At 34.5% G+C, this 72,089-nt stretch overlaps 1 protein-coding gene and 2 long non-coding RNA genes across 3 annotated transcripts; 2 read left to right on the plus strand and 1 right to left on the minus strand.

The window, feature by feature from the left end:
• Window positions 1–25,631: 25,631 nt before the first annotated feature.
• On the minus strand, window positions 25,632–31,470 carry LOC145570789 (uncharacterized). The gene is made up of 5 exons (XM_081629928.1): window positions 30,930–31,470; window positions 28,764–29,224; window positions 27,877–28,495; window positions 27,315–27,778; window positions 25,632–26,252 (listed from the first exon to the last, which is right to left on the minus strand). The coding sequence occupies exons 1-5, from the start codon at window positions 31,468–31,470 to the stop codon at window positions 25,632–25,634; spliced, it is 2,706 nt and encodes a 901-aa protein (XP_081486054.1).
• An 816-nt stretch (window positions 31,471–32,286) lies between these two features.
• LOC145571885 (uncharacterized) lies at window positions 32,287–33,504 on the plus strand. Its single transcript, XR_014096644.1, has 4 exons — window positions 32,287–32,510; window positions 32,709–32,767; window positions 33,269–33,364; window positions 33,462–33,504. It is a non-coding gene; the product is annotated as an uncharacterized LOC145571885 (long non-coding RNA).
• A 703-nt stretch (window positions 33,505–34,207) lies between these two features.
• Window positions 34,208–36,402, plus strand: LOC145571886 (uncharacterized). The gene is made up of 2 exons (XR_014096645.1): window positions 34,208–34,265; window positions 36,114–36,402. It is a non-coding gene; the product is annotated as an uncharacterized LOC145571886 (long non-coding RNA).
• Window positions 36,403–72,089: the final 35,687 nt, after the last annotated feature.

The raw sequence follows: 72,089 nt of genomic DNA on the forward strand, positions 1-72,089 counted from the left end.
TGATACCCCGAGAATGCGTCCATGAAACTAAGCAAGGCATGGCCACTTGTCGAGTCCACTAGCTGATCGATCCTCGGCAAGGGATAGAAATCCTTCGGACAAGCCTTATTTAGGTCCGTGAAGTCAACGCACATTCTCCAGGTACCATTGGCCTTTTGAACCATTACCACATTCGCCAGCCATTCTGGATATTGACAGGGCTCGATGAAGCCTGCATCCAGCAACTTTTTAACCTCGGCTGCAATGTCTCGGTTCTTATTTGCGGAGTAATTCCGCTTCTTTTGCTTAACTGGCCGACACGTTGGGTCGATGTTATGCTTATGGGAGATGAGGTCTGGACTTATCCCAGGCATATCAGTTGCCGAGAAAGCAAACACATCTCTGTTGTCCCGAAGGAGTTGAATAAGTTCACAACGGGTGCTCGGATCAAGGTTCATCCCGATTGTTACACATTTCTCGGCATCTCCTTCGGTCAACTCAACCATTTCAATCTGCTGGTCCAGGTCCATTGTTGATGGGCTGGACTCTTCACAATCTGGCCTGCTGTCTATATCAGCGGGCGTCCCAGACATTTTCTTCTTCGGCTGGCTCTCTGAGTCTTTCGGCTCAGATGAAGAGCTTGCCTTTTTTTTCTGGCCCTTTTTCTTTGGGCACAGAACCTTGGGCCGAAGCACTTAGACCTTTCGGCTTTTTTGTGCTCGGCTCTCTTTCTTTTTCTTTCTCCTCCTCATCCTCATCGTCGTCATCTGGGCGACTAGTGGATGGCTTGAGGTAGTTGCACCTTCGGGCCTCCTTTTGGCTGCCCTGGATCCTTTCGGGGAAGCCGGCGTCTGAAACGTAGATCATCAGCTGATGATAAGTTGAGACGACCCCTTGGATCTCGTGAATTATGGGTCTCCCCAAAATCACGTTGTACACTGAAGGAGCGTCGATGACCTCAAATTCAGTCATGACGTTCCTAGCTGCTTCATCGCAGCCGATGGTGACAGGAAGCAGGACCTTCCCATCAGGATAAGTTGAAGCCCCATTGAATCCGGATACTGGATAGGATACCGGTGTGAGGTGCTTGGGCTTCAGCTTGATTTGATTATAGGCCTTTCGGAACAAAATATTTGCTCCGCTACCACCGTCAATTAGAACTTCGCTGACGTCGTGGTTGGCCACCGTGGCGATGATTACCAACGGGTCCTCGTAAGGGTACGTCACCCCCCGACAGTCAGCGGCTGTGAACGTCATGTTCGGCACTGGTGACTGGGGTGGCTGAATGTCAGCATGGTTCACCTGATGGGTCAGAGCCCTGAGTTGACGCTTGTGCTCCCTCCGAGAGCATACTCCTCCCGAGATAACATGGATTGGATGAAATTTTCCCTCCGTAGTTTTGCTGTTCTTTCGGGGGAAATCAATTTCTTGCCGAAAGTCCTTTTCGGATTTCTCAACCTCTTTTTTCTCGCGATGATCCGCGATATATTTTTTCAAGTACCCCTTCCGAACCATATCCTCGATTTGGTCCTTCAGCTGGATACACTCTTCAGTGTTGTGTCCCGGTGATTCATAGAACTCACACCACTGATTTTCATTTTTCCGCTGATACCACTCTGGGAGTGGTCTCGACTTTCTGTAACTCTGCTCCTCCTTCGTCACGCTGTAAATCTTAGCGCGCGGAAGAGAGAGCGGAGTGTAAGATTCATATCTGCCCGCAAAAGGAGCAGATTTTTCCTTCTTTGACTCGTTGGCCGAAGATTATTCTGAGGCTTTCGCCTTTCCCTTTGCCTTCTGGCCTTGGCCTTCATACGAGGGTGTTTGTTTTTGTTTCCCTCCCCCAGATTGAGGTTGGGTTTTTGTTTTGTTCCACTCTTCAGCTCGGATGAACTTATCCGAAGCATTCAATGCCTCCTCCAGGGTCCTGGGTGAATTCATGACCATGAAGTCGGAGAACGGTCCAGTTCTGAGACCGTGCTGAAGGGCGAAAACTGCCAGCCCTTGGTCCAGCTGAGAAATGATGGACGACTCGTTGCTGAAGCGAGTCAGATAGTCTCGAAGGCTTTCAGCCTCCCCTTGCTGCAGACCCATGAGTTCTGCAGTAGTCTTCTCTCGGCGGTTTGCCATAGAAAACTTGCTCTTGAACTTGGAGGATAGATCGTCCCACCCAGTTATTGAGCCTTCTTTCACTCCCTTGGAGATCCACGCTTGCGCGACCCCCTTGAGAGTGGTTGGAAAATATTTGCACCAAGTCGCTTCGGACCTGGGGCAAAGATGCATGTGTGCCTCGTACGAGGCAATATGGTCCTTCGGATCCGAAGTTCCATCATAAGTAATGTGCGACGGAATTTTAACCGTCGGCACATGGGCTTCCAGTATCCACCGCTCGAATGGAGAATTGGAAGGCAGCATCACGGCCTTTCCCTTGTTCCTAGCTGAAGGGACCGCGCTCCGCCCTCTCAGAGAGGTAGAAGTGGTTTTCGTCCCTGGCTGGGAGGTCTGGGCCTCGGCTACAGGGTAGGAGAGGCAGCTGTGCACGCTCCGTTCCCTATCGCCGAGACGGTCATGAATGCTTCGACGAACAGTTCTGGCCGAGAGGCAGAACTGCTGCTTTTGAGGGATCTACTCGTAGTGAGTTGAGTGGAAGGTTCCCTGAAGAAGTGAGAGTTCCTGTTTCTCTCCTTCTCGGTTCTCCAGGTGTCCTCCTCCCATTCGTCGAGCTCCTTGAAAGAGGAAGGTTTCCCCCCTCCTGGCCGAGGTTCCTCCGCTGATCCCTGGTTTGCGGAGGAGTCCGGTCGCGTGGGGGCGGCATATTTTGTGCCTTCATGGCTTCCATGAGGACCGCTAAGGCTCTCACTACTTCCTCCGAGTTGGGCCCCGTCAAGGGTGTCCTCGGCTGAGAGCGAGAGTGGGTGTGAATGCTCCGGGATTGACTCCGAGCATGAGATTGGGTCCTTTGAGTGGACCGGTTGTCCTCATTTGACCGAGGTGGACTCGGCGGATGATTGGACTGGATAAAGGAGATTCGGATCTCTCCCTAGGCTCTCTATGAGAGTCGGGTCCCGCAGAGGGGCTCCGATCCCGAGGAGGAGATGGACTAGGAGTGGGGCGTTCTAAGGGACCCCCTCCTAGTGACTTTCGGCGTTTTCTCAAAGGAGAAGCACCGTTACTCTTGTTCTTGCGATTCTTAGCCATCGGAACTAAGATTGAGGTAGAACTAATGAAATTGGCTTAAAGATTTTTTGAAAGTCTTCCCCACAGACGGCGCCAAATTGTTTCGGGTGAAAACAATGGGACCCTGCTGAAGGTCCGAAGATGTGGTGAAGACTGGGCTCGGTCCAAGTGATGTTGGGCCGAGGGTTTCCTGCACAGCAAACACACGTAAACTAGCCTCGGGGGTGTTGCCGAGGAAAGCCCCTCCGATGCTAAAGTCAGTACAATGTGTAGAGAGAGAAAGCTATGCAAGAGAATTAATTGCTTGAGGCTTTTTGTGAATAATCGTACAAATGTGATATTAATGGCTTTTATACCTTTGCATATATGGGAGAAGTGGGCCTTGGCCCAATTGACTTGCTTTGTGGACTGATCTTGACTTTAGCACATATGGAGAGTTGAACCTTGACCTTGGGCTTTTAATTGGATCATTTAATGACTAGGCCCAATTGGACTAAATTGGACCCAAACAATATATAACAGGTGTGCCAAGTCAATTTCCGTCACGTGGACATTATATATATATATATATATATATATATATATATATATATATATATATATATATATATATATATTTTGAAAGAGACGTGGACATTATATTGTATAGTAATATTCAATAATTGTTTTAGGGGCAAAGAATATTAAAAGGGATAATAGAATGGCAAGGCTTACAAAGAAAAGAATAAAAAAAAAATGGCCAAAACTTAATTGAAGTTTATAAAATTTTCATCTAGGTAGGTTTGGCATCACCAAGTGAAAAGCATTTTTTTTAAGTGCAAAAAGAGAGGAAATTGTACAATATATGTGTATAAAAATTGTAATGTAAACAACTAATATTTATTTATGAAGGGATGTAATATGTAATGAACTAATGAAAAAAAGATTTTATGGCAGTTATCCTTATAATGACTACCACTATACTCAATTTTGATTGACAGGATTTTAATTTATTTTTTGTTGATCAATCTTAATTTCAAAAAAAAAAAAAAAAAAAAAAAAAAAAAAAAAAGCCAAACCTAAAATATGACGTTATGTTGAACATATAGTGACCCTAATTTTAACATAATGACTTTGTTAGTCATATTGACTAGTATCTTAATAATTTCATTAAAAGAAATTAACCTCTTATGACCTTTATTAAAACACAATGACTTTATTTCAACATAATAACCTTTTGTTTTAGCATAGTAACTTTTATTTATTAATAAAACGACCATAGTGTCTTTAATATATGTACTCCGTATTAGTGGTCCACAATAAATTAATGTGAACTAGGTCTATTTAAGACTTTGTAATCGTTTAGTTGCTTAGATTTTTCATTTTAATTTTAGTGAATTTTAAGATTGATTCTCATCACCCAGCTTTGTAACTCTTTAAATGCCCCCAAAAAAATAATCTTAATCATTACGACCCTTTGAAAAACCAAATCTTAGCTTACTCATTATGTAAGAAAATGAGGAAGTAAGGTATCCAGCTTGGAGAATAAATAAAGATATGAAGGTGAAACTAATGTATTAAGGAAGTCAATTAAAACTCACATTTGTATTTGTGGTTGCTCTTACAAAATTTTATTTTGAAAAAAAAAAAAAAAAAAAAAAAATTGTTGTTTCATTTCAGCAATAAAAAAACAAAATGGGAGACACGGGAAACTTAGGAAACAGGGAGGTGATGGATGATAAGCTTTACAAAGCTTCCATGGATGGCAACCTGGTAAGCTTCGTGGAGGAAGCACGACACAATGAAATAGAAAGTGGCAGAAGTGAAGAGTATTTTCTGAGTCAAACCGAATATTATAAAGAAAATAATCTCTTGATATCAGGAGGGAGGCTCTAACCACTTAAGCCATCCCTCACTCTCTTAGTTTTACATTATTAACAGTAACTATTTGCCATATTTTTTTTTAGACATTGTTTTTTTCGTTCTATTTTCTTTAGCTAATGACTCTCTCTCTCTCTCTCTCTCTCTCACACACACACACACACACACACACATCCGTTATATCTCTCTCTTTTGATCACAATTTGGAAGGGCTTATTCTATTTTTTTCCCTCTTCATATAAGTATCAATGGTAAAAATAAAAAAACAATTTTAAAATTTCACAAATTGAAGTAATAATATATTTTGATCTTTTATATATGTATTTTAAAATTACAAATTTTTATACTCCCTCCATTTTTTTTCCATCACTTTTCATTTATGGATTTTTTTTTTAAATACATCACTTCTATATTTGGTAACTTTATAGTACTATATTTTATTATTTCTCTCTCTTACTTAAAACCCGACTAAAATTATTTTATCATTTCTATCTCTTTTATGGTCCCCACTTAAATAATAAAAATATATATCCTCTCTCACATATTTGCCCTTTCGTGGTTTCCATCTTACTTTACTATTATAATTTATTCATCCACTTATAATATTATATTACTCTCCTAAAACTTTGTGCATTCCCAAGTGATACAAATAAAAAAACGAAGGGAGTATGTGGCTGTGTTAAATAAAAAGTATAAACTTTAAAACAATACATGTAATTGTCCCATATTGGAAAAAAAAGAAAAGAAAATTAAACACTTTACAAGGCTAAGGGACTAGTCCTCCTATTCTCATATAGTTTTGGAATGAAACCTCATTGGTATTGTAAAGTGGACTCTCTCTTTTGGTGATAGGTGCTACCTAAGCCCGTATTTAACATGGCATTATAGTAAGGCCCATGGTATGGACCTCTAATGACTATATATAGTAAATAGTACATTGGGCCAAATTGAGTGGGTTCATATGAGAGAGAGCGAAAACATGCGTTCTAGCCCATGAAACATTTCATGAGATGAAATTTAGGCACCTTACATGTGAGGGGGAGTATTGAAGTACAAAATTCTCAAACAACACATGTAATTATCCCATATTGAGAAAAGAAGTAAGAGTTAAACAATTTATAAGGCTATAGAACTACTCCTCCTATTGCCATATGACTTTGAGATGGAACCTCATTGGTCTTGTAAAGTGAACTCTCTCCGTTGGTTAGTTACTTTTTCTATCTAATTAATGTTACTCAATAAGTATAATAAAAGATTAATTTGTTGGTGTTACTTCAGTTTAATTCAAACAATCACACGGTGTGATCCGCTACACATAATACATGTTTAAAGATAATATAGCTAGGATACAATTTTGTCATTCCACCCTTTTTCCCTTTCTTTCTTTCTTACTCGATTTCTCATTCCTCTGTATTGTACTCCTCTCAAAATTGAGGAAAAATTTCAAATTAAATTATCAAAATTGTGAAATAGAGAGAGAAAGAAAGAAAAGAAGGGAAATAGGGTGAGAAGGTAGTTAGTGGTAGGGGTGAGCATAGCAAAATACCCTGTTGAATTTCCGGAAACCGAAACCTGTTGCAATAGGTTCCTCAAAATGAGAACCAAAATTGGAACATGTTCCACAGGTTCTTGGAAAGTGGGAACTGAAACAACAACCTGCAAATTCCAGTTCCGATTCAGATCAAGGTACCTTGTTGTTCAATGTATTTCGTACTTTTTTGCAAAAATTTCAAAATAAATTGGAAGGTCATAAATTTACAACTCTTACAACTTGCAAATACATCAAACCAAAAATAGTTATTTACCAAATATAATACATATATTTATGATTATTATTTATTTATTAATTAATAAAAATTTGGACTTAATTTGATATATGATTTGGGTTTAAATAACACTTTTAATAGGTTCAGGATACCCTACAGGTTCTGGTTCCAAAAAAACGAGAACCTTAATAGGAGCCTGTTGCAGCAGGTTTCCCATTTTATTACCCGGAACCGAATTCTCTTGTATAGGTTCTAGTTCCGAAACCTGTGGTTCCTAATAGGTTCCGATATGGTTCTGATTTAGGGTACCCTGATTTTTTGCTCACCCCCTAATTATTGGGCCCTACATGACATCACACTTTAGATTGGAGCAACCACTACTAGAAAACAACCAAATTACGACGAAAAAAATCCATCGAAAACACCCTGTTTTCCATCGAAAAACCCATTTCCAACGGAATTTCCATCGGAATCGGTTGTCGGAAAATATTTTGTAGGAAAAACGACCTTTTTCGATGGAAATTCCGTCAGAACCACTTTTATGACGGAAATCAATCCGCGCTGAAACGTCCGTCAGAAATTCCGACCGATTGTATTCCGCTGGAAATTTCCAACGGGAATTCCGTCGGCTAAAAGTCCGAGGAAGAAAATAAAAAAAAACCACCGCACCACCACTTTTAGCCCCCACCGACACTACGCTTAACCAATTCACTCGCCTTAACGACAGACTATGAATCCGTCGGAAATTGTAAATTCTGACGGAAATTTCCGTCGAAAAGCACGTATATCCCTGCAGAATTTATTTCCGTCGAAAATTTCCGATGAAATTTATTTCCGTCGAAAGTTTTGATAGATTTCTAACGGATTTGTTGAATTATTCATCGCAAATATCCTACGGAACATAAATCCGTCGGAAATTTCGCTTCTTCCGACAGAATTTTGTGTCTGTCGAAATTTGTCTGGTTTCTAGTAGTGCAAGTAGGTCGGAAGTTTTGATATTTTAAAAAATAGCACTCTGTAGGTGGTAAAATTCAAAAAAAAAAAATTGTAGGTGGTAATTCCTAAAACATTAACTATTGTAGTGGTAAGCGTCAAAAAATCCTAAAAAAAATATAGTACACTAGAGCCTCATAGATCATGAAATATGCAATCAACATGCATGCATTACACGAGGAACTGTATATTATTGATGACATGTACGTAATGCTACAGGTGATCATGGAGAAAAAACAAATGACAATGGAGGTATGTGAAGCTACAGAAAGGGCAGATATAACCTTTTTAAAAGAAAGATTACATCAATTTGGAATGATTTTTCTATTCCCGCGAGATTCCAACAGGAGGAACATCCTTCATAAATTAATGCAGTTAAACAGCGGAATGACTATGTTACACACTGATTTTGTTGATTTCATCAAACAAGTTGTTGAAAGGTTTCCAAAACTAATCTATCAAGTAGACCTTAATGGAGACACTCCGCTTCATATCCTCTTGCAAAATTCTCCTAACACTATGATTCCTTCTGCTTTGGAGTCATGCAATTATGAAGTGTTGCCATTGTCAGAATCATCCCTCGTGCTGAAACTGTTGGAGTTATTTTGTTTGTATTTTGATAGAGCTCAGGAAGAGGCTAGTATAAAAGGAGGTCGTTATGACCCGCCATGGTTAGTGCAAAACGTGGTAGGCAATACACCTATTTATGAAGCACTCAGAGTAAATCATGGCAAGGAAGTGGTGAAAAAGCTATTAAAGCTGGATATTGCTGTCACTGCTAAATTGACAAACGATCTCAATGAAACACCTCTTCATCTTGTAGGTGGACGTCCTGAGGGTAAGTCACTAAAGTTCTGTTCTGTCCTGTGAAAACAAATGTGTCAAGTCATGTGATAACTTAATTATCCTATCCTGCTTGATTAGCTGCGGAACCACTGGACGAAGACGACATCAAAACATTGAAGGACGCAAATAAGGATGCGGCTTGCACATTTGAAAATAATGGGCTAACACCTTTCTTAAGGGCGGTTCAGAATTATAATTTGTTTATGATTTCAACGTTTCTTAAGCAATCCCCTGAAGCAACATTTATGGCCGATGAGAAATATGGCAAGACACTCTTTCACCTGTTAATAAGTCGTAATTCACACTCTATTAAGAGACTTTTTGATACTGACCCAAATTTAAAAAGATTACTTCAATATAGTGATATTGAGGGAAACACGCCGTTGTATTTGGCAATTCAAGGCGGACGCTTTGAGCATGCATATAATTTTCTTAAAGATATGAAGCCTAAAGATATTAACTATCTTCTAAAATTGAGGAATTGTTGAGAATACCCATGTTCAGGCCCAGGCCCATTTGTCAAAACAGAATCAGAAAGCTAGTAGTTTAGTCAGCATAGGTAGTTAGAGTTTGTTACAACAAACTTTTATTCTTTTTCTTTAATTTCTGAACTTTATTACAGCTGTATAAATATAGGTGTTAGTTGTATTAATTTCCTGTAATTACTCTTTACCCAATTTTCTGGGTTTCATTCTCTCTCAATAAGAAATACTTTCAGTTCTTCAACTCTCTTCATTTGTGTTCTTCTGTAATCGATCTTCTTCTCTGAATTCAAAGTTTTTCTCTGAAATTAACATGGTATCAGAGCATATGGATGCTTGATCCTGGAGTTCCGCTTTCATCTCGAAAGAATTCAATTTCTCTGATATTTTCTGGTCTGTAAGTTCATCGATCTTTGTTTTTTAAAAGGTTTCTGGTTGATTTGAGGTTTAATCTTGTGAAAATTCTGTTTGTATTAAGTTGGAATTGATTCTGGAAATTGTTGATTGAATTCTGGAAATTGTTGATTGATTTCTGGAAATTTTTTGGGTATTGGTATATTCTTGAGTTTTTTTTTTTAATTGGAGTATTCTTTTGGGATTGTTGTCTGAATATTTCAGAGGATTCTTTGATTGTTTCTCGAATTTAGGATTAAATCACAGTTTGTTGCAATTGATTTTCTTTGAAATCTTTGATTAAACATGGCTGCAACGGAGAACACTGATAGTTCTAGGGTTCTTGAATTGACTCAAGATCCAAACACAATCTATTACATACATCCTTCTGATAATAACAACCATAAATTCATTTCTGAAGTATTTGATGGAGAGAATTATTCTTCCTGGAAAAGGTCAATGATAATTGGATTATCAACTAAGAATAAATTGAGTTTTGTTGATGGAACACTTTCAATCCCAAGTTCTACTGATTCTACTTACAAAGCTTGGGTAAGGTGTAATGATTTGGTCATAGGATGGATTCTGGGGGTATTAGGACCAGTTACAAAGAAGAGTGTATTTTTCTACAAAACAGCAAGAGAAATGTGGAAGGATTTAGAAGAAAGATATGGTCAAGTATCTTCAACTGAACTGTATGGAATACAAGAAGAAATTTCAGCTGTACACCAAGGAACTGAAGAAATTGCAGAATTCTTTGCCAAGATTAAGATGCTGTGGGATCAACTGGATGATGTGAATCCTATTCCTGTTTGTACTTGTAATGGGTGTACATGTAATGTTACAGGGAAGTTTGTAAAGATTCAGCAAGATTACAGGTTGCTACAGTTCTTGATGAAGGTTAAGGATAGTTACAAACAAGTTAGAAGTAGTATACTTATGATGCAACCCCTTCCTACTTTGCCTCTAGCTTACAGGATGTTACTGCAAGAGTAGAAACACAAACAAATAAGTGAACATTCAGGAAGTAATTCTAATACTTCAGAGACTTTTGCCTTTGCTGCTGATAAGAGGAGGTTTTATGATAAACCAAGCTATCAGAACAAGTCTAATACAGGGTTTCAGTCATATAATACAAGGGGTGGTTTTCAAGGCAGAAATGGTACTGGTTACAAAGGAAGAAATATGCTATTCTGTGATCACTGTAAGATGACAGGGCACACAGCTGATAAATGCTATAAACTTCATGGCTATCCACCAGAATTCAAGAAAAGGTTTGCAAATATGGTACAAGGAGAAGGATCTTTTTCTGAAAATCAGACTGAGGAACAAAATGGAGATGAAGATCATGTGACAGCCACCTTTACACAAGGGCAATATGCAAAGTTGATAAGTTTTTTGGATTCTGGAAAGGATGACACAACTGTTCATTCTGCAACTAAAGAGGAAAACAAGTCAGCAGCCTATTTTGCAGGTAAAATGTGTTTTTTCTCAGCTCTTAAACATGGTTGGATTATTGACAGTGGTGCAACTGATCATATATGTTATGACTTGTCTTTATTTGATTCATATAAACCACTAAATAATCATGATAATAATATTACCATACCTGATGGTAGAGAAGTCCCTGTGTCAAAGATAGGAATAGTTAATCTAGAACAGGACATAAGTCTTAAAAATGTTCTTTATGTTCCTGAATTTCAATTTAATCTTATATCAGTTCATAAGCTTTGCAAAGATATGCATTGTAGTGTTAAATTCACTACTGATTCATGCATCATACAGGGACCTACCTTGACCAGGGAAATTGTTCTTGGTAAACAAAAATCAGGGCTATATCATGCTGGGGATAAGATCACTCCCATTCCTTTTGAAGACCTTGAAAATCATGCTGTTAGCAGTCATGCTGTTACCTATGCTAGTTCAGATAATAATGCTAATGCAAAGCTTTGGCACTTAAGATTGGGACACCTACCTTTTAAGCAGATAGGTTGTATTTTTCCAGAAATTAAAAGTAGAAATCTATGTGATAGTATATGTCAAATTTGTCCTAAAGCTAGACAAACTAGGTTGTCTTTTCCAAGTAGCAAAATAAAAACTTCTGTACCTTTTGAGATGTTGCATGTTGATGTGTGGGGACCTCTTAGGTTCAAGACTTATAATGGTTGTTCAATGTTCTTGACTTTTGTTGATGACTTTACAAGAATGACATGGATTTATATGTTGCATTTTAAGTCTGATTCTGTTCAAATTTTGTTTGATTTTGTTAACTTTGCTGAGAAACAACATAATTGTCCTGTCAATGCATAAGAACAGATAATGCAAAAGAGTTTTGTGAAGGAAAAATCCTTGAATTGTATTCTACAAAAGGTATATTGCATCAAACAAGTTGTGTCGGAACACCACAACAAAATGGCATTGTTGAAAGAAAACATAAGCATCTATTAGAAACTGCTAGAGCATTATACTTTCAGTCTAAAGTTCCTCAAAAATATTAGGGTGAATGTGTTTTAGCTGCAACACATTTAATAAATAGAATGCCTCTATCAGTTTTGAACAATATTTCTCCATATCAAAAACTTTTTGGAAATTCTCCAAATCTTTCTCATCTTAAGTCTTTTGGTTGCTTATGTTATGTATCTACTTCCAAAGTTGGAAGATCTAAATTTGATCCTAGAGCTGACCCATGTGTTTTTATTGGTTATTCACCAAGTCAAAAAGGATACAAAGTTCTGCATTTGGAAAATAATTTGATTACTGTCAGTAGAGATGTTCAGTTTCATGAACAATATTTTCCATTCCATATCAACAAATCTGACTCAAACAGTCTTTTTAAATTTTTTTTTGCCAAATGAGAACTGTGATCATATTTTTTGTGATCCTTTTGTTTTCACTGAAGGATATCCTCAGTGTTCTGTTCCTCATCCTAATAATCAAACTGACATTTCTATTTCTACTGAAGACACACAAGAGTTTGCTACTGATCATACTGATATTTCTGATCCTAGTTCTTCTAATTCCTCTTCTCTTCCCTATCCTATTCATGATCAGTCAACTTCTTCTAGTATATCTAGTAATGAAATTACTAGTATTCTGAACAATTTAGTTTCAGAAACTGAGATAGGAACAGAACCAAGACAATCTTCTAGACCAAAACAAAGTCCTATTTGGATGAAAGATTATGATTGTAGGATGACAACTAGAAATAACAGAAAAGCCAATTTGTCACATTGGTGTAATCTTGTGTGTTACTCAACTATTCCAGAGTCTAAGAAAGCCTTAGCCACTTTGACTTCCACTATGACAGAACCTAAAACTTATAAACAAGCTTCTAAACATCCAGAATGGGTAAGTGCTATGAAAAAAGAAATTGATGCTCTTGAGAAAAATAATACTTGGGATGTAGTTGATCTTCCTGCAGGTAAGAAGCCAATTGGATGCAAGTGGGTGTTTAAAATCAAGCTCAAAGCTGATGGTTCCATAGAAAGATTCAAGGCAAGACTAGTGGCTAAAGGATATACTCAGAAGTTTGGTATAGACTATGAAGAAACCTTCTCTCCAGTGGTCAAGATGTCAACAATCAGATGTGTAATTGCTCTGGCAGCAAGCAGAGGGTGGAGCATGTTTCAGCTAGATGTAAATAATGCATTTCTCCATGGAGATCTCAATGAAGAAATATACATGGTTCTTCCTGAAGGATTTCAACAGTCTGCTGGAAAAGTATGCAAGTTAAACAAGTCTATTTATGGCTTAAAACAAGCCTCAAGACAGTGGTTTGCAAAGTTGGTCACAGAACTGTCCAAGAAAGGCTTTAAGCAGAGTAACAGTGATGCCTCATTGTTTATAAAGAGAAGTCAAGGCAAGATTTTTATAGCAGCAATATATGTAGATGATATAATTTTAACTGGAGATGACAGTGAAACTATTTCTGATCTAAAGAGTCATTTGGATAAGGTGTTCAGCATCAAAGATCTAGGAAGACTGAGTTTCTTTTTGGGTATAGAAGTAAGCTATGTGGATAAAGGAGTTATTCTGACTCAGAATAAGTTCCCTCAGGAATTATTATCAGAGTGTGATTTTGATCTCACCAGAAATGCTGTGACTCCACTTCCTCAGCATCTAAAGTTATCAGCAACTGGAGGAGAATTGTTACAAGATGCCACTTTGTATAGAAGCATGGTAGGAAAGCTGAATTTTCTCACCAACACAAGACCTGACTTAGCTTATTCTGTCCAAAACCTAAGTCAGTTCATGCAAAGTCCCAGAACATCTCATATGGAAGCTTTGGAACATACACTCAGATATGTTACACACACAGCAGGACAAGGGATTCTTTTAAAGGGTTCAAATGAGCTAGTTTTGCAGGCATTTAGTGATTCAGACTGGGGAGCCTGTCCAGATTCAAGGAAAAGTGTGACTGGTTATGTTCTTCAACTTGGTTCCTCTCCTATTAGCTAGAAGTCTAAGAAACAGCCAACCACTTCAAAGTCTTCTTCAGAGTCAGAATATAGAGCCATGGCAAGTGCAGCAGGGGAAGTAACCTCGATGGTCAGACTTTTACAGGAACTTGGAGTATCAAATTTACTTCCTGTAACTCTTCATTGTGATAACCAGTCAGCAATCTACATTGCCAAGAATCCAGTATTTCACGAGAGGACAAAACATATCTAGATAGACTGTCATTTCACCAGAGAAAAGGTACTTGAGGGCATGATACAACTGACTTATCTTCCAACAAGATCTCAGTTAGCTGATGTGTTCACCAAAATATTGCCTTCAGCTCATTTTTCTGATCTTTTGATCAAGCTGGGTCTGTTCAAACCACAGTCCAGCTTGCGGGGGGGGGGGGGGGGGGTGTTGAGAATACCCATGTTCAGGCCCAGGCCCATTTGTCAAAACAGAATCAGAAAGCTAGTAGCTTAGTCAGCATAAGTAGTCAGAGTTTGTTACAACAAACTTTTATTCTTTTTCTTTAATTTCTGAACTTTATTACAGCTGTATAAATATAGGTGTTAGTTGTATTAATTTCCTGTAATTACTCTTTACCCAATTTTCTGGGTTTCATTCTCTCTCAATAAGAAATACTTTCAGTTCTTCAACTCTCTTCATTTGTGTTCTTCTGTAATCGATCTTCTTCTCTGAATTCAAAGTTTTTCTCTGAAATTAACAGGAATGATGCTGGTACAACTTCTTGCGATTTAATAAGATCTGCACAAGAGATTCCTGATAAAGTAAGTTCTTAGTTTTCAATTCTTAATTCCACTATTTTCACATTCACAACTTTATACATTTACTAGCTTAGATCCGGTGTAGCACATGATATTACTATTGTAACGATCTTATAGTTCAACCACTCCTTATAAAAGTAAATGTAATTTTTTTTCAAGAAATTTAATAGCTTAGTCAAATTTAACTAGTCACATAGCTCATAAAAATAGCTCAAACTATAACAATGTAGTAAAATTTAAAGCTAGAATTATAGGAAACAATAATATTGCTGAAACAATCACAAAAAAAAAAAAAGGAATAATTAGATTCTAGCCATACATAATAGAAACTTTCCTAGAACATGGATAAAACGAAGGTGTAAAATGGTTTGTGAGGGAAAATTTTGCACCAGAAATTCATATGTGTCGTTCTTGGTGTATGTTTTAGGCTTTGTTCACTTCACCATCTTAAAAATATAATATTTAGTAAAATATTCAGTTTGGTAAAAATAATTTTAGTTTAGCAAATTATTCAGTTCAATAAAAATAAGTTAGTTCAGTAAAAACAAATTTCAGTTCTGTAAAAATCAATAACTTGAAAGAAGAAATATCAGAATATCAGTAAAACAAATTTCAGTTCAGCAAAAAATAATTTCAGTTTAGTAAAATAATTTATGTTCGGCAAAAATAATTTAAGTTTAGCAAAAATAATTTCAGTTTAGTAAAAATAATTTTAGTTCAACAAAAATAAGGTGAAGAGGCCTTAGTATTTTACGAATTAAATGGAAGGTTATTTTTTATTGATCCACAACTCAAATTATGCTATAATATAACAATGTGTAGTATATATAGAGCTAAGCTATGCCGAAATTACAGATATATACATAACTTTTCGAAATTGATCATTTTTTTAAAAGCACCACTTCCTTTTTTGAACATCCTTCTCTCACTTAAATCTCATTAATGCTTGAATTGGTTTATATAGGTGGATGGTACATTCGTTCCAAAAAAAATAAAATGAAAAGAACATATTACAGAAATGTAAATTATATATATAAGGCTGCTATCGTTTCGTTCAAAAAAAAAAAACATATTGTTAAAATGTAACACATGATCATTTCTGAGCGTGTTGCTTTAAGTAAACAAGAGTTACTATGACTTTTTACCCCACATTTAGTGCTAAACATTTAAAAAAAAAAACCCCAATTTCTCAGAATAAGGGTCTGTTCACTTCAGCTTAATCTCAATTCAGTTCAGTTCAGTTTCAATTAGTTCAGCTCAGTTTAGTTTAGTTCAGTTCAGTTCAGCTTTTAATTTCCTTTTCTCATAAAATATTCATTTCAGCTCTATTCAGTTCAATTCAGTTCAGTTTAGCTCAGTTCAGTAAATGTGAATAGACCCTAAGTTTCTTTTTCTAAATTATTTCTTAAAAAAATAAAAATAAAAAATAACTATATAAGAATTAAAAATAGAAAAACTTGTGCATGCACTTAATATTAGAACAACCGATTTATTATAAGGTAAGGCATTATAACAAAAACTAGGTATGACTAATATAAGTTGTTGGTTACAAACTTACAACTATACCCTGACTAAGATACATATACTTCGTATCTGATTTATATACTTTTTGGTACACAGATTCTAAATCTATTGGAGAGACATGCATTAGTGGTAGGTATTCGAAGTGTCTGGGATGTTCCTACATCACAAATTCAAGAATACGCAAACACAATGGGCGTTGTAGCAGCTCTCATAACGACAATAACATTCACAGCATTCACGGTCCCTGGTGGAAATATCGAAGGTAATAAAGGGTTTCCAGCTCTAATAAGAGTGGCAACATTTCAAACTTTTATGATCTCAAACATAATGGCAATGTGCTTGTCAATGATGGTCTTATTTTGCTTGCTTTGGGTCATCGCTACGACAGATAAAAGCAAATCAGTGGTGTTAATGGATTTTAGCCTGTTATTGCTACTATTATCATTATACGCTACTTTGGTCGCTTTCATGATGGGAGTGTATGCTACAACCATCAACGCCAAACCTTGGATCGCCATCATCAATTTAGCTCTGTGCTCTTTGTTATTACTGCTCACAAAAAACTTGTCATGAATTGTTTGGTTCCTGCTATCAAATTTGGACTTACTACATGGTTTGGTTCGAACAATGGGAAATTAAAGGAAAAATTGAAGAAAACTTTATGTTTTTAACCAACCCTTTTCGACAAGTGTTTTAATTGCATTAGATGATTGATTAATGATGTTAACTTCATACATACCAAAAATAAAAGATATTGTAATCATTTAATTCTATAAAAACTTAAATGTTATGGAAACATCAAGTTTATTTATTCATTAATCATTACTTAATTTATATATCAATGATTTTCCTTCTCCTAAGCTAGCTCCATTAATCTTCCTACTTATTGTGATATTGGAAATCTAGAATGTGCGAGAGTTTAAGATAAAAAGTAGGTTCATTTTCTTTTTAAGGAAAACTACCAGTAAAATACACCATTTTGATTTTTGTTACCACTACTACAAAAGTGACATTAGGTAACACCAAATGGTAACAGTTTCAAAATTATAATCTTATATGATATATAAGTAACACCTGTGTAACACTTTGGTTGTAAGTAACACTTTGTTGTAACACTTTTATATTAGATCGCGGTAATACTTTGTTGTAACACTTTAATTTTATGTAGCATTTGGTTGTAACACTTTAATATTAGTGGTAGATGTTAATAAAAAAAAAGTTCTTATTGACTTCTCTCTTTCCTCCTTTACTCTTTCCCAATTCCTCTCAATTTTCCCCACCTCTCTTTAAAACTCACTTTGTAACTCACCGTCCCACCGGACATCCCACGCCGACGCCCATTCACTGGTCAATAAAGTTCTCACCGTCCCCACCCACTGGCCAATGAAGGCGCGGTTATGCTACGAGCACACGGGTTGAGTGACGAATTAATGATCCACACGTCTGCCATCCGTCGTTTGTCGATTTAGCATTCCTGGCGGCCATTGCTACTCACAAACTGGGTTGGTGTTTTGGTTTCTAGTAATCTTTAAATATTTTTGTTGAATTGGTTCATTCTTTGTTGGATTACTAAATTATTGTTCTCTATGGTTATTTGATTTTTTTTTTTCTTTTTTGGCTTATTCCAATTGTTTGTTAAATTTTTTGAAATTAATTACTAATTAAGATTTTCAATTGTTAAATTATCATTTTTTTTAAAAATCTAAAATCTAATTCAGAATTTCGATTGTTGAAGGTTTTTTTTTTTTTTTTTTTTTTTTTAAAAAGACTGAATGTTGAAGACTTGAAGTAGGGTAATTTAGCAATTAGAGCTTAAATTTTAATTTTTTTTATTTGTATTATATTGGAGCTTAATGTAGGGAATTATGAATCAAGGTGGGTGAAATTGGAGCTAGGTTTTTTTCTTTCCATAACTTTGAGATTCTGTAGGTAGGCTTTTTTGATTAAATCATTGTATATGTCAGCAATTTTTGTGTTTTGTTTGGATTGTTTATTTATCTCATAGTTATGTTATTTTACTTTTGTAAAATGATGAACTAAATTTTTAATTTGTTTGTAGCCGAAGAAGTTATTTGAAAGGTTTGTGCTCATGGGGTGAGGAAAGTGAAACATAGAATATTCCCATTGGTTAGCATTAGCATCTTCATAAGTCTCATGGTTGGTAGTTCGTTTAATTATACTATTTCTTTTTTGGATTACAATAAATGGCACCAAAGGTGCATTTGGCTTGGTAAAGTATGAAGGAACTCGAGATTGCTCTCAAGCTAGATCCCCAAAACAAGGAGGTCCAAGATGCATAAAAGTAAGCAATCGACATTAGTTTTTGTTATTGGGTTATAAGAATAGGGGATAGTTTCCTCTAAAACACTACTAGAAAACAGCTCAATTTTTACGGAAAAATTCCGTCGGAAACACCCCGAAATCCGTCGGAACAGGTTGTCGGAAAAGCTTTTGTAGTCTTCTTCTGACGGAAATTCTGTCGGAAAAGTGTTTCCGACGGAAGAGATTTTCCGGTACCGGAAAAGTCCGTTGGAAATTTCCGACGCCAAAAGTTTACGATAGAAAATCCGTTGAAAAATGCTGCAAAAAAAATAATAAAAACACGGCGTATCACCACCTCTAACCACCACAACCCATTACCCTTACCCAACATGCTCGAAGAACCCTAGAAAACCCAGCAACCCACCCTAACCAAACTAGACCCACCACCTTAACCTACCCCACTTAACCCTAACCAATCCAAATCCAGATCTACCACCCAAACACACCCAAACCAAACCCAGATCTATAACCCTAACCAAACAACCACCCAAAAATTAACCCAAAAATTAACCAAAAAAAAAAATCACAACCACAACAACTACTACCGTAAACCACAAATACAACCCAAAAACTAACTATGAATTTTTTTAAAAAAAACAATTAAAATCAAGAAAACATACCTTAACACGAAGTTGGATGTTAATTTCTCCTCGAATTTGGTTTAATACGGCCAATTTTGACCATGAAACCTCTAGATCTAGAGATTTCATGGTCGAATTTGACCATATAAACCATTAATATGAATGAAATTGACCATGAGCAGAGGAAAAAGAGGAAAAGCGTGAGAAAGAGAGGGCTGACTAGTGAGAAAGAGAGAACCATCGGCATCGGCGTCGCCTTCAAGAAAGCTTTCTCGCGGTAGGAATGAAAGTAGGAGAAGAGATGAGGAGAGGAGGAGAAGAGAAAGGAGACCCGTGAGAAAGAGAAGTGAGGAAAGAGGAGAGGAGAGAGAAAGAGAGGAGGAAACCCGTGAGAAGAGAAGAGGGAAGAGGAGAAGAAAGAAAAAGAGAAGATGAATTGAAGAGAGGAGAAAGAAGCAGAAGAGAGGCGGAGATAGAGAATAGACGAGGAGAGAGAAATCAGAAATGAAAACGGGAGGGGTGCCGTTTTAATTAGGGTTTTCGGGGTTTTTTTTTTTTTTTAAAAAAAAAACTTTAATTCCTTTGGAAAGGTTTAAAATTCCATCGGAAATTATTCCCGTTGGAAATTTTCGATGGAATTTATATCCATCGGAATATATAACATTTCCGACGGATTATCCGTCAGGATTAAAGAATTTTCCGACGGATTAAGATTCCGTCAGAATTTTCCGCCGGATTTTCGATGGAAATAAAATCCGTCAGAAATTTCTTTCTTTCCGACGGATTTTAGTGTCCGTCGGAAATGACCGATTTTCTAGTAGTGAAACAGATCATGACATTTTTGACTTAGGTAGTGTACGTTTGAAGCTAGAACATATTGGCTATGGTGGCCGATAGGTTTTCTTGGAAATTCTATCCCAATATAATGGTCTATGGAAAGTGAGGGATGTGAGGTCCAGAGTGAGACCTTGTAAAGTGCTATTTTAGTTGTGCTCATATTGTTATTTAGTTTGTTTAGTTGATGATTCTTGATGAATTTAGTACAAATGTAGTATCTTTCCCAAAGTGTAGTGCTATTTGAGTTTGCTCAATTATATCAGTCTTTGTTTGTCTGATGGTAAAGACAATTCACAATTACTGTTCAGCTCAGTTATTGTTGGGTTGTGCTTCTAAGTTGTGGGTAGTTGTTTCCTTAATCTTAGGAATATTAGTTTTATGCTTAGTGGGTTTTACTTAGTCAAAGTATTGGTATTGCATATTATTGTCTACGTTCGTCCGTTAGAGGGTAAGTGGTTAGTAGTGGACTAGTTGGTTTCTAATATTTAGCATTGGTAGTTGCATAAGTCTTGTATATGGCTAGCCACACGGTGTGGCCAAATTGGTTTATAAGAGTAATGTTCATTTATATGTACGAGTAACCCTCATTTTTTCATAAGAGTAACCCCATGTTGTCCATAAAAGTAACCCAAATCCATCATACGAGTGAAATCAACTAATTTAGGAATAAGTAACTCTATTTGTTCATTTGAGTAACTCCTATTCTTTTGTTTTTAAAAATGAAAGAGTAATTCCACTTATTTAAGAGAGTAACCCCTTTTTCTCATTTAACTAACCTACATATGTTAAAGTAACCTCATTTGCTCAAAACCGTAACCCCCTATTACTTAATAAATTGTCTTATATGTGATTATGTGAAGTGGCTAGCCACATATAAGACTTAGTGTTGTTGGTTTATCATTAGTCTATTTAAGGGAATGGATGTATCTCAGTTTAATTAAGCAAATAATATTCAACGTTTGATGGTTTTCTTGCTTCTTTATCTTTCTCTTTAATTTTGTCTTTTTATATTAAACAGTTATATCAGACTAAGATTGCTTTGGGCTGACTGATATTTATTTATCTTTCCATAGTAAATTATACTTCCTCCGTTTTTTTTTTAAATGCATCACTTCTATTTTTATAACTTTATACTATATTTTATCATTTCACTCTCTTACTTCAAACCCCACTCAACCATTTTTTTTTTATCATTTCTCTCACTTTCATGGTCCCACTAAAACAATAAAAATATTTATCCTCTCTCACATACTTTCTTTTTGAGGTCCCCATCTTACTTTTACTATAATAATTTATTCACCCACTCACAATATTATATTACTCTCCTAAAACTCTGTGCAATCCAAAGTGATGCAAATAAAAAAAAGGGAGGGAATATAAACTTTTCTGCCTTTGTAAATTTTTTAAGCTGGTTCAGTACTCTTGGATAACCTAATACCTGAATTTAGGCCTCATTCTCATGTTACAAAAGCTGTGAATATTGTGCTGCTACATAATGACACTTTAGATCAGATCAAGAGCTTTGTGTATCTTACTATGTGTACATGTACATAGTTCATCTGTAGGGTACATAATAACCATCATTTACTTGTGAAAGCTTTTGTGGGATATTGCAATGTTATTTAGATAATCAAGCCATGTGAGATGACATACAAGGTTGAAAACTTGAAAGTTGTTAACACTTGACTGACTGACCGAGAAGTGATATACTATACGTGTGTAAACTCTCCGCAAGGGCACAAAAGTAAATTTGTATGAATTAAAACTTCTTGCCTTTTTAACTTCCTGTTGAGGAGGGGTTTGTCGGGGATGGGGTTGAACTCGATATTTGAAGAAATTTCACATAGAAATTTTCATTTTTAAACCTAGATACTCCAATATAAGTATAATTCTGGTTCTGACAGAGTTTGATGCATTCTGACATCATATAACCAGTCCAAAAAGAGCAAGAGTGATTGCCTTTGTTAAATCACTTTTGGTCTGGTGTAGACTCCAGAGTAGAGCATGTTTTCACGCATTATCCTTGCAATGCTACAGAATGTGAATGGAAGATGCTTTGTACAACTAAGGGTTCTTGTGGTTTCCAAAAAGGAAAAAAAAAAAAAAAAAAACCTTTTAATAAAAGCACTATTTTGAACTTAGGGTTTTTAAAACCCTTAGTTATAAACGTATTTTACGTGAACTTATCAACCATTATCTTATTTGAACTTAGATACGGTGAATCTCTTACAAAGTGCTTAGTATGTATAATTTGGTAAGAAAGGTGAAAAAATGATGATCAAAGTTTTCTATGTATAATGTGTTTGAAGAAGGACATAAACTTGTGCAATGAAACTAAAATTAGATACCTCCTTTGTTCCTTAAAGAATGCCCCATAAAAACAGTCGCATGGACATATGATTAATTTTTTAAGTTTTGATTAGGTGAATCTAACTAAGGAGGAAATAAATAAGAACAAAAATAGAGTTGAGTGTAAAGTTACAATACTTTATGACGGTCGACGGATGACAAACTTGAATGGACAAATTAGGAAGAAAGTTAAAACAATAATTAAGGGAAGGAAGGAGCATGAAAGTGTTGTTACAATTTGTTTCATAAATAAGGCGAAGTAAAGGGTTAACAACAAGAAGCTATTAGCCTAAGTGGACTTAGAGGAAGGATAACCAGATAATGGGTCTAAGGGGCTAGCTTTTTAATTATTGGGTTGGTCAGTTTGATCTAGCCAAATGCCCATGGGGATGTACTTCACAGTTCATAATTTCCTAAAGTTCGATTCATTTGACATTTATAAGGTCTTTCATATACAATTTTTATAGTAATTGTGGTATTTGTGTTAATTAAAACTTATGATTTTATGGTTTATTAATAGTTAAGATTTTCTACTAGGTTAGTAATAATGACTATCAAGTTAATAATATATAGATTTAATTTTTGTGTTAAAAGTCAAAGTTAATTAACTAGTTAAAAAAATTAACTAATTAAGCCCAATAATATTATGCAAGTGTTTAGACAAAAAGTTTATTGGCTTAATTGGTAGAGCAATGTATATGATGTGGGTTGATGTTCAATAGCATACACAAATTGTTTTGTTGTGTTTTGGTGCCATATTATGAGAAATATATATAATGACAAATGATTAACAAACACAATTATCTTTGATTATAATCGCTTATGTTTTGTAAGATTGTAGGTGATCCAAACATTGATATTTCTTGTTAATGTTAAATATTTCTTGAATCAGGTGTTAAAATCACACAGAAAATAGGAGAAAACAGCTTAATGAGCTTACCATTAATCACATATTGATGAGCGTCATTTATGGCGCTCAATAAAGTAGTTTTCGATGCTTTTTTCTATATTTTCTCGTTTTATTTTCTTATGATTTTGCTAGTTTTCTCTTATTTTCCTTCTTTATAGCTCATTTTGGTTTTCCGTTCAGTTTTATGAGTTTTCCATGATTTTTGCTCTTAATTAGTTATTTTAGTTTAATTTCTATTCTTTTTTCTTTCTCTCTTACTTTTACTTGATTTCCTTCAAGCGAAGTTTTGGAATCTTGTTTGCCGCTCCCTTACGGATGTTTTCTCATTGATTTTAGGTTCGGAGTGTGCAAATACTTGAAGAATAAAAGGCTGCCCTCTTCGCGGGCATCACCTCGAGAGCACCGATGGTGGAGATGCACGAGAGCGCAAGGATCGACAAGCGAGCAAGGGAGGCCAAGCCACGAGCACCACAACAGGGGTGCACGCGCGCAGACCCTGCTGTCCGCGCGCACAGCTGGTCTGGTGCGTGCGCACGGGGGTGCTCCGCCTCCCTTTGCTCGATTTGTTATAAATAGCCATTGACTTTTCCTTTTTTAGGGGGAGACGACTTTATATGTATTTGAGACTTATTTTCCAGAAATAGAAGAGAGAGAAAGTAGAGAGAGAAGCTTAAGATTACTTGTTTGTACTTCAATTTCATTTTTGATTTCAACTTTGAGCTTGGATTTCATCTTCAATCAATGAAAGTTTGTGAGATTTCTTTCCTTTGAATTTACTTTGGTCGCCATATATTACCTTATAATGTCCTACATAAATAACATAATACTCCCTCCGTCTCTTTATTACATGCCTATTTCTCATTTTGCACGGGAATTAAGAAAATTAAAGATTCCTTAAAACTAATAATTGGGAGTATAAATGTGCATGTGGGGTTAGAGAGAGATAGAGAGAAAGAAAAAAGTGCGTTGTTGGAAATTAGGAGAGAGAAAGTATTGAGAACTGATGTTAAAGTACAAAAAAGAAAAAGAAAAAGGGTGACAAACATCAAAAAGAGAATAATATTGTAAAAAAAAAGTACAACCTATAAATAGAAACATACACTTAATTTTGGTCACCCCAAAAAGAAATACAGGCATGTAATAAAGGGACGAAGGAAGTAATAAACTATACGCTCATATGAGATATGACTGCCATATGTTAACTTATACCAACAAGTTGAAAGCTTTTAAATAGTTGTTTTATTATTATAATTGCAATCATGAAGTCTTTTCAGCTAGTAGCAACCTGCATGTTAAATGCACTCCGTATATGGTAGATGACTGACATATTATTTGTAAATCCTCATTTGTATTATGTCGTTTGATTTTTCTTTCTCAATTTCAAATTTTCACACTATTGCTCCAATTTTTTCTTTAAAAAAAAAAAAAAAAAAAAAGGTTAAAAAATTAAAATAGAAATTAAGAGTGAGAAGAATTTAGAGGACCAATTCAACCAAAGGATTAAGCTTATGGTTAATACCCAAGAATATGTTTTAGGTTGACTGAACTTATTTGTACTTAACTGAACTTTTTAAAACTTAATCTAGTTGTAATTTGAACTTAGGTAATCCAATTACCACTTATTTTTCCTGAACTGAACTTATCTGAACTTGTTTTTCCTAAACTAGACTTATCTCATCTTTACTTTTCTTAACTTAATTGAACTTATTAGACCGGAAATAAGTGAAATATATTGATAATAGGTTATTGCTTATTTTATGTTTCACATGAAAGAGTTTTTTTTTTATTTAGGCCTTATTAGGAGTTTATTTTGATGTTAGTTCTTTTTATTTTGTTATTAGGTGCAGTGGCCGATGAATTTTTTAGGATATATTTCTTAATTAATTTGGTTAGTAGACCGAAGATGGATTAATTTTAAAGACTATATTTACAAAATATTATCTTTACAAGTTAGGGTTAGCTTCCTAGCTGGATTATGATTGGCTCCACACAATTATCAGACTCATTGTTTTGCTTATAAATACAGCGTGGTTAAAAGTTAATAAAAATCAGATATGGTGTTTACATTATTTTGAAGAAAATAAAAATGTAAACTTATATAATTTGTGGTTTGTTAAACCTTGTCGTTGTGCTAAATGTGATTCTTGACCAAGTCTTCAAGTGCCACCTCTCAACCAATCGAGCCTTGGGTTTTTATCCTTGTTTCATTAAAGTTCATAATACATACAACTATAATATAATCACACAATAATCATATCATTAAAATTATAAGAAACGTTTAAAAACCGAGTCTTTAATTCAAAAGACTTAAACTAAATGCATAAATACATACGCATCAACATGGGCCATTTTGTTAGAGATATGATATATCGGAAAATATATATATACTATATTTTCGGATATATCATATCTCTAACACATTTAAATACATGATTAACACATTTAGATACATGGTTATATACCTTTGTCATATAAAAAGACAAAAATGGACCAATAGGTCCAACATACTTAACAACCATATATTTTTGCATGAGTAGTGTTAGCAAAGGGCATATTACCAAAGTGTAGATAGCGATCCAGGGTTTAACATGGATTGTTGTAGCATACACTGCTGCCATAAATGTCCAAAGAGTTGTATTGAATGATATTGAGAGCAAGAAGATGCAGGAATCCATTAACTTTAGTGAGTTATGCTTATTGTCAGCAGCCAGGATCCAAAGAAGACAAAATAAGACCATTGTTGATAGACACATTGTCAATATGTCAAAGAACATAAAGACCTGAAATGCTGCTTCATCAACAAGAATTGGAGTCCCTTTAGTTCTTTTATTGTCAGTTTCTTGGATTAGTCCACCAGGAACAGAAAATGCTGCTGTGAACGTTACTGTCATTAGAAGTGCTGCTATTACGCCGACCGTGTTCACATAATCTTCCATATCATCAGCAGCAACACCGTACACACTTCGATAACCTATAAATTCAGGTTCTTTATTTATAATATTACTGAACTGCAGTGAACGAAGAAATTGAGGTGAGTTATTCTTGTAGTTGAAGCAGTACATAAAAATTGTGAATCACAATACAAATAATATAATCTATAGTACACAATACAATGCCGTAAGCAATTAATTAAATAAAAACATATAAGGCACATAAATTCACTTTCTTTGTTTCGTTTTAATTACAACATTTGACTTTTTTGCATAATTCAAAAGCCCTTCAGTGATCTTCTTTAAAGATTTATACTTGTGAAAAATATATATACTCTTGCGAGTTTTTATTTTATTTTTTATTTATTTTTTTTATTTATTAAATTTAGTTTGATATACTTTTAAAATGTTGACATTTGTTAATTCTTACTACTGAAGATAATTTATTAAATACAATAATTATATATGTAAGTTGTGAAACTTTAAATGTTACAATTGATCTTAGAAAGATTTCATTATATATATGAAGTCATCTTGTTCCTAGTTTGAGGATTTTTTTTATTTGGAATGATTTTATAAAGTGTCATATAAGTAGTGGCGTAAATGAGATTTGATCCTTGAGATACCAAGCTTAATTTTTAAATAAATAAGTTCTAATAAGATTTATAAAATTTCAGTAAGTCTTGTGTATGGCCATTATTTGGTTTATAAGAGTAGTCCTTATTTTTGTATAAGTAATCTCAATTTTTTTTATTAGTAAGAGTAACTTCATTTCCCCATAAAAGTGATTCAAATTCATTATACAAGTAATATTGAGCTGTGAAAAAAAAAATAAACAACCCTATTTGTCATTTAAGTAACTCATATTCTTTTGTTTTAATTATTAGAAAAATTCTACTTATTTAAGAGAGTTCCCCATTTTTTCATTTAATTAATAACCCACATACATCATGGTAACTCATATTATTTAATTAGCTATTATAATTTGAAGGGTAGAGTTTTAAAATAGAGGAAGTGAGGAAGTAATTTTCTCCTTGTGTTTTGTAAGCCAATTGAATTCCTACTTTTGGTAACATGTATTAAAAAAATTGTAAATGAAAATGGTGGAAGTTTTAAAAAAAAAAAAAAAAAAACACTTACAAGAGGGGGAATCTCTTTAGAGGATCTTATTATATCGCCAGGAGTTTCACCAGCATCATTCTCTTGTTCTAGAAGAGCTTTCTTCTGTTCAGTATTCATATCTCCAAGAAAATGAACTGCATGATCATAGCGTCTACCTTGAATAGCCAGATGTAACGGAGTGTTTCCCTCATAGTCTTTGAATATAAGGTGATCTCTTAAATCTGGATGTGCTTTGATAAGGTGCCAAGTAGTGTATGCTGAACGTTTCACCAATAGGTGCCACAATGTCTGTCCATATTTTTCATCTGGCATAGGTGCTGCATATTGGAAATCCTTATACAATCTTGAAATCGTATCCAAATTACCATGTTGAGCTGCCCTTAAAAGAGGTGTTAGACCATTTTTGTCATAAGTATAGACCGCTTCTTCATTTGCGTTTGCCAATGCTTGTATGACTCCGCCCTCTTTTGCTAGATCCGAGTCTAATCAGCCAAATAAATAATATTGATAGCAAACGAGTTATATATTTCTTTCAATTGAAGGAAAGTAGTAGAGAAAATGTTAATTAGTGACGACTTACACAAAGAACATCCAGCTGCAAGATGAAGAGGTGTCTCATTAAGCTTGTTCCTCAACTTAGCAACAATTTTGATATCCAACTCTAATAATTTCTCCACCACCATTGCATTATGATTTACTATGAGTGCTTCATGAAGGGGTGTATTGCCTTCCATGTTTTGCACCAACCATGGCCGCTCATAATGAATTCCTTTTTTCCTAGCCTCTTCTTTATTTCTATCAAAATGGTCACAACATATCTCTAAAATCTTTGACACAAGTTCTGATTCCGATAATGAAAAAAAGCAATGATCACCTGACTCCAAAGGGACATGGATTGTGGTGTCTGGAGAATTTTGCATAAGTATATGAAGCGGAGTGTTACCGTTAATGTCTACTTGACTCATGAAAGTTGGAAAGCTTTCAAGAACTTGTTGGATGAAATCAACGAATTCAAAAACTACAATTTCAGCTCCCTCATTTATGTGCATCAATTTATGAAGGACATTCCTCCTATTGGAATCCCGTGAGAATAGGAAATTATTTCCTAAGCTATGAAGTCTTTCCTTTAAAAAGCTTATATTCACCCTCTCTATTGCTTCACATACCTCCATTGTCATTTGGTATTTCTCCATGACCGTCTGCATGACATCATATAGACAATATTAATAACATTAACTAATACAATGTTTCCTAAGATTTTAGATGGTTTTTACCTAATATTGGCCTTAAAATCTCAAGTGATGCATTAAAAAAAAACGGAGGGAGTAAATATAATGCATATGTGGGGCTATATGTGGGGCTAGGTTAGGTAGTGATCATGAAAAGCTGCATGTAAATTAAGACAATAATAATGGATTTTTTTTTTTTTTTTTTTTTTTTTTTTTAATTTGCAGCTATGGGTCATACCTCATATTGTTCCTGAATTATAGATGCAGCGGATATTCCATTATTATTTCTTATGCTCTGTTTGGTGTCGGAATCCGAAAGAACTCGCACCATGTTAAAGTTCATATTCATTGCAGCCGTGTGTAATGGTGTGTTTCCTTGGTCATCCTGATGATTCCTGAGATCAAATATTTCTGTAATCCCAAGCAAGTATTTGCCTTCTTTGTAGCTCGGTATTGTTTTCAAAAGGTGTAAGACGGTCTTGCTTGAGCCATCACACAACTCCGCAGACTGCGGGCAGTGATCAATTATGAGTTTAATGATCTGTAGATTGTATGCTGAGGTGATTGATGCAGCGTTATGTAGAGGAGTTGACCCCCTTGCATCGCGCATACATGAGACATAACTGTCTTTCTCTAGCAGAAGTTTTATCATGTCGAGATATGCCAAACATGTAGCTTCTTTTCCCTTGATAGCTACATCTATTGATTACAACAAATTAGATGCAATTATATATGTTAAAATTATAATAGAGAGATAAAAGAAGGGAAAGAATAATAAAAGTTGTATTCAATCATTTGAAACTAAAAATAAAGAACATGATCCTATGTGATCATGCTAACATTAACCCCCCACTAAACTAACCCATTACTATTATGACTCCACTAATATTAGGAGTTAACTAACCACTAACAATTTGAAGCAAATATTCCAACAAAATAAACTGCATTTGTTAGGGGACAATTTTTTTTTATAAAGTTTAGGAAATTAAAACACCAATATAGCCCGTTGGTATACATAAGGATATTCATGATCCGGATTGGTGCGATGTGGGTATGTGGCACCCAATTCATATTTTTATTTAATAAAATGATGATAAAAATTATGAATCGATTCCTTTCATATATACTCCCTCTGTCTCATAATATATGAGACGTTAGACTTTTTTTCACTATTTATGCATTAGGTTTGACCATAATTTTGTTCTAACATAATAAAAATATATTTTATTATAAATATGTTGTTAAATAGGTTTTAATATAAAGTTTCATAATATAATTTTTAAAATAATTTTCAATAATTTTTAATTATATAAAAATAAAGTCAAACTAATACATTGACATGTGTGCAAAATATATGACTGTGTCATGTATTATGGGACAGAGGGAATATTTGCTAATTATCATTTCTTATACTTTCTACCATTGATGCACGGACAAATATACATTATTTCTGTACTTTTACTTTTAATAATCATACTATTGATAGGATGATTCTTACTTAAATTTGTGAACTAATCGGATTTCTATCATATCGATCTGTAAACAAAATCTAAAGGATGTCATAGTTTGACCGTGAAGTTATATGGCTAATATGGTCTATATAGATAATCATGTAGATATTAAAATTTTCTTTATTATTTGTAGCATACTAGCTCCTATATTCTAATTGTAATTTTTTATCACCAATTTTATAATTTGCACCTACTAGGTCACTAATATCTAATTTTTTTACTAAAAAAAAAAATGCTACTTTATTTTGTAATTGTGAATAAAAATTTTAATCTTCTATTCAATCTTTGGTTTTATTGTAAAAATTACATCTATATATAGTAGAGTATAGGAATATTTTGGACTAATGTCTCTGATTTATGTGGTTAATAAATAGAAGTGAAATAAATTTGTTTTTGTCTAGCTAGTTTTTCACAATCTCAAATTATGTGTTAGAAATTTAAGTTTAAGTATTGATTTTTGAAATAATCTATAATAGTAATATTATAAGTAAAATAATAAATTTTCTATATTGTACACGCAAAATACTTCATGACTTCATCAAGGGTTTTTTTTTTTTTTTAAATTTTTTTATTAATATTTTAGGATAATCAACCTTTATACCGTAGTAGTACGTGATTACTCCGTGTGAGTATATATAATTTAGATATATATATATATTTGAAAATTAACATTTTCATAGATAAAGAGTATATGATTAACAAAATATATATGAAATTATAAAAAATTAATGTTATATAAATACACATTAAAAAGACATCTAACAAAATATATATTCATCATGACTTTGCATTGTTAATTATTCAAATATAAATTACTTAATATGTCAAACTAGAATATATTACAAAAATAAAATTGTTATATATAAAAAGAAATAGGATAAGTTCCTACTTACCAATAGGTTGGTGTATAGTTGCAAGATGAAGGGGTGTCTCTTGAGCAAAGGTCTTAACATAGACCATGTCAGGATGCATCTCTATCAAACATGAAGCAACATCAACGTTGCCATTGATAAGTGCAACATGTAATGGCATATTTCCCTTTGTATTTTGTATCCAGAGCACCTTCCCCTCTTCCTGGACCGACTCCTTCCCCTCTTCGTGGACCGACTGCCCGCACACATAGACCGGCTGCCCGTACAAATAATCAAAGATGTCCAAGTTGCCGACCTCAGCGGCAACATGGACAGGGGTGTTTCCATTCTCATTCCTTTGATTTATCAGTATATTAATGGCTTTTTTAGATATTAAGCCCTTTAACACTACTTTTATAAACTCGAATTTCTTTCGTCTAGCAGCTATGTGAAGGATGTTATTTTTGTGTGAGGTTTGTTTAAGAAAATACTCATAACTGCCACTCTCAATTTCTTTATTTCGTACATGGTTTAGGAAGTTTACATCACCTATTTTTGCGGCATTGTAAAGCTCAGTGTCCATTATTATTATCAAATTACACTGATAATTCAACAGACTCTTGCCTTTTTAAAAATTGTTTAGGTAGTTTATTACAAATGGTTTCACGTTCTCATTTTATAACAAGTAATTCCGTAACTATTACTACTTGTTACACAACCCTAGTGCCCTACTCATCACCTTTAATCCTTTGTTTTCTTTTTTAATGAATAAGCTTCCACTTTAGGAATGAATCTATAAAGGACTAAAACTATTACTTCAAGAATTTATAAATGGTGAATATGGTGTAGTAATATTCAATGATTGTTTATGGGGCAACGAATATTATAAGAGCTAAAAGCTTGGGCGGCAGACCCCATGCATGCTTAAAAGCTAAAAAGTGTTTTTTTTTTTTTTTTTTTTTTTTTTTTTTTTTTTTTTTTTTTTTTTTTTTTTAATTATTCAATCAATTTATTTTAGTATAAAGTAAATTTCTAGACTGATAAACAATTAATACTCTAAACTTGAAAAATAAATACCAAGTTTCATACTAATGACAAAATCACACTTCTTCTGTTTCAATATAATAGTCCCATTTTCATGTTTTATAGTCAAAATTTTAAAATGTTGACAAAAAACTCACATTAATATATATATATATATATATATATATATATATATATATATATATATATATATATATAACCCTTATAAAAATGGGAACTTAGTAACAGTAACTTCTGGTGTTATTACACTAACACCCCCGAATATAATGAAATTCTGAAATTGCCCTTTGAATCCTCACCGACTTTCCTACTCCCTTTGCTCTGTTTCTTCTCATCTCAGAAAAAAGGCTGAGAGTATTCAGGGGAACAAGGAGAGAGAAACCTAGAGAGAGAAAATATGTTTTCCTTCAACAGCAATGGCAATGAGCTCAAAACCACCGATCATCAATCCCTTCGATGATGGTTATGGGGCTTCGATTCTTCTCAGTGTTTCGATTTTTCCGGTTTCGGCGACGCGGTTGCTAAGGTTCCTTTCTCTTTCTTGTTCTAGGTTGAGGAAGATGATTTCCTGATCTCCAGGTATAATTATCTCTCTTCTCTCTTTCTTGTTCTAATTGATCCAATTTCATCTCTTCTCTTCAATTAGATTTTACCTTTTATGGAGTATATGAATCTTGACTCTTTTTTTGTTTGTTTATTTCTCCTTTTTTTTCCGTTTTTTTTTTTTTTTTGCTTTTTTTCTTGTCCTCCTGTTTCTCTATTTTTGCTCTAAAATAGGCGGAAGGAGAAGATGGAGCAAGGTTTGATGGACTCGAGTTTGAGGTGAATGTACTCAGGTATTATGGGATGTTCGGTCTTTTTTTCAATTTATTTAATTTCTAGAAAAATTTTCTGATATTGTTGATGTTTGTTTGTGTTTTGTGGAATTGATGGAATTTTACTTTGATTGGTTGAGAAATTTGAATTGTAAACTTCGAATTGTTTTTGGTAAATTGGCAAGTGAATTGGTGAGAGTTTTGAGTGGTTATAATGCACATTGATGAAGTGTTTTGTTGTTAGTTACCCTTTATAATGGTTATCACTTATCAACAAGTAAACTTTTTTATTTTCCCTCTATAATCAATAAACGCCCAATGCAAGAAGTCAAGAGTTGGTTCACACTGAATATCCGCCATTAATGCAACAGGGAGATCAACCAATACATTTTAAGAGACATAAAATATCTTTTCCTTTCTGGATGATCAATGTTAAATGTATGATCATTAGGAACAGGTACGGTCTTGTGCTATATTGATCTTGAAGGGGGCTCTTTTTAAAATCATTTGCTTTTTATGCAGTTGCCAATATTTTGTTTCTGGATTTTCCTGCTGGAGTTGGCTTTTCATATTCCAACACTACATCTGATTTGCTATCTCATGGAGACAAAAGAACAGGTATTACTCTGCTTTTAACATATATGACGTGGACTTTTATATTCTTTAAAAAATAGAATCATTTATGGTTGTAGACTGTTCTTTGTATGGATCTCAGCTCAGGACTCCTTGAAGTTTCTGTTGGAGTGGTTCGAACGGTTCCCACACTATAAGAGGAGATAATTTTACATTTCAGGAGAAAGCTATGGAGGTATTCCTTATATTTGGGTTTATTTGCACCGTTATTGTTGAATTCGGTTTGGAATTTTGTTTATTATTATGTGTTCTTATGTTAAATCAACTGAAGTAACTTCTGATCTTCTCTCTCCATTGAAGCAGCTTAACAGGTAATTTGTTGATTCTTCGATGCCGTTATCTCTGATCTCCAGGTATTATTTTCTCTCCTTTCACTTTTGAGTTCTAATTTTAATTAGTATTATTAATTTGGTTGGGGGGGGGGGGGGGGGGGTTGATTAAGATCTAAGTTTAGTGTGATTATGACTAATTTTATAGTTGTAATAGGGTTGAGTTAGTGATGCTTGTGTTATTTTAGATTTCTTTCTTACATTCAATAGTATTGATAATCTGTTTTAAATTTGGTTGAAAATTTGCTATTTATTTTATTACCTTTTGTTCTTCTGAGGTTGGTTTACTGTTCTAGAAAATAGGAATATACGTGTCAATGAATAAGTGAAATGTTAAAGTTTGAATCTATTTGATTGTTGTGTTTGTAGGATTTTGTATAGGTTGTATGCAAATGCCTTTTATATTTTTTAATGCACAGTTGCTCAAATCTATCAGCCCAGCCCAACTGAGTTGTAGTTCTCGGTCTCTCGCTTGCTCGCCTGCTTCGTTAAGTTCTAGGGGAAAAAGAGGAGGAGATCGAGAAGATCAAAGATAATCTCAGAGAAGCTTGAACTCTGTGAGTGACTTCGTGCTTTTATGCGAAATAGAAATGTTACCAGAAACCTAATTCTAATAATTGTGATCCCTGCCTAGACGATTGTTTGGCTAATCAATGAATTTGAGATCCAATGTATTGATCATTCTTTATATTGAGTTGTGGTTGTTGGATTAATGTTAATTTGTTTTCTATTGTGCACCCCTTAACACTGATAAGAGCCCTTTTCAGAGAACATTTGTGATTCAGGTACCTTTTTAATGCCTAGGTAGCTTTTTTGTTTTTGCCTATGTGCTTTGCTTTAGAAGGCTTCTTTTAAGTAATGCTCAAGCGGCTAAGCTTATGAAAATATGCAAGAAGCAAGGAGCTGTCTACTTAGGGGGACTTTTCCTTTTAAGCTTATTCTAGGCATTGATGGTTGAAAATGAATTCAAATTTGTCATCCCCACTTTGCTAATTATCATTTGTGGCTATGTGTTACATAGTATGTTTATATACGCTTGTTTTACGATTTACGAACCTCCTTTATCATATTTACTTACTATTTATTTTCTATTGCAAAGAAAAGATGGAGTAGGATAACAAGGTATAGTGTTGAGAGGACCATCCCAAATTTTCATTGGCTATGCCTATAGCAAAAAAAAATAAATAAATAAATAGATTTTAACGATTGCGATGTGTTTTGGTTAAGAAATCTACTAATCCTAGAGTAAAAAAGAAAATATTTTATTTATTTAATATATTTGTGTAACTATCTTTTAGAGTAAAAAAGAAAATAGATTTTAACATTTTGTTTATTATGAATTAAATTTTTAGAAATGGGTGTAGACTATAGAAACAAACAAAAGGGATAAAGCACATAGAAGGCTGATTATATAGGGGGGAGAAGAGCAGAAAATAGAAGTGTGATTGTGTGAAGATTATATTGGGGCTTACATATTAAATCAAATATTACAAGTATCCTTATCAAGCTTAAAGAAAGAATTTATAGACTTGCATATTTCAGAACATTTAGACTAATATGAATGCTATAATAATTAACTTTGTTTTTTCCTTCATTGTTTCATGAAGATGGTTGGGCTTTATAGTTACTTTGATGCATGTCCTTAACAATAAAATTAAAGCTATAGAAAAAATGAAGTTAATTACTTTTATCTATTTTCATGTTGAGATAATTTTAAGTATAGTCATGCGCAGGAAATCTTTGGAGTGCCAAGATGCTTCTCTGGTTCTTTATAAATTCCCATCCCCCCCCCCCTCCTTTTTTTTCCAATTCTAGAATATTGCTGTTAGTGGGTTTTATGAATTGGTTTTGGGTTTGTTTCTTAAGATATACTGCTTTGGTAAAACCTCTCATCTTCTTATGCTTTGCTTTATACAGTACATTTATATTTAGATTAGAGAAATTGGCAGCACATTATTCTTTTTAGCAAGCATGATAGATAATGAACTTGGTTATTGCTTGTATATGTTATGCCTTTTTGGTTAGTTATTGGCATGCATTTTCTTATGGCTGCTCGCACAGGCTCTCATGGGAAGACCCACAATTTTCTGTAGAATGCTTATTGTGTGATTTCTTATAGTATGCTACAGTTGTCTTTTGGAACATTTAGATGTCGGGATATGCTCTACTTATTATTTGTCTTGCAGCTGGTTGTATTAATGTGATTAATATTTTAATCGAAAAATGTATCTATAGTAGTTAACATTAGTATTATCCAAAGAAGAAATTAATATTGGAGGTAGTATAGGATATCGATAAAGAAAGTTCAACAATACAAATTTTTAATTAGAATGCATGTGTGTGTGTGTTTTTTTTTTTTTTTTTTTAAAAAAAATTTATTTATTTTTATGTGAATCCACTTGCAGCTCCACCACTTGGCCCTGGTATCCATTCTATGGTGGATGGGGTTGGTCACTGTTTTCATTTTGTACCTCAGGCCCAAGTGTAGCAGTTGGCATTGGTGGTGGATTTGACCTCCTTGTCTTGGTCATGGTTATTGGAGCGGTTTCAGCTGTTGTTTGGAGGTTACTTAGACCCAGCTGTTGTTTGTAGATGATTATTAGAGCAGAAGATAGACAACCAAAGGACTCTATGAAGTTAATGTATTTGTGTCTGACTGATGTTTTGCTACTCAAATAGGCAAATTACATTGTATGTAGGTGTAATTATTCCTGAAATCCGATAATATCCAAAGATTATAAAATACGAGTATTTTTTTAATTCCAATGTTTTGACTTTTATTTCTTTGAGATGAGCTCCTAAAAGAGGATTATAGGCATACAAATCCATACCTTTCGCAAGGCATTTCCAATGCACTCATATATTCTTATTTTCGTTTTTCCCTTGTATACATACGAGTATTTTCCATGCAACTTATCTTATTTGTAAAAATGCTTACCTACTTATAACACAACTATTCCTATTATAAATAATGATATAAAAAAAATAAAAGTTATATAAATAAGGTTTTGAGAGTCAATTTGGACCTTTGAGAGTTTAGTTTGTAGTCAAAATTGGCATAAAATTAACAAAAAACTTCAGCTTGCATAATAAAAATACCTCATGTGTTGAATTGTTCTACCCATAAAATAAAAGTTAGAGAGGAGGATGGGAGTAAGAAGGTAGTGGTGATAAGGATAAGTTTAAATTTTAAGTCTGCTTTTTGGAATATCTTGACTTTATAGTATGCTTTAAGAGTAACATTTTAGGGATATTATTACAGAGAAAAGTATTAAAGATATAGAGTAGCATCCACTGTATCCACTGCATAGGTATAAAACTACTAAAATTATTAATCAAATTTCAAATGCTCTTACATCTATCAAATTATATGATCAAATTAAAAGATTGATGTGATTAGTTATTTGATATAATCAGCTAAGCTAATTAGATGACTAGATGTGATCAACCTAACATATATAGTATGGTTATATCATGTTTCTTAAATGGATTTTTTTTAAAATTGTATCAGGATTACAACAACCAAGATGTTTTTCACCAGAGTTCTATTCAACGTGTCCTTTCACAATTCTTATCTAGGCTTATTATATAATAGTCTAATATTTGTATATTCTTGTAAAACTATTTAAAATTAAGGTTGATTATTGTCTCAATATTTGCCTTCAACTTAATCATAGATTTTTCTTGTAAGCACACCATAAACAAGTAAGATGGAGAGATGAGTCAAAAGAAAACATATACTTCGTATAGTATATTTTGTTTTAAATTTATAATCATATATAGTATATTTTGTTTTAAATTTAATCATATATAGTATATTTTGTTTTAGATTTATAATGATGTCGTCTTTAAGTAAGATGTTCAAAAGAAAACAACATACAATTCAATAACGACCCTAACACCTTGATTATATGTACATATGTTTAAATTTTGATAAATTAGTATGTTTTGATTAAATATTTAAACAATTACAATAACTACGGACACCACTAAAATAACTTAACATTTGTAGCACTACATAGTACACAAACATTTTACAAGGATCATGCTAGATCCATCAATAAGTGCTCTTTTAAAAAAAAAAAATTGTCTATATAACCATAGTAGTAATTAGCTTTAAAAAGAGATGGGGATGGAGGGAGATGGGAAGAGAGAGTGAGAAGGAGAAGGAGAGGATGAGAGAGGGATAGAGGGAGATAAGGGAGAAATAGGAGTGAGGGAGAGAGGGGGGAAGGAACCTGGGAAAACAAGGGTCAAGAGATAGAACGCGGGTCGAAAAAATGACAGAGCGTGCCGGAAGAAAGAGCCAAAGGGAGGATCGGAGAGAGGAGGTCTAGAAGACAGTGAAAGAAAGTAGGGCCATGAGAGAGGAGTTAGGAGAAAAGAGAAAGAGGGATAAAAGAGGGAGAGATGAGTCAAAACAGAAAGCAGTTACACAAAAATAGATAAAAGGGCCTAGAGAGAGCGGGGAGGTGGGAGAGAAAAAGAAATATGGGGCACCGAAAGAAAGAGAGAGATCGAGAAAAGCTAAGAAAGATAAAGAGGCCAAGGGTAGAAGGACAACAAGTGCAATACTTCGTATAATTTTTTAAAGCCTTTTTAAAGATATAATAAGGACAAGAAGGATTACAAAAGAAAGGGAGATTAAGAGAAAGAGTTTCGGCTAAAAGAAGAAATGAGTTAGACGGAACAAGGAGACAAGGCCAAGGGAAGGGAAAGAGAAGACGGGCTGAAAAAGAGACAGAGCAAGTCGAGAGGGAAGGGGAGAGCGAAAGGGAGGACGCGATAGAGGAGGTCCAATAGAGAGGAAAAGATAGAGGGACTATGAGATAGGAGTAAGGGGAGAGAGAGAGAGAGAGAGAGAGAGAGAGAGAGAGAGATATGCCTAAGAGAGAAAGAAAGAACGAGAAAGAGGACTAAGAGAGGGAAGGAGAGGTCAAAAGAGAAAGAAATAGAACGATAAGAGACAAAAGGGCCTTGAGAGAAAAAAGAGAGAGGGGGGGCTAGGAGAGAAAAAGAGAGGTGGAGGTAAAAAGAAAGAGAGATGAAGAAAACTGGGAAAGATAAAGAGGTTGAGGGGAGAAGGAGGATTGAGAGGGAGAGAGAAAATGCAACCTATAATTTTAGGGCCTTTTTAAAGATGGAACATGAACAAAAGAGATTAGAAAAGAAAGAAAGATGGTGAGAAAAAGAGCTTCGGCCAATAATAGAAGGAATGAGTAAAAGGGGAGAAATGCGGCATATATATATTTCAAAGCCATTAAAAATAAAACATTTAAAAAAGGAAACGAAGAGACAAGACCAAGGAGAGAGAGAGAGAGAGTGTGTATAGTGTCACTTCATTCCAAAACAACTTAACTCATCTCGCTCTTACTTGATTCTTTTCTTTTCTTCCTTATTAACATCCTTTTGTAATCTCTAACTAATACTTCGAACATCATTCATCAACTTTTGCTAGCCATGATCGATCAAGATACCGATCCAACCAATCTAGATGAATGTTGTACTTAATCATTGCCCTTTCTTTGCAACTAATAACCTTGATGTTAGAAGAACACCCTTCAATATTGTCTTTCATGAACAAATTAAAGTCAAGAATGAGAGAAATAGTTGTAATGTACAACTCACACAGGTTTTAGTGCTTAATAATGTGCTTAATAATGAACGCTAAAACAGAATTACGTATAGAAATGTTTGTCAATAAAACAGGAGCTAAATAGCATGTAAACTTATGTATTTTGTGAAGGGTCTTCCCATTCACCTAAATTCTTCATCTTCTACTTTCATAGCAACATATTTTAAAATAGTCAACACATTGATCTATTTGCCAAATGAGTGCATTCTCATAAACTACATTTTCAAAACAACAATCCAATTCTATATCTTTTACATTTAATTCATTTTACATAACCTTAATCTTTAATATTGCATTTTCTTTTTATTACTCCTTTTTATCACAGTCATTTTAAAATAAAGCTATTCGAAATTTATTTAGGTAATAAGAAATCGTATTGCGTTTTAAAATAATATCTTAAACAATGGTATAATTTAATTCAAATCAATTCTAGATAACTTCACTTTTAATAATTGTTTTTTCATAGATATTTCCCCATAGAAAGCTTATTACTACTCCTTGTTACAAATTCATGTTTCCTTGCAATTATTAAACCCGAACACAACAACGAATATTACAAAACCCAAACAATACCACGATATTTACATATCTTACCGTCGGGGGGCACGCGCGTAGCGCGTGCTCCAACGACTAGTATATTAAAATATAAGCATGTAAATTTTTTGTAATTTTTGTTGATATATATAGTTAAAGACATTGATCGTCATAATTACATCTTAAAGACCATACAAATTTAAAATCAGACAATCAAATTGAGTTGGAAGGAGTAAGACAAATATTTGATATTAGTTATATATTAGCGATCCCTAATAAAGTAACGAGTGTTTATTATCACCTTGAATAATCGTGTGAATAAAAAATATTATCAAATATATTTAAACATGATCTTTAATTTTTTTTTTGTTTTTGTTTTAATGAATAAGCTTCTGACTTTAGATTTTTGAGCAGCTAGCTGCTTAGGGCCTGTTCTCTTCAGCTCTAGCTTCAGTTCACTTCCTAATTTCCTTCTCTCATAAACAGTTCAGTTCAGTTCAGTAAATGAGAACAGACCTTTATTTTTACCTTCTTTAAATTAAAGGGATGCGAATTCCCTCATTAAAGTGGTGGAAATAATCTCTTTTCCACCTTTTATGCTCACTCAATGCAATGCGATACCTTGCACATACTTTCCCACGCATTACACGATTTGAATTAATAAGAAAAAATAATGTAGTATTCATTATTGTCTAATTAAATTAGTTTGAGTTTATTGATCATTCAAATTTAGTTTAATAACACGATGGCCTGGTGATCTATGTGAAATTCTACAAACAAATTATAGTATTATTATTTTATATTTGTATAATAGTTAGAGTTTTTATTAAAAAATAAAAAATAAAAAAAATAATAATAGTTAGAGTTTGATTAGTATGGCTTTTATTGCATGCATAAAATTTATCTATGGCTTTGGTTGTCTGTGTGGTGGTGGCGGCGGTTATTGTTGGCGGTGTGGTGGCAAATGATGGCAAGTGTAGCGTACTTAGTCTACCCTGCGACTAATCTTCAACAAAAGGGTATACTACGATTGCATGCCTAACACATTTCAATTCTTCTAACAATCTAGCATGAAAACATCATAAATTCTGAAAATTGGATAGTACACCAGGGGTGTACCATGTGCATTGTGCACCCAATAAATAAAAAAAGGCGAAAATAACATATTTGGTTGAACAAATAACATACCGTATTTGACAAAGAACATACCTATATATGTTTGATAATATGTTCTTTTATACTTATGTTCTTTAATATATATTGATTAAACATGTTTTTTGAGTTTCAATAATACAAAGTATGTTATTTGAATTTGGCTCATATATTCTTTGAATTTGGCTAGTATGTTCCTTGAGGTAATGAGTGACGCACACATTGTATTTTATTTTATTTTATTATTATCATATATATTTAAATTATTTTTATTATCGTATGTTCTTTGAGTTTGATTAGTGTGTTCTTTAGGTATGAACTATATGTTCTTTACATTATAACTTATGTTCTTCTAACATATGTGATTTTGAATTTTAAATTTTGAAATTTCATTTGAAAATGAAATCTTGAAATATTTTTAGTTGAATTGAAAATGATTTTTGAGAGTGAAAATTAAAATTATTATGGAAAGTTGAATTTTTAGAGAAAGAAAAAACTATTTTTGGGGAATTGATATCTGTGGTAAAAAAACATTATGTTAATGTGTAATTTTTCATGAAATTTTAATAAAGTTTTTATTATGTTCTTTTTGTAATGTCTTTATGTTCTTTTGGAATGCATATTCTTTGTCAAACACAAACATATTCTTTGTCAAACACTTATATGTTCTTTTTGAAACACCTATATGTTCTTTCCGCCTTTTTTTTTTTATAACTAAGTGCACCATGTGCATGGTGCACCCTGGTGCACAGATTAAATATTAATAAATTCCCTCTTTTTTTAAAAAAAAAGTGAAAATTTCTTCAAATGTATGTATTTGTGGCTTTTTTAATGTCCCACATGTGATCATTCAACATTCATCATCTTTTAATATTCTTTGCTGCAATTATAGTAATGGAATAATGGTTCAACATCATTCTTTATGTGTTTGTTTTTAATGTACTTTACAAACCGTCAAACTAAAGATCTATGGAGTATAGTATAGTTTACAGTTTAACACCTTAATTTTTTTTTTTTGAAGGAACAGTTTTACACCTTAATTAATCGTGAATGTTCCCTTTAATTTTACATGTAGCAACATATAATACTTTATAGTGAAATATTTTATGAAATATGGCTCAAAATCTTGCTTGATAACATTTGTAACACTCCCACATTTCATGAGCTCAGAGTTGTTACCACATGCATATTTAGGATCAACATATAATTTCTCCTCGCTCTTGCACAATTGAAAAGAAAAACATTAAGTCGTACACTCTTAAATAAACCTAATTCAAATTAATTATTAGGGACCATTAATAATAGAGATAATATGATCATTTAATTATTAATAAAAAAAAGTCATTATATTAAAATAATAATCGTTATCTTATTAAAATAAAAATCATCATGTTATTATAAAGGTTGTCATAAGAGGTTAATTTTTTTTTAAAAAAATGAAAGTCACTATGAGAAAATTGGGATCAAATTATTCAACATAACGTCAGTAGCGAGTTTATTGTAAAACAGACCCACACAAGTTTTTTCAATTAAGTCGTGATTGGATCAATCTATCTTCTTTTTATTTTGGACTATTTTACTATTTGTTGATACGGAAAAAGTATATATATGACACATGACATGTAATAATAATAATTAAAAAAAAATATTACAAGAAGTAAATATTAAAATTTGAGAAACATGAGCATTGGAAAATAGTTTGACACACAAAAAAGTGATTTAGGCACACCATTGTGGGAGTACATTATTCTAAGCTCCTCCCACATAGAAATGCGCCAATATCTATAATAGGTGTGTCATATCAATTTTTATACGCATTATATCGTGTAGTAATATTCAATATTCATTTTTGACCAAAGAATATTACAAGAGATAAAAGAATGGTATTGCATGTGTTTACAAAGAAAAGAATAAAAAAAAAGGCCAAAACTTAATTGAGGTTTATAAACTTTTCATCTAGGTAGGTTTGGCATCATCTAGTGAAAAGCATTTTTTAAAGTTAAAAAAAAAAAAAAAAAATTTGTACCAAAATGTGTATAAGCATTTTTTAAAAGTAATTTTTTTTTTTTAAAAAAAAAAAAAAAGAGAGAGAGAGAGGGAGAGAGAGGAAATTGTATCATATTTGTGTATAAAAATTGTATGTAATGAACTAATATTTATTTATGAAGGGATGTAATATCACTAATATGTAATGAACTAATGACTAAATGATTGTATGGTAGTCATTGTTAAAATCACTATGGAAAAATGAAAATGGCCACCTGTTCAAAACCCTCCTATGTCACCGGTTTTGAACCAGTGGGCATTTGAGGGATGCCAAAAATGAAAAAAAATGCCACCGGTTCAAAACCTGGCAATTCTTTGATTTGGCACCGGTTAAACGGTGGCAATTCTTTACTTTTGGCACCGGTTAACTAGTGGCAATTATGCAATAAAAAATAATTTATTTTTTATTTTTTATTTTTTTCACTTAAAAATCAGGATACACTTAAATATAATCATAATATACATAAATTACATATATATTCATCAATAAATTGTTAATTTACAATTAAAAAAAATCATTTTTCAAATCTGCAAAAAAATTAAAATAAAATTGTAAATTAACAAAAAAATTAAATCTGTAAAATAAAAAAATAAAAAAAAAACCACCCACAACCCACGACCAAACCACCTAAAACCACCCACTAGCCATGAAAAACCACCCAATCACCTACCAAAAACCACCCACCAGCCACGAAAAACCACCCAATCACCCACTATAACGACCAAACCACCCCACCACCCACCTAAAACGACCGAACCACCCCACCACCCACCTAAAACCAGCACACCAACCACCTAAAACCATCGCCTCCGCAAGTAACAACCCAAAAATTAACAAAAACAGAAAAAATGAAAAAAAAAAACAAAAAGACACATACCTTCATTCGACCACACAAAACCTTGAAATTGGGTTTACGTTTTCATGGTCGAATTTGACCTAAAAACCTATGGTTTTATCACGAGGAGAGAAAAAGTGCAAAAATAAGCGGAGGGTGTTGTTGTTAATGTCGGTCTTGGTGGCGACGGTGGTAGTGGCGGTGGTGGTAGTGGAAAGAAGAGGAGGACGATGAGAGAGAAGGAGATCGCCGAGAGAGGAGAGAGAGGGGTGAGACGAGAGAGTAGGAGAGAGAGGGGAGATCGCAACTAGAGGAGTGAGAGCAGGAGAGAGGGGAGAGAAGGAGGAGAGAGGCTGTAGAGAGGAGAGAGTTAGCATTAGGGTTTATAAAGGGGGGCGTTTTTTTTTAAACAAAGCCACTAGTTCAAAACCGGTGGGATTAATATTTTCCCCACCGGTTCGGTTTGAACTGGTGGCAATACCCTTCCCTCAAAATCCCGCCCATTTTTCCCCATTTTTTCCCCACCGGTTTTTAAAAAACCGGTGGCCATTGCTCGGCTCCAATCTCTATTTTTCTACTAGTGAATGACTACCACTATACTCAATTTTGATTGACTGATTTTCTATTTAGTACTTTCGATTTTTTTTAGTTGCAATGGGGTATTATTTGAGAGATATAAAATATTCCAAAGTTATAACTAAAAAAAATCAGAGGTAGTATTTTTTGTTGGTCAAATTTATAATTTTGCTGAACATGGCCTGAATTCAATTCAATTGATTCTAAATTGTGTAAAAGTCTAAAGCTTACTAAGAAATTAAGAAATTTAATTAATTGTGTCCCGATTTGGAACTAAATCTTTTTTTTTCTTTTGTATAATGGAATTACAGAACTAAACATTAGTGAAAATATTATATCCATAGACGATCGTTAACTCATTATTACATCCAAGTTAGAATCTTTACCAAAGTGATGGCCTGGATCATCGCTTAGTTTAATTTGTTATAGTTTCCCTTTTTATTTCAATGGATCCTAAGATTGATTTTCATCACTCGGCCGCCTTTGTAACTCTTTAAATGCCCCAAAAAAATAAAAATCTTAAACATTACGATCCCTTGAAAAATAAAATCTTGCTCATTATGTAAGAAAATGAGCAAGTAAGGTATCCAGCTAGGAGTATAAATAAAGATGGGAACGTAAAACCAATTTAATAGGGAAGTCAATTAAAACTCACATTTGTATTTTGAGTTGCTCTTTTACCAAAAAAAAAAAAAACTATAGTTTCATTTCAGCAATGAAAAACAAAATGGGAGACACGGAAAACTTAGGAAACAGCATGGAGGTGATGGATAGTAAGCTTCGCGATGCTGCCATGGAAAGCAACCTGGTAAGCTTCGTGGAGGATGCACGAAAAAATGAAATAGAAAGTGGCTTAAGTGAAGAGTACTTTCTGAGTCAAACCGAAGATATAGAAAATATACTTCACTTAGCGATCAGATATGAGCAAAAGGATTTCATAGAAAAAGTTGTAAAGGGTGAGTTATTACCAAAAGCTATAACTGATCAGCTGATTAAGCAACAGGACAAGGTTGGGGACACCCCTCTTCATGATGCGGCAAGGGTGGGCAACTTCGACATATTCAAGATGGTCCATGAATATGATCATAACCAGGCAATGGTCACAAATAGATATGGCAACTGGCTAGTGCAACCAACAATTAGAAAGATACGCCTTTTCATGTTGCATCAAAAACTACAAACATATATATTAGCCTATTTAACTGTGCTGATGCATTTACCATCATTGTATTAATCATTCCCCATGTATTGTATATTTCCCTAGACACTATGTCTGCTATACTTCCCTAGGTACTTTGTATATAAAACAATACTATGCAATAGAATGAGGCAAGGATTACATTCCTACATGGTATCAGTCTAGGTCATTCTCTCTGACTTTTCATCTCCTCTCTTCTCCCTCTCGTCACTACCATGGTGAACGAACAGCCCAAAACCACTTCTTTTCACCCTGCTTGTGCAGTCAATAATATAAAAAGCCTCATTCCTATCACATTGGAGATGAAAAAGGGACTCTACTCTTCGTGGGCTGAACTATTTAAAATACAAGCACGTGTGTACGATGTTATCGACCATATTCTGCCACCAGACGACAAAGAGGAACCAGCCGACCCTGCTCTTTGGATTCGTCTCGATGCAATTGTGCTTCAATGAATATACGACACGATATCTAATGACCTTCTCCAAACAATTCTGGAACCCGATTCTACTGCCCAACAAGCTTGGGAACGTCTTCGTGACATCTTTCTCGATAACAAGAGCTCTCGTGCGGTTCAATTGGAAGGAGAATTCTCCACTATTGACATGAAAGATTTTCCAAACATCTCCTCTTACTGTCAACAGGTTAAGATGGTCGCAGACCAACTCGCAAATGCCGGAGCACCAGTCAACAACCAACGCCTTGTGCTCACCTTAATCCGTGGCCTCCCCAAGTCATACGACAGTGTCGCTTCAATCCTGCATCAGACCGACCCCCTGCCTTCCTTCTACAAGGCCAGATCTATGCTCACCTTAGAAGAATCACGTCTCGCAACTCAAGCCGCAAGCGAGGCTATCTGTGCTGGTTCCGCTCTCATTACTTCTGAAAATGAATCGGCCTCCTACCACACCGATAATTCTCAATCTCATGAGACCAACCATCCGTCGAACAATTCCGGAAACAGGGGAAACAGGGGACATGGCCGCGATGGTCGCAATCGCGACGGGGGCGGTCGTGGTTGTGGCCGGAACCACAACAACAACAACCGCAGCGGTAATAACTCAAACTAAGGCAACAATTGGCAGACCTGGCCTCAATGGTCTCAATACCCACCATGGGCTCAATGGGGACAACAGCCCTAGGCGGTGCCGCCGTGCCCGTACCCAACTTCACCATGGCCCAGGCTTGCTGGGCCTCATCAACAAGGAGTGCTTGGCCCACGACCCCAACAGCAGCAAGCCTATTTTGCTCAAGCTTCTTCCATCGCAAGCTGCGCTCCAACCGACATCGATGCTGCTCTCCACACTCTCTCCCTCACACCACCGGACGACAGGTGGTACATGGACACCGGTGCCACCTCCCACATGACATCTCAATCAGGTACTTTCTCGTCTTACTTTAATTTGAGCAATCAATGAAATATAATTGTTGGTAACGGGCATGCTATTCCAATTTGGGGTGTTGGTTGTACCTCTCTTCCCTCTCCACATACCCCTTTCTCTTTAAATGGTGTCCTTCATGCCCCAAAGCTTATTAAAAATCTTATTTCTGTAAGAAAATTCACTTGTGATAATTGGGTTTCCATTGAGTTTGACTCGTTTGGGTTTTCTGTGAAGGACCTTTCGACAGGAACAACTCGTATGCGATGTGATAGCTCCAGTGACCTTTACCCCGTCTCCACCGCCACCTTTTCCACCACCTCACCTTCCTCCTTTGCTGCTCTCTCTCTCCATCAATATGGAACGCACGACTCGGGCATCCTGGCAAAAATATTTTACAGTCTGTCTAAGAAAAATTTTGTTGATTGTAAAAGAAATTTGAACAATTCTATTTGTGTTTCATGTCCTCTTGGTAAACTTGTTAACCTGCCATTTTTTTACTCACATTCTACTACTTGTATGCCTTTTGATTTGGTCCATAGTGACTTTGGACATCTCCTAAATTAAGTTCTGCGGGCCATCTTTATTATGTGTTGTTCTTGGATGATTTTAGTAATTTTTTGTGGACTTATCCTATATGTAAAAAATCCCAAGTGCACTCATTCTTTCTCCAATTTCGTGCTTATGCTAAAACTCAATTTGAAAGAGAAATCAAGTGTTTTCAATGTGACAATGGAAAAGAATATGATAATGGTCCTTTTAGAATTTTTTGTGAGCAAAATGGCATGGTCTTTCGATTTTCTTGTCCTCACACATCCTCTCAAAATGGTAAGGCGGAGAGAAAGATATGCACTATCAATAACATGATCCGCACTCTCTTAGCTCACTCTTGTATGCCTCCCTCTTTTTGGCACCATGCCCTTCAAATGGCAACATACATCCACAACATCCTCCCCTAAAAAACAATAGGCCTCAACTCTCCCACAAAGATCCTTTATAACAAAGATCCCTCCTATTCTCATCTTAAAGTTTTCGGGTGCCTATGCTATCCTCTATTCCCATCCACATCTATCAACAAACTTCAAGCCCACTCCACTCCATGTGTCTTCTTAGGGTATCCTCCAAATCATCGTGGCTACAAATGCTACGACATGTCAAGCAACAAAATCTTTATCTCTAGGCATGTGGTTTTCGATGAAACTCAATTTCCATTTGCTAAAATTCACTCTCCCACTGCCAAAACATACGAATTTCTAGATCATGGGCTATCTCCTTCTATCTTACACCACTTAACTCAAACTCCCCCTCCAGACACAGCCCAACATACAAATCAGGCCCAACCGAAACCTCCCTCACCCACGGCCCCTCACTCTCCTCCTGCCAATAGCCCACCTATTCAATCCAACTCCCCAAACACCTTAGCGGCCCAATCCGCATTACCCTCTTCCAGCCCATCTCCTTTGGGTCAGCCCGCTGACGCAACCCAACCTCTACAAATCAGAAATCCTCCACCTCCTCTCTCCCCACAAATGGCAACTCGAAGCTCACATGGCATATACAAACCAAAAACTCATTTCAATCTACACACCTCTACTGCTCCCTCCTCTCTTCCTAAAAATCCTATTGCAGCCTTGTCGGACCCAAATTGGAAAGAAGCTATGCTTGATGAATTTCATGCTCTAATTAAAACTAAGACTTGGGAGTTAGTGCCCCGTCCACCTAATGTCAACATTATTCCTTGTATGTGGATATATCGCCACAAGAAAAATGCTAACGGTGATTTTGAGAGGCACAAAGCCCGTCTTGTTGTTAATGGCAGGAATCAACAGGTTGGAATAGATTGTGATGAAACATTTAGCCCCATGGTCAAACCGGCCACCATCCGCACCGTTCTAAGCATTGCCCTATCAAAGTCTTGGCCAATACATCAAATGGACGTCAAAAATGCTTTCTTGAATGGGGATCTTGATAAGACCGTGTATATGCACTAACCTCCGGGTCTTCATGATAAGAACAACCCATCTCATGTATGCCTCCTCAAAAAGGCATTATACGGTCTCAAGCAAGCTCCGCGTGCTTGGTACCGTAGGTTCGCAAATTTTGTCTCCACTATTGGATTTGTTCATAGAAAATCGGATCATTCTCTCTTCATCTATTTCCATGGCAAGGAGATTGCCTATATCTTGCTCTATGTAGACGACATCATCCTCACTACATTGTCTAAAGCTCTTCAACTATCAATCATGGGCAAGCTAAAATCTGAATTTGCAATGAAAGACCTTGGGCTTTTGAACTCATTTCTTGGTATTTCGGTAACCCATCATTCCAATGAGCTATTTTTGTCTCAAAAATCATATGCTGAAGATATAATAGCTCGAGCAAATATGTCCTCATGCAAGCCTTCAGCCACACCAGTCGACTCCAAAGCCAAACTAAGTGAAAATTCAGGGCCTCCGGTCGCCGACCCGACTCTCTACCGCAGCCTTGCCGGAGCCTTGCAATACCTCACATTCACACGACCCGATATCTCATACGCCGTGCAACCAATATGCTTGTTTATGCATGATCCCCGTTGTAGACACCCAAATGTGTCTCCCCAAAACCAAACCCAGTGATGAATGCCTTTTGCGTCGAATGATTAATCGAACGAGGTAAAAGTGTGAAAGGTCAAGTGTTGCGGTTAGTTTTTATTAAAATTCTTTCTTTCTGTTTTCGAAAAACAACTCTATTTTATGAAAACAGTCAATCCAGTTTAGTTTGGTTCACGACAAGGGTCCAATAATAGTGTAGTTGGATGGGGCTTGCAAGAGCTTTCCAATGATATATTATAAGCCCAATTCCGATGAATAATGAGGAAGTTATGGCCACAATACTAAACTGGGCCCGGTTTGATCTTTACATGCGACCCGATGATCTAGGGGAGGGCCCAATGTTAATTATTATTCCTAAAGTTATTAGAATTAATTATAGTTTTCTAGAGTTCTTTAGAAGGTTCTCTTTAATCCTAATAAGATTAGAATTAATAATTAGATTTTGATAAGTTTTACTTGGAATAAAATATTATTTTATGAAAAACACGATTTCAGTTTTCATACGGACTTTACAAATCAATTTTGATTGAAAAGTGGACTCCGTGTTTGAAAGCGCGTAGGGATCCAGGTTGTCGCCAAACGACAGGCCTATCACCACGTGACAAGCCTTGTCGCCACGCGACAGACCCTGTCGCCTGGCGACAAGGTCGGTTTTGCAGCGACAGCGCGATGTTTTATTCCTTATCAAATTCTACCTATTTCCGGACTGTTTTCTTATAAATAGGGTCCTGAACCTCCGTTTTGATACAATCAATTATCTACAATCATCTATTCTCTCTATGCTCTCATCTCTCTAGCTTTTCACAAACAAAATTCCGCATTCACGAGATTTAGAAACACCTAGCCAAGTTCGAAGTTGCCTTCGCCCTAGACGTGAAAGGTTATAATTTCTGAGGGTTTGGTCCTTAATCTCTATTTCAATTATTTGATTTAATTGTTTGATTTTATTACTTTCCCTTGAAGTTACTAACGCGTGTATTTTGTTATTAGAAAGAGGTACGAGGCATCAAAATATGTAATCTTATTGCTCTATTCTTGTAGAAAGCATGTTTCAATTTGTTTAATTCCTAGTATCATGTTAGGATGTTTCTGTTGCTTTCCAGTATTATGTTTAGGGTGCCTTTTATTCTTTCTTATATCATGTTAGTATCATGTTAGGGCTAAAGCTTTGATCTTTATTGCTCAGTGACATGCTAGGATTTGTTATTAATCTCATTAGTATCATGCCTAGGATCTTGCTATTATTATGCGTTAGCGTTATTATGATTATTATGATGATGATTATTATTTTTCTTGATGATTATATATTGTTGTTGCTTGATCACGCCTTTTATGCATGTTTAAAGGGAATTGGTACTTGTAATCACGCTTAATAAGATAATTAATAATCTTGTTTAAGGCTAATATGATTATAATTCTAGTGATCGCCAATAATAGTTTTATTTGTGCATTAAATTCAACCAACATAGATAAACAGGTTTAGGGTTAACCTATTGATTGCATGTTAGTTAGAAAGCGCACATGAATACGAGCAGAATGAAGTAGAGGCCTATTTTTAGGGCAGGTTCAATCTCTTTTAGGTTGGATTTGTACCTTCATCCCCGAACCCTATTTGGTTCAAGACCTTTTGGAGTTGACAATCTCATGGATCGTTAAGGGGTGTAATCTTCACCTTGTGAACGGTTTACAAGTTCCTAAAACTTGTTGGCGACTCTTTTGCTCTAGCTTCCTTCCCTTTGGACGCCACCATGCTTAAGTGTATGATCACAGTGGGGTTCAAGTTTGGGGTAATGCTTGAAATATTCCCTACACCCATCAAGAACATATGCAAGCTCTTCGCCGTATTCTACGATATCTACAAGGTTCTCTAAAGCTCGGTCTTCACCTATATCCCTTGTCTCTCTCGACCCTCATCTCATACACTGATGCGGACTGGGGTGGCTGCCCAGACACACGAAGATCGACCTCCGGATATTGTGTTTTCCTCGGTGACAATCTCATCTCATGGTCTGCCAAAAGGCAGCCTACCTTATCTCGATCAAGCGCCGAAGCCGAGTACAAGGGCGTGGCTAACGTCGTGGCTGAATCCTACTGGCTACGCAATCTGCTGCTAGAGCTGCGACATTCCCTCACCAAAGCCACCATCATATACTGTGATAATGTGAGCGCGGTTTATCTCTCAAGTAACCCCGTCCAACATCAAAGAACCAATCATATCGAAATGGATATCCACTTTGTTAGAAAAAAGGTCAGTCGTGGTCAAGTTCGGTTGCTTCACGTCCCATCAGCATACCAAATCGCTGACATATTTACAAAGGGACTACCACAAATACTCTTCGAGGAGTTTCATTCCAGTCTATGCGTTCGTTTACCTCCCGCTCGACCTGCGGGGGTGTATTAGCCTATGTAATTGTGCTGATGCATTTACCATCATTGTATTAATCATTCCCCATGTATTGTATATTTCCCTAGACACTATGTCTGCTATACTTCCTAGGTACTTTGTATATAAAACAATACTATGCAATAGAATGAGGCAAGGATTACATTCCTACAATATAATTAGTAAGTACTCCATCCATTCGTTCGGTTTTTTTTTTTTTTTTTTTAATTTAAGTTTTGTTTTAGTTATTAGCAGTATTATTGAGAGAAAATATGTAAGCAAATATGTTTAGAGGTATAAATATCACACTATTTGAAAAACATTTTAGAGAGTATTAGTGAGGGTATAATTATCATTAATGAGGTCAAATAAGTGAATAAACATTTTAGAGGGTATAATTGTCCAAACACTATTGATTAAAACAAATTTCTACATATTAATGAGGTTATTTGGAGCTGAACTGAACTGAAAATAAGCCGAAAAGAACATGCCCTTAGTTTTAGTTTTAATCTACAATTACTATTTGTGGTTAAATTATCCTCTTACAAAGCCTAATATGTGACCAGGTTCATGGAAAATGTTTACTAATGATGAATAAGGGTTGAATACCGATGTTGCGTCGTAGTTGGCAAATGTGACGATTAAAGTATATGATTTGAGAAAATTGCTGTTAGAGAAAGATAAGAATGTGGCCTGTATGCGTGACCATAAAAATATGACCTTGCTACATAGAGCAGCTTTCCTTGTCCCAACTTTTGGTGTGGTGTAAATAGGATAGTACACCAGGGTGCACCATGCACATGGTGCACCCGATAAATAAAAAAAGGCGGAAATAACATAATTTGGTTGAACAAAGAACATACCGTGTTTGATAAAGAACATACTTATGTTTGACAAAGAACATACCTATATATATGTTTGATAATATGTTCTTTTATACTTATATTCTTTAACATATATTGATTAAACATGTTTTTTGAGTTTCAATAATACAAAGTATGTTCTTTGAATTTGGCTCATATGTTCTTTGAATTTGACTCGTATGTTCCTTGAGGTAATGAGTGACGCACACATTGTATTTTTTTCTTTAATTTATTATCATATATATTTAAATTATTTTTATTATCGTATGTTCTTTGAATTTGATCAGTGTGTTCTTTAGGTACGAACTATACGTTCTTTACATTATAACTTATGTTCTTTTTAACATATGTGATTTAGAATTTTAAAATTTGAAATTTAATTTGAAAATGAAATCTTGAAATATTTTTAATTGAAAATAATTTAAAAACTATTTTTGGGGAAATGATATCTTTGGTAAAAAAAAATTCTGTTAATGTGTAATTTTTCAAGAAATTTTAATAAAGTTTTTGTCACTTTCTTTTTGTAATGTCTTTATGTTCTTTACTAATGTATGTTTTTTGTCAAACATAAACATGTTCTTTGTCAAACACTTATATGTTTTTTTTCAAACACCTAAATGTTCTTTCCGTCTTTTTTTTTTTATAACTAGGTGCACCATGTGCATGGTGCACCTTGGTGCACAAATCAAGCATTAGTGGGAGTCGTTAAATTAATAATTAATAAGTGTCCAGAACCTGCAAAGGTGAAAGGTGATTTTGGTCGAACCATCTTACATTATATGATAGATTGTGTAACCAGCTACAAAACAGGCAAATAGTTGCTTAAAATTCGAGAAATTAACAGCCTTAGGAATTCCGAGGATGATGCTGGAGAAACACCGTTCGATCGAGCTTGGAAAATGAACATTAAAATGGTGCGAGCTCTACTTGATTCCCCATTGCTGCAGAAAGTACATGATCCCGCATTGCAGCAGAACGTACATAATCCTGCATTGCAGCAGAATGTACATGATCCCGCATTGCAGCAGAATGTACATGATCCCACATTGCAATAGAACGTCCATGATCATTCTGCATCACCAAATGTTTTCGCTCAAAAACTAAATGAGTTTGAGGTATGGCCTTAACTACCTAATTTTTTAGATGTTTTTATAGTACGGTCATTGGAAATAAGACTTCTATAATATTTTAATGATTAAACAATATGATGGATTCATTTTTTTTCACATTATAATATGGACACAATTAGCCTTTTAATATCTACAATGCTAATATAATTTTTTTAAAATTAAGCGAGCATAAAAATATATTTTTTGAAAAATTATAAAATTAAAATAAAAATAAAAAATAAAAAAATTGGATAAATAAAAAAAATGATGATGTTTTATACCAATAATAAAGAGATACACTCCAGTATATTTTAATTGAAGAAAAATAAGTCAATCACAAAATTTATCATTATTAAAATATTATAATAGTCGTATTTCAATCGAACACTATAAAATTTTTTTAAAATTTTTAAGCCATGCTTGCAAGGATATGAATATATATCCCTTTTATGCATAAGGCCTTAAGTCGGATTGAAGAGATTGTCCCCATTTTTTTTTTTTTTGTAACAATTTGTTTGTAATGTATTGGTCCAGATGGTCAGGAGACGAAGGAGGAAAATGGAGGAATATGGAGTAGTAGATGGCGTACATCTCCAGTTTCTAAAGTCTAAACTCCGCAAGTTTGGAAATAATTTTTTATTCTCACGAGATTCCAAGGGAAGAAATCTGCTTCACAACTTAATGCAATTAGAAAGGGGAAGTCCTATAATAAAGAAGGGTTTTTATGATTTCATCTTGCGAGTTGCTGACAGTCATCCAAAACTTGTTTGTCAAACAGATTTTGACAGAGAAACTCCGGTTCATGTCCTTATGCGAAATTCTCTTAATACCAAAATCTGTATCAACGCTGATGATCTGGTACATTCGGGCCAACCAATTGAAACATTAGAGATGTCTAAACTGGTACCAGAGTTACTTGCCAAGACTCATGAACTTGTAGAATATGTTGATGTAACAAAACCGCCTTTGATAGGGTTGTTGAAAAAGGGTGACAAGGAGGGAAAAACGCCATTGCATTTAGCGCTTGAAGATAGACAATTTAAACATGCACGTTGTTTCCTCGAGTGTTCACTCAAAGAAGGATCGAGCCAGACAAAGGAACTTCTAGATGAAAAAGACGAAGATGGTATTACTCCCGGCGATCTATTGGCATCTTTTACAGATCATCCTAAAAAGGTAATAACTACGTCACATAGATATATATACATGCTACATTAATAAAATATCAACCTAGAAGTGAGCTAGTTAAATTACATTTTATAGAGCACGAAAAAGGTCAATTCTCAATGAATAAGTTACTTCAATTCATACTACGACTCATACTATATTACATCGTGTGTCTTAAGAGTTTTCGATATCATATATGTCAATTAATACATATATGATTGAATTGTATAATTCATAAGAAATAGTTTCATTTTGTAAAAATTGTAATTTGTGCTTATCTCATCTAGAAGAATAACTGGGATCATTTCCTTTTGGTGCAGTTGGACGAGCTTTGGACTGTTTTGAAGGAGGTTCCTGGAATTAAAGATTACCGAAGTATGTATGATATTTCTACATCAGAGATAAAAGACTATGTGAACACAATGAGTGTAATAGCAGCACTCTTGGCGACAATAACGTTTACAGCAGCATTACCTGTCCCTGGTGGAGTAATCCAAGATGCTAAAGATGAAAAGCTTATAGGGACTCCACTTCTTGTAAATATGGCAGCATTTCAAGCTTTTATGTTCTTTGATATATCATCAATGTGCCTATCAACAATGGTCTTATTTTGTCTTCTTTGGATCTTGGCTGCTGGCAATAACGCAACTCGTTGATGTTAATGGATTTCAACACCTGGATGCTCTCAATATCATTTCACACAACTCTTTTGACTTTAATGGCGGGAGTGTATGCTACAACCATCCATGTTAAGCCGTGGATTGCTATCTACACTTTGGTATTTTGCTCTTTGCTAATGCTACTCATGCACAAAGAGCTTGTCGTCAAATTTCTAGCACCCTATGGTCATAAGTTGCGTTTTGGTATCCTTTTAATAAGATGGATGAAAAGGGTTTGTCCTACATTTCTCTCCAAGAAAGAAAGGCATGACTAAAATACTCTTTTCTGCTCGTCATCAAGTTTCTTGGACCTATATGGGTCCAGTTGTGTTTTCTTGCACTAGTAGAAAAATGTAGAATGGCACCGGTTCAAAACCCCCCATGGCACCGGTTTTAAACCGTTGAGTATTTAAGGGATGCCAAAAAATGGGATTTTTGACACCGATTCAGAACCGGTGGCAAAAAAAGGGTTTTTGGCACCGGTTCCAGTTCAAAACCGGTGCCAAAAATGGCCCAAAAAAATAAAAAAAATATAAATTTTCTTTTTTTTTTTTTGCATTTTTTTCACTTAAATTGATATATAAACTTAATATTTTCATTAAAAAAAAGCTGTAATATTACAATTTTGGTCCAAAAAAAAAAAAAATACAAGTATGCTTCATAATTAAATGGCGGAGACAAAAGAAACAAAATGAAGAATAAAAGACATGCAAATAACCAAATAAAGATAATCCAAGGTCACTGACTTGAGGGTACCACAGCCTTTCCTTGAGTTAAAGGGAACTTCTTCATATCAATTGAGGTACTTCCGCCCTTCCGGTTTGAGCTTCATCAAATTAACTCCAATTACCAAAGCTTCAGGAGCTTCAATACCAAACAATAAAGCATAAAAACCTTCCCTCCACATTTAGCTCTCTTTCCTACAACTCAAACCCAATTCCAATGAGGCGAATTGACATAAAATCAAACATAAATACATCCAAAAACAGCATAATTAGCCAAAATGAACAACACTCTTGACGGATTCAGGATTCAACGGATTTATGTCATAACCAATCTGCCCCTAAAAATAAAATCCACAAGCTTTTGCATATTAATAACATATTTAAACCATCATTGTGTTCCACATCTACACTCAAACGGATAGAACCATCCCTATAATAATGAAACTATTAAAAAAGCTCACTACAAAAACCAAAAAATCAAAAGAAATTACCATACATCATGGCTTGACATTAACTTAATACTACCACATTTAGTTGTCACGTTACTAGTTCAAGTTATATCATGTACATGACAGTGAACTCAAGGTGAAGTGGGAGTGTTTAATCATTTCTCTAATAATAAATATTTTCCACAATCATGATGCTTGATCTAAAAGTTGTTTTACAAGATCAGAAGTTCAGAACTCACTAGCAAGGTAAATGGATTCATTAGAAAAACACCAAAAGTTCAAATCTTTATAATATAACTAACCCCGAATTGAAATAATTTAATAAGACTAACCAAGCTAAGACAATCATCCAAATTCCTAACCATTAATTATGTACTCTAAGTATTATTATCTGCAGTAATTTTGGCAATTAAAGTTGACATCATCTGTATCATGAACAATAACAGAGCATATATATTTAATACGAGTAAATCAATCTACTTGATTCAAATCAACGTGAAATTGCATCTTAAGCAATATTATAGAGTATTTCTTTCGTGTTTTTACATCAACCCAACAATTTCACAAACAAACTTTCCAAACCAATTCACAAAAACACCATGCAATCAATTCAATAATCAATTTCTGAAATTAATAGTTCAAACTTTAATTATCACAAAAGATAATCAAATTCAAACCGATATTTTAGCTCAAATTCTCCAATCATTCAGCTCAATCATTTCCAAAACTAAATAAATAAAATTCACCAAAAACCAAAATAAATCAATTGAATTGAAAGATTCAAACCTGTGATCCAAGAAATCCAAACAGAATGATAATGAGAAGAAAGAGTGACAGAAATCTGCTCGTGTTGAAACCCATTAACATGGCGTTGAACCATAATATTAGACGGCGGCAAATCGACGACTGACAATGAGGCGACGGGACGCCGTGAAGAAGAGGAGAGAGAAGAAAGACGCCTTTCATCGACCACCGCACCGTCACCATAATCACAAAAAAGTAAATAAAAATCAAAAACCCTTATCATCTCACGCAAAGCTAAATAACCCAGAAACCCTAACCTCGAATTTCTATTTTTTGGTTCAAAATTGATTTAATTTTGTTGCTGTTGAAGACAAACGCATATAGAATTGATTAAAATAGAAGAAACCGGAAACCTTTACCTCCATTATTGACGGCGACGACGATGATGGTTGTCCTTGTTCAAATTGACGGCGGTGGTTTTCGAAGGAAAGAAAAAATGGTTGTTGAGAATGAGAACAAAAGGTAAAGAAAATGCATGAGAGAGCCAGAGATGATAGAGGAAGATGAACGAGAGAAGCAGATGAGAGAGAAGCAGAGAACGAGAGATGAGAAAGAGAGCCAGATAAGAGAGAGTAAAGGGGTAGAAATTAAAAAATAAAGGGTTTCGGGTAACCGGTGCTCTTTGTGTTAGAAAATGTAAACAAGTAAAAATAAAAAGGAAAAACAGAAGGAGCACCAGTTAACCAGTGCCCTTGCGAGGTTTTTAATTTTTGTTGGTTTAAGCTTATTTTTTTGGCATCGAATTTTAATAACCGGTGCTAATTTGTTGACGTCTATTTATGTTTTTCTACTAGTGTTGTTGTCATAAGTTTTAGTTTTGATTTCTAGTATATTGGTGATGATTAATTGCATGTACCCATAATAAGAAAGTAGAAAATGGCGTGTAGTGTATCTCCAACACATACTTCCATTTGAAGGGTCGAATGAATGAGATTGACTATGTTTACCACCAATAACAATGTTATGACTCTAATGTTTGTATTGGATTGTGTTGGAATGTTGGATTAATAATGGCTTTAAAATCCTTGTTTAAGATCCCTTTAGGATTCTTTTGAGTTGTAATGTTTAAACAACTTTTGTAACCCTCTAATTGATGGTGCATTATGAAGGTGTTAGTATACTTATGTTGAAAATTACTAAATATTCAATTGATATTCTCAATTGATTATTGTGAGACTAGTAACATTATCTTTTAGGGTAATAATGCAAGTAGTATATATATGTAAAGCCATTTTCATAGTTGGTAAGACATACATTACATGATAGTGTTATCTCTTTATAGATTATTATTGAGCAAAACTCCAATCCCTCAAACCCTCACCCTTATGTACATACATGAATGTGTGGGAGTGATTTTAACCTTGGGGAACAAGTTGTAGCATTTTGTACCTTCAATCAATGGGCTGAATCTGGTTTTCAAGGCAATGATTTTTCCATGACATCAGATACCCAATATCTCAAAATTTTATTTGTGATTTCTCCGACATATTTTTATATCAATTATTTTATAAATATCTCAAAATATATGTAGCCTTGATATAGCATATATTTGCAACAGATTGTATAAGAAAGTTCGTATTATGAAATATTTTTGTAAGGGTGTGAGATATGTAATGAATGAAGTACATGCTACATAAACAAATTAAATTAACAATGTGATTACTAGTTTATTAATTCATGTAATATATATTGCTTGTTTTAGACACGATATTGTAAGATTATGAGACTCTATGAATGGATAGTATTCCATGGATCAATATTTATAGATTTTGCTATATGTTGAATATTTTAGGAAAAATGGAAAAGAATAATCCCACCTTTGCACGGTCTTCCGAAAACAATCCCACCTTCAATTATTCTAGAAATAATCCCGCCTTTCACAACAATCTTCTTTTAACAGGCCATGACCTGTTTTGTTGGGTTGACAACCGGTTAGAGGAGGTAACTTAACACGTGTCGCTTTCTACTTGATTATTTGAATAATAATTAAAGGAAAAAAAAAATACTCCCACCTTTCCCTTCTGTTCTCCTTTTCCTCTTCCTCTGCCCACCGGAGCTATAGTCTCCCCACATGGCAACCACCCGCCGACCACACCCCCACTTTCCCGCCAGTTTGACCAACCCCACTTTCCCGCCGGTCTAACCAGTCCCACCCACCCCCTTCCCTTTCCTCTTTTTCACCGAAACAATATCATTAGGGGCGGAGCTACATGCGGGGCTGGCAGAGGCCTGGCCCCTGTAGCCCAATTCCTCAGCCCATATTTTTTTAATCTGGCCCCTTTAAGTTTTTGCAATATATATTATTGAACTCCATTAAATTATTGATTTATGCTCTTGGTTTAGTGGTAAGTGAGTCTAATTTTTACACAAGGATGGCGGGTTCGAAGAACGATATGTGCAAAACATGTTTGTTTGTTTTTTTTTTTTTTAACATAAACAAAATTACCATTTTCACTTCCAGCACTTCAATATCTGTCGTTCATACTTGATACTTCATCTTCCTTTTTAAATTTTTTCCCTATTAATTTGTTTAATTTCCTTCTATTCCGCTTTTATTATTTTCACTTCCTTGAATCATCATCTATATAAGATATCAAAATTTATTTATTTTCCCTATTAATTTGTTTAATTTCCTTCGATTCCGCTTTTATTATTTTCACTTTCTTGAATCATCATCTATATAAGATATCAAAATTTAATTTTCTATATTCAAAACCAATTCTCAAGAGGATTACTATTTCAACCCTAGAAATTCACCTTAATTGAGTTGGTATATTTTTTTGACTCTTCCTTTATTTAACTAGTTTTATTCACAATTCACTGTTTTAGTATGATGTATGTGACCTTTTTTTTTATAAACTTTGTGAGAAATTTGTTTGATATGGGACTTTGCCCCTTTTATGATTTTTTTGGGTCTTTAATTATGCATTTATGCTTAATTGCTTAAACAACTTTTTTTTTTGAGTAATTCTAGACATAATTGATGATAATTTTGTATGTGAAATTAAGTATAATATAAACTACGAGTTAGACTCTTTGATTGATGAATTCGCTAGTTTGAAAGTTCGTAGGGTGAAATTAAAATAGATTTTTTTTTATTGTTACTTAGTCGGTACTAAGTGGAATGAGAATATAGGTTTTTGAAGTATATTTTGAATATATATTTTTGCTTTTAAATTTTTTGGTCGGTTGGCCGGTTGGCCCCGTAGACTCAAAATCCTGGCTACGCCGCTGAATATCATCACCCCTTTTCCTTCCTTTTTCTCCATTATTGAATTGTGTTCTGAGTTCTTCATTAAAGCACCTTCTGAGCTATCTCGCCCCCATTAAAGCAACTTCTAAGGTAGCATGCAATTTTTTTTATTAATAATCAAGGGGTTTACTGTCAATTTAACTGCTGATTTGTGTCAATTTAATCGTTGTTAATTGTTGTTGTTGGGCGACGACGGTGATGACGATTTGGCTTGTGGGGTAGCATTGGTTGCGGGGAGTTTGTGGGGTGAGGTTTTTGGGTGACGATGGTGACAATAATGGATGTTGTAGCTGGTGTTTGTGACTAGTTTCTTATTTAATCGTCTTAACGGTGGAAGCTTGGAGAAACTATTTTGTCTTTTGGTTGTTAGGCGGCGACGATGGATGTTTTGAAAGGAGGTGAGTTGTAGGTGGGGTGGTGGTGATTAAGGCTAACATTAATTGAAGGAGGGACAGTAGTTTTGGTGGTAGTGGGTTTACCTTGGTTGGCCATTTGTGTTTTTAAGGGTAGCAACGGTGGAGGTGGCATTAGCAGTGGCAGTAGTTGGTGATTGTTTTTAGATGCAACAGTAGGTGGTGATTGTGAGGAGGAAAGATATTTAAGAAAAAAAATAAATAAAATAACCTGTAAAATAGGTAACCAGTCAAAAGGCTTGTTAATAGAAGATTGATATCAAAGGTGAGATTATTTCGGGAATAAACGAAGGTGGGATTATTAACGGAAGACCAAGCAAAGGTGGGATTATTCTTTTCCATTTTTCCAATATTTTAACAGTTTTTGAAAATCTACTCCCTCCGTTTTTTTTAAGTGTTACACTTTGACCGCCACATAGTTTTAGGCAATTTAATTGACTTAATTAATATAAAAGGTAAGTGGGGTAGTTGGAGTATTAAAAAATTGTAAAAGAAATATAGTGGAGTTAATAGTTTATTGAAAAGTAATGAATATGAGTGGAAAGATATAATAATAAAAAAAGGTAGTAGTGAGATTGGGTGGGGACCATGAGAGGAGAGAGATATAATATTTTAATGTGGCTTTTTGCCAAAAAAGGAAGTATAACACTTATTAATTAAAATACGGCCGAATTTGATAAGTGTAACACTTATTAAAACATGAAGGGAGTATCAAAATATGATAATGTTTACATGTGAATATCCCTAATAAATCTAGCTTGTATGTGAGGAGAATATTTGAGTAATATTTTTCAATCACACCAGTACATCCATAGCAAAAGGAGATCATACAAGGAAAATCCAAAAAAAATCCATTTGGTAAATATATCTAAAAACAGAACATGTGGTAATGTACTAATGTCTATCATGCATTGGTGTTGTGGTGGATTTATAGCCAACTAAATTGTCTAATATAATCACAATAAATAATAGTGCCTTCTCGAAGAAGACAATAATAAAACAAGCTTCTACGGCCAAAAAACATAACACCATACACTATTTTACCAATAAAAAATCATTCCCTACAGCTAGATTTAAACAAATGTACCATATACACAATCACAATTTGTTTATTTATTTATTTATATTTATTAATTCTTCATCCCTCTTAGATAAATATATTAAAAATTATTTTATTACTATGGTCGTATTGGAGTAATTGGACATCCATCATTTTTGTTCCATATTATCCTTCAATTCGTCATCTCAATTCTTCAGAATTTTTGAATTAGAAATTGACTCAAAAAATTACAGGAAAATATTGAGCCTAATAAATGACAAATTATTTTTACTGACCATCACCTATTGCGGCTAAAAAATCAACTGAACTTTTATCTTTCTCAATTATTTTTAGGTAGTTTTAAAATTTAGTCTGACGTTCTCATTTTGAAATAACTTCGTAATCATTACTACTTGTTATAGTATAGCCTTGTCCATCACCTTTTATATCTTTTTTAGTGAATAAGCTTCTACTTTTGAGCAGTCGTTTTAGCTTCTTTAAATTAAAGTGGTAGAAGATGTGTTTTGAAAAAAAAAAAAAAAAAAAAAAAAAAAAAAAAGTGGTAGAAGATGTATATAAAGGACTATATTAGTTCAAAGTTGAAGAAACGTGAGCATTGTATAGTATTATTCAATGATTGATTTTGTGGCAAAGAATATTAAAAGAGCTAAAGATAGGATATGGTAGATTATGTTAAAAGTTTTCAAATTTAAAAAAGTTAAAATGTAAATGAGGTTTATTTCCGAAACTTTTCATCTAGGTGGATAGGCATTTGGCATTTTTAAATAGTGAAAGACAATTTTTAAAGTAACAACAAAAAGAAAGAATAATTAATAAGTGTACAATAAGTTAATTAAATTGGTACCTACTTTATCTCTTTGGTTTATCTTTTTCAAATGTTATACTTGTCTTACTATATAAGGAATATAATACAAAAAGATTATATCTATGAGTAATTTCTTTAAGGAATTTGTTGACTGATGGTATTAGTGATGAAACATTGAGAAGAAAGTTAAGCAAAAATGGATGGACAACTTCAATTATCGATATACGAAGTAATAGTTTAGTTACAGTACATATTAAAGTAAGTGAGTTTGGCTAAAAAAAAAGCTCAAACTTAAATGGCTAATGATGAATTTATCCCTCCCTTTATCAAGACAATGAGCTGAGAATGTACCTTTATCAAGACAGTACATAGGAAAAGATTGACCCTGATAGGCGTGTCGCGTACCTAACAAAAATAAGCGAACTAACTCTACTATGTAGTTGAGCAAGTAGGGGTCGAATCCCAAAAGACTAAGGACTAACTAATTAAACAGACTCAAATCAATACTAAGCAAGTAACCAATCAAAGTTGAGAAATATATACTAAAACAATATTAACTAATAAAATAATAATAATAATAATAATAATAATAATAATAATAATAATAATAATACGGAATTAATCAAGAACTAAAAACATCTAAGATCAAGTATCCCCACTAATATGAAACAATGCAATAGAACAATCCCTTTCCCTCAATTAAATCAATAAATATTCCACAGGACAGATGCTCCCTAAAACAATACTAAGAGTTTCTTTCGATCAACTAATAGCTTCCCTAACATGCAATCATACCTATTTTCATGGAATCATACATATTAAAGACATTGAGAACGGCATCCTATAAGCCCTAGCAAGAACAATTAGCTATTTTCATGCATAAAAGCTCTTACTTTTAATTAGGGTTCTAAAATCAATTAAGAATCAACTTTCGTTGTAAACCTAATCACATTCAATAATACTATTTCTAGTTTATCATTGATAATAAAACCAACCCTAACAAGGAGAAATTATGAATTAATTAAATTGGGAATCAAATAACACATCAATCCATATTAGGGTTCAACCTAACCCTAGATTATTAAACTACTCACGCATAATAATAGAAATAACAAGACAATTAATTAAAGAAAACATAATAACAATAAAAATTAAAGAGAATAAGGAAGAGAAATCAATACTTGGAATTGGAATTAAATATGAAAACTTGAATCTTGAAAGTAATAATGAAGAACGTAATACCAAAAGCTCTAAAATAATGTATGTAAAAGTGATAGATAAAAGACTATCTAAAACCTATTTATATGCTAGGAAAATAGTAGTCTTTTCTTAGGATTAGGACTCCTAAAATCCCTAAAATAGGGCTAATTTCGTTGGTAATGAAGAGGCCGCAATCGGGCTGCAATACAAGGTCGCGAGCCGCGGTATTGTTGCGGTGTAGGCTGCCGATCTTGAATTCTTGCTCCTTTGTGAAGTGCGCCGCAAGTAAGCTGCGGTAGGTCATAGTAAACCGCAATCAAGCTGCGGACTAGGCTGCCATGATGCTTCGTGGATGCTAAAAACGCTTCATATGAAGAATATCTTGCGTCCAAGTTGAATTCCACGCAAATCGATCCCTATTCCTATAAAAACAAAAAACAAACAAACCGAGAAGAGCAATATCGAAATAGGAAGAATAATAGCTCTAAAAGATTAGGAAAATGAAGGAAACACAATAAAATATGACCAAATATCACATATAAATCGTGTATAATATCGTGTTATCAAATTTCCCCAAGCTAAACCTTTGCTCGTCCTCGAGTAAAGCAATGAATAAATAAATCAATACTTCACCCCAAAAATAATCAAAATCAAGAACAACCAATTCAAGGTAAATCTAACAAATATGCTTCAAAATCAACCAATCTCATCCATTCAATCACTCATCCTCCCTAACAATTGTCAAATAGAGCAAACCACAAGAGCATATAGAATTCAAGACTAGTGCTCACACACTCGACTCTCATTTATGTGGCGAGTAAAAGATGTACTCGATTGCTCTCCATCCCAACCCCATCATGTGAATAATGTCCTCCCAACTCACGCACTCGTGTGTTTAAAAAGACATACACTCAACCTAATAGTCGACTCGGAATATGTCAAGTCATTCCTTGCATTGATAAGTAACTACTTTCATATTCACACAACTCTATGCACAAAGGTCGGAAGGTCTTTAAAGCTTGTAATGTAAGGTTAGGGTAAGAGGTAGGATAAATTTGGGAAAATGTGAGAGAAAAGCAATGCTTAAGGGAGCTAAAATCCTAACAAAACCAATACCAAAAATAGATAATGACCAATCATCTCCAACATAACTCAACTCCACCAAAAATTCACCAAACATAAATCCAATCATATCAAAAATTTCCAACACTTACAATTACACTCATAAAAATATAACAATGTAGAACTTGAGTGAATAAACAAATCTTGAACTCTTCCACTTGATTTTTCTTATTGAAACTCATTTTTTTTCTCTTCTGATCAACCTTCACTTAGAACATTTGAATCATTAAACAATTTTTTTTTTCTTTTGAAGTTCACTTATTTTTTTTCTTTTCATTTTTTTTTCTTGAACTTCAATTCTTTTTTTTTTCTTCATCATGCTTTATTTTTTCACAAGAAATTCAACTCTCAAATCATCAAAAATAAACCACCATGAAAAACAATTACAACTTCTTAACACCACCCGATTGTGCAAATAATAAGCACACTACAAACTCTTTCACCTCACTCATTAATAGCTCCCCCAAGCTAAGCTTGGGACTATAACCAATGGGGCAAAATCGGCTTGTAATGTGGCTAATAAACAACAAAAAGGTCATGGCAACAACATGGGTAGCAAGAAGGGAACAATTGTATCTAATATCGTCTGAAGTCCACCTAAGAGAACAACGCCTTCTTCCTCCTCAATGTGCATAATAATGAGTCGTAAAATACTACTTATAGTCACAAACCAATACTCAAATTCATTGACATACCAGGAACTAACACACATTCCTCACCAAATCAACTAGTCAAGCACTATATTTACAAGAAGTTGGGCAAAATTGACGCATGTTAAGGCATCCAAGCAATCAAATATCAAATCATGGCTAACTTATCCACAATACTCATCATCATATACCAAGAATCAAAACAATTTTTAAGTATGGGGCACAGGGAAGCATGATTTATCATTCATTGGAACGTATTTTTGTATTTTTTTTATTTTTCTAATTTTTTTTTCAAAGCGGTAAAACTATATTAGAAAGCAATAAATCTATACTAAACCTCCCCCCACACTTGAATCTTGCAATGTCCACATAGCAAAGGTAAAGTATCAAGACAAGTAAGGAGAGAAGATACTCACAAACCCTCATTGAGGGGGAATAGGAGGGTTTTGAAACCCTTGAGACCGCAACCAAACACCAAAGTCAGTGAAAGCTTTCGATAAAGAAGCCAAATGATCCTTGATTTCCTTTTGCTCGGCCTTGATTTGATCAACACTCTGTTGCAATTTTGTAAGTGCTTGTTCAACCGACATTGGAGAAACTCTAGCACCTTCAAGAGGAGATGATGGAACGGGTGGCTCAGGAAGAAATGGTGCTTGATTTCTCAGTGAAGAATGAGTAAAGGACCAATTATTTATATCGTTCAAAGATATTTGCTTAGGAGGGGGAAATGCATCTTCATCTTTATGAGTGCACCAAAGGGTGGTGCCATCTTTCTTTTTCAACCAACTAGAAGGAATTTCTATTGCATCGATCCTATCTACAAAACCATCTCTTTTGAGTTCTTCATTGTATCCTAGATAAGTTGCAATGCGAGTGATAAACCCTCCTTGCACAATTTTTCCTCCAGTAGTGTTATTATTGGATACGTGTTGCAGTTGTTGAATGAAGAAGGCACCAATGTCTATAGGTTCAACATGAAGCATGTGATGGAGCATATATAACTCATCCTTACGAACCCTACTCCCTTCTTGTCGACCAAAAATTGTATTGGAAAACAACTTGAGAGTATAACGTAGTGCAGGGTGGCGGACGGACGTAATAGAACTCTTCTTGGAATCATATGTGCCTTCACCAACGAGGATCCGCCAAAGGTCATCTACATCCCATCTTATTGGGGTCATTCTCGAGCCACCACCCTGTAATCCAAGAGCCAAATTAAGATTATCCAAATTCCAAGTATGATCATTGTTGAATAGCCGAAAAGTGATCTTAGTCTCGCCACTTGATGGGTTTGGGAATAATTGGACTTTTAGGGAGCTTAAGAATTCCAAGGTTGCTCTCTGTGATGTTGGGAACTTAGTCATGAGAAGGTTGCCCATCCTGACATTATTGAAAAGCCAACGAATATCATCCTCAATGTGTAAGGTTGTCAAAGTATCAAGGTCACCATAGCGTGTAGCAACGACTCCTCGCTTAAATAGTTGCTCATATTTCTCCTTATACTCTGCATCCCCATTAAAATCAATGTCAAAGTAATTGACGGCTTCATTGTTCTTGGCTCTAGTGATTGGCGACGTTGCTTTCTTTCCATTAGAGACGGATGAATTTCGCTTGGATGATGAACCTTTCTTTATAAGAGGCTGCTTTGCCTTAAGAGTGGAGTTATTAATGTCGTTCTTTTGTCGAACACTTGAAGTGCGTGCCATTAGAAAATCTTAGTCTCACGCAGAGAAACAAATTATAATCCACAACCTTAAGCACGGATATACAAGCCCAAATTGCAATCAAGAAAGTCGGGAATTAAAGGCAACCGAACTCAATATAATCAATCCAATGAGTACAACAAATTTAGTCAAAAATACCTAGGAGTTTCCGCCTAAATTTCCAGCAATAACAAGGGATAAAGGTCGAGAAACATTCGGTCAAAATAGAGGATTGAGTTCTATATACCTGCTGTGATTTTTACCTTCGATCTGCCACAAAATCGAGCAAGAAAACCACCAGAGTCGCCTAAATATGAGATGACTAAGGAATGGCGAGTCGAATCGAGAATCGGCACGAATAACAGCCAGAATTGCAGAAAATTTCGAACCCAGTAGTTCGATTTCCAATCAAGAACAAGGCGGAGGTCAAAGGAATTCGTTGACCTTGTAAGTTTCCTTCTTGCTTTGCGATTATGCTTCTACTCCCTTTTCTTTTTATTTATCTCTTTTTTTTTTTGGAATTATATTGAGAAAAGAAATCAAAACTGATGTGAATAACAGTGCACTCCGCAGCTTAATTGCGGTATTTTGGTGTTACCCGCGGTTCGGTTGCGGAGTAAACTGTTATTGTTGCTTGACTTGCTTCTTAATATACGGGAGTGAGATAAACCGCGGCATGACTGCGGCAAAGGTGGGTATACCGTGACCCGGCTACGGAGTAGTCTGGAATGTCGCACTTTAGCCTCCACTATGTGTGCTTCTTCCTCCTGCAATCACACGTTAGTTGTTAGCAGCAAAGAAAAGAAGTAAAAAGAGCTTAATTGCAGGGGAGGGAAGTAAGAACGATAACACTACAGACTACACTATGGTAATATATAGGTTCTACCTAACTTACCAAAATAATACAAAGAAAAAAAAAAGCACTAAGACTACTACTAATCTGTAGAAACGAAAATCCTAGACACTACTAAAATTCGGTCAAATTGCGACCGTTTTTCTACGACCGTCATTAAAACGGTCGCAATTTATGAAATTTGCGACCGTTTTCAAAGCGGTCGCAGATTTGCGACCATTTTCAAAGCGGTCGCAGATTTGCGACCGTTCTGCGACCGTCATTTAGCTACAAAACCGTCGCAAAAGTATTTTAACTTTTTTTAAAAATAAAAAAAGCGTGTAAAATAATTCAAAATATAAATAACCCAGATTTGCCGGTCGCAAATTTGCGACCGCTAAAAGCGGTCGTAATAAGAACTTTTTTTTAATTAAATAAGGGTATAAAAGGGTGGTCAGCTAACTTAACCCTAATTCTCTCTTCTCACGTCGCTTCTCTCTTTTCTCTCTCCTCTTTCTATTCTCTCTGTTCTCACGTATACTCTCTCTTCTCCTCTTTCCTTTCTCTCTCTTCTCTTTCCTTCTCTTCTGCTCCTTCTCTTTGATATTGCTAGCCCGTCTATCCTCCTCACCCTAATTTTCTTCTTTTCTTGTGTTATTCACCGAGCAACAAACGGATTTTGCGTTATTCATCGAGCTATAAACAATTTATGGTGTTAATGGTCAAATTCGACCATAAAAATTCCAGATCTGGAGTTTTCATGGTCAAATTTGACCATATAAACCCAAAGAGGAAGAAATATTGTAAAAGGTATGTTGTTTTTTCTTGAAATTTTGTTTGTTTTTATTTATTTTCGATTTTTGTGGGTGTAATTCGTTTTTTGTTCGATTTTTTTGTCGAATTCGGTGTAATTTATGCCCATTTAATTTTCTTTGCGATTTAATTTATATGGGTTTTAGTTCATTCGATTTTATTTATGTGATTTTGATACTTGTTCGAATTTGAATGTGGGTATAATATTTGTGATATTATTTATGTGGGTTTAATTTTTTGTTTATGTTTGGTTTTTTTCAATTTATGTGGGTTTTAATTCTTTTTTTATTCAATTTCTTGGCCGAATTTCTTGGATTTCATTTTTGGTCGATTTTTTGGTTGAATTGTTCTTCATTCTGGGTTTGGTGCTTTTTCGTTAATTTTGGTTTTATTTTTTTTAAACGTATGTTGATTTTTTTTTTTTTTTTTTTTTTGAAATACAAACGTACGTTGATATTTTAGGTCGAATTGTTCTTCATTTTTATCGGTTTGATTTTTGTTAATTTCCATTTTGAATTTGTCTATGATTTTTGGTAATTTTTTTGATTTTTTTTTTATATTTGCGGTTTTTTGCTTGTAAATTTGATTTATTTTCTGCTGGGTTTCATTTTATTAATTGATTTTTGTGGTTTCTGCTTGTAATTTAGATTTTGTGGTTTGTTTTTGCTTGAATTTGATTTATTTTTATTTTTTGTTTGCATTGATTTCTGGATTTTGGTTTCGTTTGTTTTAGATTTATTTTTTATTTTTTTTTCAAATTTTAGTGACCGCTTTAGGCCGTCGCAAATGAACATTTATGCGACCGTTACTATACCAGTCGCAAATATTATAAATTACGACCGTTAATGTAACGGTCGTTGAAAATTACGGAAACGGTCGCAAATAAATTGCGACCGTCAACCAGTCGCAATTTTGAGTTTTTGCAACCACGTGAATAACGACTATCACATTACGACCGTTGACGGTCGCAATCACTTTTTGCGACCGTTTTTGCTATTTTTACGACCGTTAGAGACAGTCGCAATTTAGCCGAATTTTAGTAGTGAGAGAAAAAAACAAAAGCAAAAGGACAAAGACACTAAAATACAAGAAAAACTACTATAAAAAATAATAACAACTAAGGAGTAATAAAAATAAAAATAAATAAATAAATAAAAGGAAAACCTTAATCCTAGAATTCTAGCAAATACTAGTAAAGCATATACTAAAACAACTAGGTAAAAGATTAAAAGAAAACTAAATAAATAAGCTATATAAAAAAAATTGGGTTGCCTCCCAAAAGCGCTAGCTTAAGGTCATCTAGCTTGACCACCTTTTTATTCAATTTGAGTGAGGATCGGAAAGGGTAAAAACCGCTTTTCCTTCAACGGGTTCGCCTTCTCGATAGTGCTTAAGACGTTGTCCATTAACCTTAAAAGAACCAGTAGCTTCACTCCAAATTTCAACTGAACCATAGGGGAAAACCTTTCGTACTTGAAATGGACCAGACCATCTTGATCGGAGTTTCCCAGGGAACAATTTCAAACGAGAATTATACAACAGGACCAACTCTCCTTCGCAAAACTCTCGCCTTAATATATGCTTATCATGCCATTTCTTTGTTCTCTCCTTGTACAACTTTGAGTTTTCATAAGCTTCCATCCGAAGTTCATCCAACTCGTTAAGTTGTAGCAATCTTTTCTCGCCTGCTGCTTTAGCATCAAAATTTAGGCTCTTGATAGCCCAATACGCTCGGTGCTCTAGCTCAACGGGAAGATGGCAAGCCTTACCATACACCAATCGATATGGGGTCGTACCAATTGGCATTTTGAATGTCGTTCGATACGCCCATAATGCATCATCAATTTTCATCGACCAATCTTTTCTTGTCCTTGCAATAGTTTTTTCTAAGATAGATTTGATTTCACGGTTTGACACCTCGACTTGACCACTAGTCTGTAGGTGATAACCAATACCGATCCTATGTTGCACTCCATACTTTTTCAAGATTGCTTCAAATCGATGCTCCAAGAAGTGTGTTCCCCTGTCACTAATCAACACACGTGGTAAACCAAAACGAGGGAAAATAATTTTTTTGAAAAACTTGCTTAACACACGAGCATCATTGGTTGGAGTAACAATTGCTTCAACCCACTTTAAGACATAGTCAACGACCACTAAAATGTATCGATTTCCATTAGAAAAAGGGAATGGTCCCATGAAATCTATCCCCCACACGTCAAATAACTCGACCTCGAGTATGTTGTTGAGTGGCATCTCGTTCTTCTTTGAAATGTTGCCGATCCGCTGACAACGATCACAAGCCTTGGCATATGAGTACACATCCTTGAACAAAGTTGGCCAATAGAAACCACATTGTAAAATCTTCGCGGCCGTTTTTGTAGGACCTGCATGTCCACCACAAGGTAAGTCATGGCAATGTGA

This window comes from Chenopodium album, chromosome 12 (genome assembly GCF_948465745.1).
Source record: "Chenopodium album chromosome 12, dcCheAlbu1.1, whole genome shotgun sequence".
In the NCBI taxonomy this organism is placed as follows: Eukaryota; Viridiplantae; Streptophyta; class Magnoliopsida; order Caryophyllales; family Amaranthaceae; genus Chenopodium; species Chenopodium album.

What these genes read in the sequence shown, in the direction of transcription:
- LOC145570789 (XM_081629928.1), bottom strand. Translation starts at nt 31,470, where the DNA reads ATGGACACTGAGCTTTACAATGCCGCAAAAATAGGTGATGTAAACTTC. An exon ending in AACTATACACCAACCTATTG is followed by an intron (nt 29,225 to 30,929) that starts GTAAGTAGGAAC and finishes TGTAATCAATAG; the next exon opens with ATGTAGCTATCAAGGGAAAA. An exon ending in TGCAGCTGGATGTTCTTTGT is followed by an intron (nt 27,779 to 27,876) that starts GTAAGTCGTCAC and finishes TTGGCTGATTAG; the next exon opens with ACTCGGATCTAGCAAAAGAG.